General features: G+C 40.3%; 3 protein-coding genes and 3 long non-coding RNA genes across 9 annotated transcripts in view; 3 read left to right on the plus strand and 3 right to left on the minus strand.

Annotated features, from left to right (window-relative positions):
- Window positions 1–9,417: 9,417 nt before the first annotated feature.
- Window positions 9,418–11,605, minus strand: LOC109204167 (uncharacterized). The gene is made up of 3 exons (XR_002063722.2): window positions 11,570–11,605; window positions 9,605–9,721; window positions 9,418–9,526 (listed from the first exon to the last, which is right to left on the minus strand). It is a non-coding gene; the product is annotated as an uncharacterized LOC109204167 (long non-coding RNA).
- A 9,533-nt stretch (window positions 11,606–21,138) lies between these two features.
- Window positions 21,139–25,544, minus strand: LOC109194252 (uncharacterized). Of its 2 annotated transcripts, none has more exons than XR_003222097.1 (6): window positions 25,512–25,544; window positions 22,591–22,727; window positions 22,136–22,350; window positions 21,624–21,679; window positions 21,476–21,541; window positions 21,139–21,282 (listed from the first exon to the last, which is right to left on the minus strand). XR_003222097.1 is itself a non-coding variant. In XM_025911316.1 (6 exons), exons 1-6 carry the CDS (start codon window positions 23,992–23,994, stop codon window positions 21,195–21,197), a joined length of 609 nt encoding a protein of 202 aa, XP_025767101.1. In that variant the 5' UTR covers window positions 23,995–24,101; the 3' UTR covers window positions 21,139–21,194. The 2 variants fall into 2 exon arrangements, 1 of the variants encoding a protein (XP_025767101.1); XM_025911316.1 differs by lacking the exon at window positions 25,512–25,544 and adding an exon at window positions 23,948–24,101.
- Window positions 24,620–28,435, plus strand: LOC109204296 (uncharacterized). 3 transcript variants are annotated; one of them, XR_003222099.1, is made up of 5 exons: window positions 24,620–24,638; window positions 27,407–27,549; window positions 27,667–27,877; window positions 27,984–28,117; window positions 28,277–28,435. It is a non-coding gene; the product is annotated as an uncharacterized LOC109204296 (long non-coding RNA). The 3 variants fall into 3 exon arrangements; XR_003222098.1 differs by lacking the exon at window positions 24,620–24,638 and adding an exon at window positions 26,136–26,154; XR_002063877.2 differs by lacking the exon at window positions 24,620–24,638 and having other exon boundaries at window positions 27,165–27,549.
- Window positions 28,436–28,635: 200 nt separating this feature from the next.
- LOC109204059 (uncharacterized) lies at window positions 28,636–30,304 on the plus strand. The gene is made up of 2 exons (XM_019364244.2): window positions 28,636–28,920; window positions 29,228–30,304. Exons 1-2 carry the CDS (start codon window positions 28,652–28,654, stop codon window positions 30,075–30,077), a joined length of 1,119 nt encoding a protein of 372 aa, XP_019219789.1. The 5' UTR covers window positions 28,636–28,651; the 3' UTR covers window positions 30,078–30,304.
- A 3,093-nt stretch (window positions 30,305–33,397) lies between these two features.
- LOC112848158 (uncharacterized) lies at window positions 33,398–34,426 on the minus strand. Its single transcript, XR_003222112.1, has 2 exons — window positions 33,844–34,426; window positions 33,398–33,666 (listed from the first exon to the last, which is right to left on the minus strand). It is a non-coding gene; the product is annotated as an uncharacterized LOC112848158 (long non-coding RNA).
- A 35,886-nt stretch (window positions 34,427–70,312) lies between these two features.
- Window positions 70,313–72,089, plus strand: part of LOC100703400 (myelin-associated glycoprotein) — an 11,578-nt gene continuing 9,801 nt past the window's right edge. The window contains exons 1-2 of the mRNA XM_003459621.5: window positions 70,313–70,415; window positions 71,260–71,367. The gene's annotated coding sequence lies outside the window, so the exon portion shown is untranslated. The remainder of the gene's footprint in view (window positions 70,416–71,259; window positions 71,368–72,089) is intronic.

A 72,089-nucleotide genomic window follows, 5' to 3' on the forward strand; every position in this document is an offset into this window, starting at 1 on the left:
ATAGATAGATAGATAGATAGATGTGATGTGTTAGATAGTTGTGGTGATTAGAGGTGAGCTGCTTTTACATGATAGTCAGCTCTCAGCATGCTGTTTTAGACGGTGCCTTTTTACTATAATGTCCTTCATCTGTAGAGTCTACATTCAGATTCTTCTTTAATATGACAACAGTGACAAGAGAGTTAAGCCTTACTTAAGCCAATTTAAGTACGGTAGAACTGAGAGAATAATATAAAATGCTTTTGCGACCAATTAATGGCAAAAAAAAATAAACAATATCAGTGCGCACTAACATGGCTTGCCTAAATATTTCTTTTATAATTATAAATACTTATGCTAAATATATATTTTGTCCACATACTTTCAGTATTATTTGTTCAATAGCAGAAACAAACCCACCAAAGCCTGTTTTACTCTGTTGAAGCAGACCTGCATGAAACACTGTCCAGTGTGAAACTGGGGCATCTGGGCTTCAACTGTATACCTGCGTTTTGTTTTTTGTTTTTGTTTTTCATTTCTTTTCTAAACAAACAGAGCAGCTTGTAAGCCCTCTGCTTACAGACACCGCACAGTAGTCTGCTACATCCTGAAATATTCAAGGTTCTTCAGTTAAAGTGTGTTTCTCCCATAGTGCAAGGTAATATGTCTGTGTAGGTTCTCAGTCATGCAGGTCATAGTAGACTACTTAAAAATATCATGGGCCTTATAAACCATTATATACACACAATAATTTCTCATTAGTTTTTGTTTTTCTCTCTTTAAAAAAACCCACTATTAGAATATAAAATCCAGTTCGCCAGTTTTAGAGATTAAGCCTAACTGTCTTATGCTCTGACCTCCTCAGTACAAGTCCTGAAACAACTTCACTTTTCTCCACTTTCTCATGTCCATCTGGTAGTTTCAAGTCAGATACTGTCTCTGTATGTGACACATCAACATTTTCATCTTCCTTACCACATTGTTCCTCCTGAAATGTCTCTTTAGTTTTCAGGAAGTTTTCAGAAGGAACCGTCGCTCCTTCTGAGCACATGACCTTCTTCGGTTCTTACGTCATATGATCTTGATCCTGCTTCCTGAAGAGCAATGGTTTTTCTGTTCCATGTATTCTGATCTTGGATTTTCACTACATCATCCTTTGCAATCAATCCAAGTGCTCTAGTTCCCTTTTCGTATTGCTGTTTTGTCTCCATTTTAGACTCTCTTGTTTTTCAGAATTTCTTCACTCTGCTTGCTCTCTGTACAGCAGGGCAAAGTTGTGCGTAGCTTTTGACTCATCAGCAGTTCTGCAGGGGATAAACTACAGTCAAGAGTAGCAGTTCTGTAACTCAACAGAGCTAAATAAGCATCTGACTGACTGTCTGTAGTCTTCTTCAGAAGCTGCTTGATGATATGCACTCCTTTTTCACCCTTGCCATTTGCCTTTGGATGTTGAGGACTTAACCATATTCTCTTGCAAAGTGGAGCCATTCCTTGCAGTTATAGCAAGGACTGGCAGCAAGGACCGTTTCTGATATTCCATGCCTGGCAAAGGGACTTCACATGTGTGATTAGATTATTAGTAGTTGTACTTGTAAGCACAGCAATCTCAGGAAAGTTGGAATAATAATCTATTACCAAGAGATAGTCCTTCCAATTAGAATGAAACAAATCTGTCACTACTTTCCTCCATGGTTCTGTAGGAAGTTCAGGAATCGTCATGGGTTCCCTTGCGTGTCTGTGCTGAAACTTCTTACTTCACACTTTCCTATCTTGTTGTCCATATCCCTATTTATACCAGGGCAGCACACAGTGTCTCTAGCCCTTCTTTTACACTTTTCTATTCCCGGGTGCCCCTCATGTATCCTTTATAGTATCACCTGTCTCAGACTACGTGATATCACAAAGCCATTGGCTCTCAAACAGCAGTCCATTTGCCACACTAAGTTCTGATCTAACATGATAATACTTTGAACAGGACCCTTTGGGCCAGTCTCCTTGCATATGTTCCATCACTGTTTGTAGCTCCTTGTTTGCAGCTGCCTCCTCAGATACTTTAGATGCAGCATACTCTGTTTTATCTTTGCATCCGACACTGGTAGAGACTTCACTATAATATTAACATGATCATCTACTTCTAATTATATGCCAATCTCTAAAATTCCTTTCATATGAAAACGTCTTGAAAGAGTAGTTGTCAAACAGCTAACAGATCATCTGCAGAGGAATGACTTATTTGAAGATTTTCAGTCAGGTTTCAGAGCTCATCAAAGCACAGTTGAGTAAAGTTTGACTTATCTGACTGTTTGGTTTCGCTTAATCTGCCTTATGATCCGGTGCACGTTATGGTCTGAAAAATACGGTAGTTCATGCATTTATTACTTTTAGGCTGGACTACTGTAATTCATTATTATCGAGAAGTCCTAAAAACTCCCTGAAAAACCTTCAGTTAATCCAAAATGCTGCCGCAAGAGTACTGACAAGGTCTAGAGCGAGAGGGCATGTTTCTCCTATATATGCTTCCCTTCATTGGCTCCCTGTTAAATTCAGAATTGAATTCAAAATCCTGCTCTCTGTCTCTCTTCCACAGCATGTCTTTTTATCCTTCTCTCATGCCAACCAGTTGCAGCAGATGGCCGCCCCTCCCTGAGCCTGGTTCTGCCGGAGGTTTCTTCCTGCTAAAAGGGAGTTTTTCCTTCCCACTGTCACCAAAGTGCTTGCTCATAGGGTGTCATATGATTGTTGGGTTTTTCTCTGTATGTATTATTATAGGGTCTGCCTTACAATTCAAAGCACCTTGAGGTGACTGCTGTTGTGATTTGGCTCTGTATAAATGAATAAAACTGAAACTGAAATTGAAATCTTTCAGTGGAGCTAAATGCTTGCCTGGTGTGTATATCAAGTCAAAACTATACCTCTGCAGTTTCATGATGAGACGCTGAATCCTCTGGGACATCTCATTCAAATGTTTTTAATGATTGACACAAGAGGACGATGACCTGTGCCAACTGTAAAGGTAGGAAGACCATAAACACAGTGGTGAAAAATATCCAGTCTGTATGCCAGCTCAAGACATTCTTTCTCAATCTGAGCATATTTGGTTTGAGCCTTAGGCTACGTTCACACTGCAGGCGAAAGCGCATCAAATCCGACTTTTTTGACCCTATGCGACCCATATCCGATCATGCTATGACAGTGTGAACGGCACAAATCCGATATTTTCAAATCCGATCTGGGTCACTTTCGTATGTGGTACTGAATCCGATACATATCTGATGTTTTAGAAAGCGACTGCTGTTTGAATGGTCATGTCCCATTAAATCCGTCTTTTACGTCACTGACACAAGACAGACGCCAATTATCAGCGCCGGAGAAGCGCCCGATAAGACATCGCGAAAGCTTCCTGGCCATCCAGTGTAACTGTTTGGAAGACAACATTGGAGAAACGTGAACATTTTATTTGTACCTTATAATCTGACGGAAATCTGCAACTATCCTTTGAAGCACCGCTCCTCTCTAAAACAGCAATAAGTATAATTATTTGGCCATTTGTAAATAACAAAATATCTTTATAACTTAAAGCAAAATTGGGAAACAAAGTCCGAAACAAGTCTTTATATTAAGGCCATCAGTCAAACAATACTGTTTGGTCTGGGTCTAAACAGAGCGCGTTGTGTGTGACGTCTTCTTTTGCGCATGCGGGCCGCTTTGAGGGTTCACACTAGAGCACGTTTGCTGTCACATTTTATTTGTAGTGTGAACAAGCAGACAAAAAAATCGGATTTGATCAAAAAATCCGAACTGAGCATTAAGACCTGCAGTGTGAACGTAGCCTAAGTCATGGATCTAGAAGCATAAGCAACTGGTTTTCAGCTCCCCTCCTCAGCTTGAAGTAAGACAGCTCCAAGCCCATCCTTTGAGGCATCTGTTGAGATTTTCAAACTTTTGTTGGATCATAATATGCAAGCACTGGGCGAGTTGTCAGTGTGGTTTTTAAATCTTTCCATTTTTGTTCATGCCTTGCTGTCCGTATGAATTCCAAGGAATCACAAAGCTACTCTCTTAGTGCTGATCAGTGTTGGGCAAGTTACTTTGAAAAAGTAATTAATTATATTTACTAGTTACTTCTTCAAAAAAGTAACTGAGTTAGTAACTGAGTTACAATATTCTAAAAGTAATTAATTACTTGAAAAGTAACTATTGCGTTACTTTTAAAAAACGTTTAAACCTCTGGGGTCCAGGGTATAATTGGCCATTTTTAACTACTTTTGATTTTCCCTCTACATTTTACCTTTAAAAACTATTTACTTTGCCTTGTTTGGTATTGTGGTGGACCACTAGAGGGCTCCACTCACACCCAGTGTTGAGGAAGTGTGTTCTTCTGTTTTGTGGCGCGATATGTCCAGTTGATGTTGGAGACAAATAAAGAAGGAGTGTGAACTGAGAGCTCTGTGTCGTAATGCTTACCTCCACATTGGTGACCCCTGACTCGAGCATGCAACGGGCCGCAGATAACGCAGACTCCGCTTTGGAGGCATCGGCGGCCGCCGGACCTCCGCCTCCTGTTGCAGCTACGTTCGCTGTGGCGCTGAAACTGCCGGACTTTTGGCTCCATGACCCCCCGTCATGGTTCGTGCACGTGGAGGCTCAGTTCGCCCTTCGCGGCATCTCGGCTGACGACACGAAGTATCACCATGTGGTGGCCTCACTCGACCCGCTGGCCACCCGCCGCGCGATGCCGCTCCTCCGGGACCCACCCGCCCAAGGGAAATACGCCGCCCTTAAAGAGCTGCTTCTTCGGCGCTATGCCCTCTCCGACGCTGAACGAGCCGAAAAGCTCCTCAACCTGTCAGGCTTGGGTGGCGGTACCGCGCTCGAGCTCATGGAGAACATGCTGTCGTTGCTCGGGCCGGATGACGGGGGATTCCTCTTCGCCCACCTCTTCCTCCGCCAGCTACCGGCCGCCGTGAGAGCCGTCCTCGCAAACTCCCCGCTTCTGCCTGCGAAGGATTATCGCTCCCTGGCTGAAGAAGCGGATCGCATTCTCCTGACTAGCCGCACTTTCAACGTTCACGCCGTGGCTACGGACTCGCCGGCGACGCCTTCCACGCCACCACCTGCCTCCCCCAGAGCATCCGCCCCTTGCTGACGGCAGGGATTGCTACACGCCGGCACGGCGGCAAGAACATCTGTTTCTACCATCAGCGATTTGGCGACAGAGCGCGTCGCTGCCTGCCGCCTTGCGCTTTCTCGGCCCAGGGAAATGGACCCGCCAGCGCGCCGTAGCAGCCGCGACCGCTGGCAATACAGAGAGGCTGCTCTTCATAGAGGACTCGCGCTCCGGGAGACGTTTTCTCGTGGACTCCGGCTCCCAGAAGAGCCTCCTTCCCCCTACCGCTGCCGACGGACTAGCAGCGAACTGTGGGCCGCAGCTCATGGCAGCTAATGGCTCTCCCATCAAAACGTTTGGGGAAAGGTTGGTGACTGTTTGTTTTCATGGCCGGGATTTCCAGTGGAACTTTGTTGTTGCCGCTAGCTCTGTACCTATTTTAGGTGCTGATTTTCTGTGCGCTCACGGACTGCTTGTCGATGTTGCTAACAGATGTTTAATTGATGCTCTTTCGTTTTCTTCGCTGCCATGTTTTACACGGGCCGCCGAACCCCTAATTCGGGCTAATGTAGTGACCTCCGGGGATGCTTTTCAGCGTTTGCTTTCAGAGTTTCCATCGCTGTCTGTCCCTGATTTCTCTGGCGCGGTAACGAAGCATGGGGTTGAGCATTATATTCCCACGGTCGGGCCCCCGGTGTTCGCGCGCGCGCGCCGCCTCGACCCCGCGAAACTGTCCGTCGCTCGGGAAGAGTTTGCAGCCATGGAGCGCCTTGGCATTGTACAGCGTTCGAACAGTGCATGGGCCTCTCCGCTTCACATGGTGCCCAAATCAGACGGTCGGTGGCGGCCGTGCGGAGATTTCCGCCGTTTAAATAATGCCACGGAGAATGACCGTTACCCCATCCCCCACATTCAGGATTTTTCTGCCAACCTCGCCGGAATGTCGATTTTCTCTAAAATTGACTTGGTGCGGGGGTATCACCAGGTTCCCGTGCGCGCCGAAGACGTCCCTAAGACCGCTGTCATTACCCCCTTCGGCTTGTTCGAGTTTTTGCGCATGCCGTTTGGCCTGAAAGGTGCCGCCCAGACCTTTCAGCGGCTGATGGACTCAGTTTTGCGTGGGCTGCCGTTCGTTTTTGTTTATCTGGACGATATATTGGTGGCCAGCTGCTCAGCGAGCCAGCACGAGTCCCATCTGCGCCAGGTTTTCCAGCGTTTGGCAGCGCACGGCCTGATCATCAACCCTTCCAAGTGCCAGTTTGGGTTGCCTGTTCTGGATTTCCTCGGGCACCGCATTTCCGCTGAAGGTGTGGTTCCGTTGCCCGACAGAGTCCAGGCCGTTTCAGCTTTTCCACGCCCCACGTCGGTTAAAGCGTTGCAGGAGTTCTTGGGGATGATAAATTTTTACAACCGCTTTCTCCCCAGAGCTGCCCACCTGCTGCAGCCACTCTATGCTGCCTTAAAAGGTAAAACAGCCAAAGATCCGGTTGACTGGCTGCCGGAACGCATCCATGCGTTTTCCGCAGCCAAGTCTGCGCTGGCTGACGCCGCCCTGCTGGCACACCCGCTCCCGTCGGCGGAGATCGCGTTGACCACCGACGCGTCCGACGTGGCAGTGGGTGGGGTGTTGGAACAGCGGGTTTCAGGTCTCTGGCAACCGCTCGCCTTTTTCAGTCGTACGCTCCGGGATGCCGAACGCAAGTACAGTGTTTTTGACAGGGAGTTGCTAGCCCTGCACCTCGCGACACGGCATTTTCGTTTTTTCCTCGAGGGTCGCAACTTTACTGCGTACGTTGACCACAAACCTTTGACGTTTGCGATGTCCAAGGTCTCTGACCCATGGAGCGCACGCCAGCAGCGCCAGTTGGCGGCCATTTCGGAGTTTACCACAGACATTCAGCACGTGGCTGGTAAGTCCAATCACGTCGCTGACTGTCTGTCACGTGTGTTGGTTTCTCCAGTGTATGTCGGCGTCGACTACGCTGCCATGGCCGCCGAGCAGCATGCTGACCCGGACATCCTGGCGCTTCAGTCAATGAAAACGGGCCTCGTGCTGGAGGACACCCCGGTGTGGGACGGCGGTCCGCGCCTTCTTTGCGACGTTTCTACCGGCCGCCCCCGCCCGGTGGTTCCCCTTTCGTGGCGTCGTCGTGTTTTTGACTCGGTGCATGCCCTCTCTCATCCCGGCGTCCGGGCCTCGGTCAAGCTGGTCAGCGCCAGGTTCGTTTGGCCGGGCCTTCGCAAGACGGTGAAAGAATGGGCGGCGGTTTGTGTCCCATGCCAACGCTCAAAAATCCACCGGCACACGCAGGCACCCCTCGAACCTTTCCGTATCCCCGGTCGGCGTTTCGATCACGTTCATGTGGACCTGGTTGGTCCCTTGCCGCAGTCACAGGGTTTCACGCACCTTTTGACTGTGGTGGACCGCACAACCAGGTGGCCGGAGGTGGTGCCACTGGCGTCCACGACAGCGGCGACGGTGGCCAGAGCGTTTTTGTCGACGTGGGTTTCCCGTTTCGGTCCCCCTGCTGACATTACCTCGGACAGGGGCCCACAGTTTGTTTCTGAGCTTTGGTCTGCTATGGCTGACGGCTTGGGGGTCAAGGTCCACCGCACCACAGCATACCACCCGCAAGCTAACGGGATGTGCGAAAGGTTTCACCGGTCTCTTAAGGCCGCGCTCCGGGCTTCCTTAACAGGTGGCGACTGGGTCGACCGTCTTCCGTGGGTTTTGCTGGGATTGCGTAGCGCGGTTAAAGAAGACCTCGGGGTTTCCCCGGCTGAACTGGTCCTCGGCCAGCCCCTCCGGGTCCCCGGGGAATTCTTGCCTGAGAGCCCTCCCCCATGTTTTGATCCCTCTTTGTTGCCTTTTCGCCCCCCGAAAGGCTCGTTTCCTGTTCCTGGTCCCGTGCACCACTGCCTGCCTGACACTTTTGTTCCGAGTTCGTTGGACTCTGCTTGTTTCGTTTTCGTCAGGCACGATGCCCATAGGACTCCGCTGCGTCCCCATATGACGGGCCGTACAGGGTTCTTAAACCAGGCAACAAACATTTCATTTTGGACTTTGGCGGTCGGCAAGAGGTTGTCTCTGTTGACAGACTTAAGCCTGCACATGTTATGCAAGAGGATCAGGTGGTCCCGGCCCAGGCCCCTCGTCGCGGCCGCCCACCTGCCACCGGGCTGCTGGATTCTGTTTTTTCCCCCAGGAGTGATCCACAATCACCGGAGTCCAAGTCGTCTGCAGCTTTTTCTGACCGCCAGTGCCAGCCTCGCTTCCGGGCTGGGTTGCCCTCTGTCAGTTCCCCACCCCCCCGGTTCAGCCGTTCCGGCCGTTTGCTTAGGCCCCGGGTCCTGGACTAGTTCTGCTGGGTGTTCGGAGGGGGCATGTGTGGTGGACCACTAGAGGGCTCCACTCACACCCAGTGTTGAGGAAGTGTGTTCTTCTGTTTTGTGGCGCGATATGTCCAGTTGATGTTGGAGACAAATAAAGAAGGAGTGTGAACTGAGAGCTCTGTGTCGTAATGCTTACCTCCACAGTATCATCCTTTTCGGCACAACCTCACGTGTCTGAATTTACAGTTATGTTTTTATTTTGATATACTGTATTAACACAATTGATCTAAAATCAGACAAAAAACATAAAATCAGAGTAGAAAAAGTTATATTTTTACTGTAACAACCACAAACATGTTTAATGAATCATATTTCATAACTTTAAACGCAAATATAAATTGTCAATTTTAAAATCCTATGCACAAGTTTTGCAAACAACAAAGTTATTTGCATCCATTTACCTTTTGCCTTGATTTTTAAAAAATCAAGGCAAAAGTTCTTTAGAAAATCTTTGAGCTATCTCATAATGCTGGAAGGTGCTGGTTCTTCTTCTTTAAACGGTGCAAAGATGGGCGTTGCCATTTCTTACTTATGTTTCACTCTTGTAGTTCAAAATCTCTGCTTTTATTTTTTAAATGTGTCCTATCTAATTAAACCTTTTTATTGTATAGTTTATGGATTCATTTCCTGCTTTTAAGTTTTTGTTATTTATTTAAACTTCATCTTTAACTTGTTATTATTATCATGATCGATTTCTCTTATTACTCAACTTTTTTAAACATTTTTTAAATAGGCAGGTTCAAGTTTAAGGTTCAAGGTAAAAACTGCTGCCGTGTCTCTTTCTTCACTCACGAGACCCAAATGAACACGAGACACAAATGAATTGCTCATAAAACAAAATTTGAGTTTCAACAACATCAAGTACCATTTTAAAATACCAAGAATCATGGTGTAAATTACCAGGGGCATCTTGAGTGTTGCAAAGATCAGAGGTGCAGCACTTGCTAGTAATTACAGCTTGGGCAACTCCAAGGTTGACTGAGGCCTCACTGCACTCTTCAGCCAGAGCGCACATTTTCATTTTAACATCAGTGAGATCTGTACCACCTGCAACCATTGAAGAGGAACATTGAAAACTGAACAAGTTCAAAACAGAATAAAATAAGTAACTATAAAATATCATACCTGCATATGAAATTATTCTGAATGAACCACACTGAGTATTGGAAGGACATTCTTTTGTTGTCTCAGTGCAGTTTAGAGATAGTCCTGGTATGCATTCATAACACTGCAATGCACAGGCTGATTAAACAAGAAACATTCAAAGATAAAGAAAAGTTAAATCAACTTTTTTTGTCTACAAAGCATGGACAAATTCTAATACATTCACTGAAATGAATTTTAAAAGTTTTTTTTCTATGTCCACAAATAAATGTACTATAGGAAGTAGTACATTTATTTGTAAGATGTAGACTGGTGTTTACGAGAGTGTAACAACGCATTGTAAAAGCATTAAGAATAAAAATGGAACAGAAAATTAATATGTACTTTCTTGGAAACAAAAAAACTAAAGAACAAAAACCGGAACAAAAAACTCGCCTGCAGGAAGCAGCACAGTACCAAGGATCAACACAAGGATATGCATTGTGTGATGGTCAGAAACCAATGAGTTTTAGTTTGGTTTCTACTCAGGTTACAAGTAGTCCTGATAAGAAGGGGCGGGACTTGAGGGGTTGATCTTCTCCTTCAAACCACTCCTTCCTTCTGCTTTCAGAAGTGATAAAAGTTGACGAAATGTAAGTTTCTCTTTTTCCTTTCTTTGCTTTATGCATTATGTATCCATTTATTTATTAGCACATTTTTAGAGTTTCCAAATGGCTGAAGAAGAATAAAGTTAAAGTTTAAAAATGACTTAACACGGTTTTGGGGTGGTAACAGTGATCTTTTGCTCCATTTGTAAATAAATTGTCTCAGTGATGAACACGCAGGTCATTAGAAGTGCTGTTTTAAGCATTGTGCTTCTCTGTAATGCTTTTTCTGAGATCCTATGAAAGCAGGTAATCATAATTGCGGTCAGCCTTTCAGTCTCAATTTCAAATAGTTAAACTCTGCATACTTTCAATTTCATTTAGTTAACTTGAATGACTGACTAGTTTTTAGACAGGTGACCAGACTGACCAGATTTAACTAGTTAAAAAAGTACAGAATCTGTCTTGCAAATATACTGTACTAATATGGTAAAAGCCTTTTTTAAATAACATCTTCATGTGCACATTATAACATATCCATATCCATGTGTCTCTGTTTAACACAAAGTTTCTCATAATGTGACCTTTGTGCTTGATGTAGTTTTTTCTATTCAAAGTTAAAGCAACCAACAGGGAAAAGGCTTCATAGGACCTGTGACTCAGTGCTTTCTTGAGTCTAGATAATTAAGTCTTTGTCATTAAATTGTATTAACATCTATGCTGTGTTATTTTTTTAGTCCTGAATTTACTGAGGGACTTGTTTGGGAATTGTTTTAGTTTCAAGTGTGCTTATTTGCTCTAAATGTCAGTTTTATTAAAATGCTTTATTTCTTTTTATTTCGGATAGTAGATAGAAACTTCTGTAAGGTTGTTTTATTCCATTGCTGAAGTACTTTTAGATTGCAAATAATTGTTTCCAGGAGCAGACTTGTTTTTTTTTTCAATTTGTGTGCTTATTGCCCACACAGATTATACTCCTGTTTAACTGCTGCACACATGATATCATCACGCGTATGAATGAGGTACAGTACATCATTGAAAACCATAAACCGGTAAAAACAGCTGTTTAAACTGCTATACTGCTCACTTGCACTCTACTCTTTTTTTTCTTTTTCTTTTATACAGGGAAATAAAAAGACAGCAGTCTGTATTTTCATCTCTTAAAACAAGTTGAGAGATTCTCTGTCATGATCTGAGATGGCAGATCGTAACGTAACGTGAGAGGTGGACCCAAATCCAGACACGTAAAGGCGAGAGTAGTTTTAAACAAAAGGTAAGCCATTTATTAAAGGCTGGAAGAACTTAAAAATGAAAGGCAAAACAAGAACCAAGACTTGCAAACTAAGCCTGGCAAACTAAAACTAAAACTTAAACAAAGCGCAGAGAAGACAGAACATGGGACCTGGACGAGGAACTTGGACCATGGAGTGAGATGCACACAACCTGACAAGAGATACAGGGAACCAGACACAATATATGCACAAGATGATGATTGGGGAGAATGGAAACACATGGGCACACAGCTGGGATAAATAAACTAACACTGAACACAAGATGTGGAATTATCAATGTAAAACAGGAAACACTAAGATGCAGACTAATTCATGCAGCTTGACCTAGGAGGTGGGGGGAAGGAATCAAATATTTCATATTTGAGACAAAAACTTTATATTTCAGTTTGTGATGATTCTGTTCTCTTTGTGATTACAGGAGCTGCCCTAAGATTCGGACCTCAGCACCACCCAGTGACAACAGACAGATCATCCAACATGTTCACATGTTAAAGTACCACATGTGCTGTCAGTGAAAGCTGCAGCTGGTTTATTGATAAAGTTAAAGACAAAAGTCAAAGGAATTAACAGTAGTAACAGGGATTAACAGTAACAGCATTAGCAGTAGGGGAGACCGGGGATAGTTGTAACATTTTTGACATTTCTGTCTGTAGCTTGGAGCTCTTTTAAGGTAGTGGATTCAAAATTTAATGCAAAATATTTACATGTCTCTGCTATTAAATAGTGCAGCTATTTTCTCTGCAGCACAATTACCCATTGCATGGTATGGTCTCAAACACAAAGAGTGAAATGTTACAATTAACCCCATAGTCTGGGTTAGTTGTAACATATCCTGGGGTGAAATGTAACACAATGAAATAAGGGTACTGACAAAACATTAACATGTAATCTTTGTTTATTCAACACATGAATGCACTTAGAGCCATTTATATAGCTGTGTGTGTGTGACAGAATGCAGAAATCTAGCTATTGAACATATTCCAACCCCCCCAAAAAGACAAATTATGGAATTTTCTGGAACTAAATATTTGATTAATTTTGGTTGGTCTCATGAGTTTGGCCTCATTGGCTCAGTGGGCATTATAACCTACAACTCTTGCACCAACTTTTGAACATAACAATGAAGCTAAAAAAAATTTTTTGTGCACCAGCATCGCAATTCCATTACTTTTTATCATGGTTTACCTTGGTGTGGTTTGCAAAGTGCTTCAGAAAGATAAGGAAATCTGTTTCTTGCACCCATCCTGATTTATTTCCACTACCAATACTTCCTACTGGTCCATCTCTGACACAGTGGTCTGCATAATGTATGTGTGGGAACACAAAGAGTGGTTGTGTTGCCAATGGCATTAACCACATATACAAAGGCAACCAGTGAACCTCTCTCTGCTGATGTCGTTGTCCCAAATTGTTTAATATAAGTTAAAGTAATAGTGTGGTAAGTTGTAACATCTGCATTATTGTTACAACTAACCCAGACTGTTGCTGTTACAACTGACCCAGACTCCTATAGCCATGAACTAGCTAAGATTACAGCCAATGGCTAAAACATTAGCACTAAAGACCTACACAGAATATATCCCCATAGACATACAAATAACATAATTTAAGTTTGATGAGTTTAACTGCAAAGCAGATAATGCTAGAAATTGAAATAAAGTAGAAAAACTTACTTTTTGGCATACAAATTACTTTTTTTCGTGTTAAATTGTCTGTGTGTGACAAAATGTGCTGATTTTTCACATGTGATAGCAGAACTGAATTGGGCATGTGTGGCACTATGTTTCAGCGGTGTAACACATGCACAGGATGAATCACATCATTTGAAACTTAGCCCTGATTGGAGAAATTGGAAGTGTTACAACTGACCCACGTTACAACTATCCCCGGTCTCCCCTACCTCAGTTTGGTGTTTCAGAAAGCTGCTGATCTCAGACCTGTACAGCTTCTGTTTTAAACACTTGATGTACTCAGCTGCATGAAGAGCACATGAGATTCTCTCTGACACAAAGTAAGTAAGAGCATAGTGTTGCTAATCATCAGTACTTGTGCTGTGCAACTGTGTTGTTTGTCTGGGCCAGGGGTCGGCAACCCGCGGCTCCGGAGCCGCATGCGGCTCTTTAGTATGGCAAGCCATCAGTGCCATAAATCGCCACTTTTCTAACCCGTTTGATTAAGAAACGGCGTAAAAAACGCCGTTTTATTTTTCAAAACGCCGAGAAAAAAACGGCGTTCTGTTTCGACAAACGCCGTTTTTTCCGACTCTCACATGGCGCCCTGAACGCACCGAGTGACGTAAAAAGCGGCGTTCAAAGACACACGGAAACGCCGTTTTTTACGCCACTTGGCAGAAAACGCCGTTCAAAGAGGCATAAAAACAGCGTTTTTTACGGCGTTCTGTGCCAGCTGTAACGGCGTTTAAAACGGCGTTTTATTGAAATTATGCAGGGCACTCCCCATGGTTCCCTCTTCCAATTACTTTCAACTCATTTCACCCAATCAAAGAAGAGGAAGTGCAGACCACACTAATGCATCACCGATTCACCTTGCTGCTAAGTGATTGCCTATTCAGTACCAGTGCTTGTCACAGTATTGACTTGTATTATAATCCCACTATGCATTTTGATGTGTTTAAAGCATGATCAAGCAAACAAACGACAGAATACTTTTTAATGAAACCTTAACTGTGTTACCTGTTATGGCAGCTAACAGGTAATGAGCAGAGCTAGCTCTCGTATTTGGACACTCGGCGCATGGCTCCTTTGTTTACATTAGGGATCACCTGTTAGCGCTGCGCCCTGCAGCGGCGCTACCGGCAGACAGACCCTACGTCCCCAGTGAGGGAAGAGACGGGGGTGATGTCTCCCGAGAAGGACACCTTACACACCATCTCTCCTTCCTGTAATCACTGTAAATGTGAGATCGCTCCCTGATATGATCGAGGAGCTAATGACGCTAACCCGGTCACAGTGGCAGTACCCCGACACTGCCCGGTACTCCCTCTGTGAGTAGGCTGCCCAGCTTCCAGCTGCTGCGGGCGGACAAGACGAGAGACAGCGGTGAGAGGAAAGGAGGGGGGCTGGCAGTGTTTGTTAAAGACGGTTGTGGTATCCCTGGGCACATCGCTGTGAAAGAACAACTCTGCAACAGAGACATTGAGCTATTAGCCGTTAGCATCCGTGGAGGCAGCCTGTGACTCTCTGTGGTCCGCAGACTGCAGACGCAATCTCCGAGAGCTCTTCTTCTAATATCAGGGGACTTTAATCATGTCTCGCTGGACTCCACACTGCCCACCTTCACCCAGTATGTGACCTGCCCCACCGTAGGCAATAAAACATTGTACTTAATGTATGCCAATGAAAAAGTGGCATACAGTTCATCACCTCTCCCTGCCCAGGGAAGATCTGATCGTAACCTAGTGCGCCTTGTCCCTGTGTGCAGCACTTAGTGTGCACGGAGCCATAATCACCCACGCAGTGCCGAGATGGTCCGCGGAGGGCATATGAATAAATAATAAAAGCAAATAAATGACAGAATGCTTTTTCTGAAACAAACGGAGACCTTAACTTTTATCAAAATACCGTTTTACTCAGTTTAAAGTAATACCACTGTATAATAGCCTTAAATTGTAATGGCACCCCCTGCCCTCCATCCAGGAAACAGGCATGGAAAATCATCAGACCCCTCACATCCTGGACATAGACTTATTGACCCACTGCCCTCTGGTAGACAGTATAGAAGCCTGCAAACCAGGACTACCTGACACAGGAACATTTTCTTTCCCCTCGCCATCTCCCTCCTAAGTGGTTGAACTGTCACACTGCTAGACTGCAACTGCACTCTTTGGTATTAACTTCTGTAAACCTGTAATTTCTGTATAAAAGAATTAGATTGTGTATTATATTGTTAGTTTATACACCTGTGTGCATGTGTATTTATGTATGTCCATACACATAGATGGATTGTGTTTTACATTTTTGTACTTGAGAGACGCCCTCAATTGGAACCTAATTCCTTGTATGTGTTTGCGCATATACTTTGCCAATTAATGCGATTCTGATTATGAGGTATTTCCCTCTGGATGGCACACACGAGTAAATTAAGTAGAAAAAATGTCATGTGTATAGCCTCTTTTAAAATTGTTTTTGGAAACCACAAGAAGAGAAATATGTGGCATTCCCTTATGTCATTTTACATCTTCACTGTCAGTAGACAGTTGTGAACATATTTTGATCTGGCTTTTTTCCCTTAACTCAATAGACCTGGCAGACATTCTACAAAGACAACTCTCTTCCTCTGCTTCAAGCTCTTTGGTTTAAGCAGCTAAAGGGGAGTTAATTTTCTTCTTCCGACTTAGTGCATTGAAGGTATCTTGAAGTTAGTCACTTCAAATCTCACCTTTTCCCCTTATTTTTCAGAGATTACAAGTTCATGTGTGACATTTATTAAAACCACCCTGTAGCTAAAATTAAAAACAAACACTGTAGAAGCACTGGTGGCTGTGTCCTTTGTGCACACACATTAGGGAAAATGAAAAACATTCATTTTTAGAGTGTTTGATCTATAAATATGTACCACTGTGTAATCCCGTTTTTGGATGAACTGAGGTTTAAAAATATAGGCTATAAAGCGACTGTTCATTTCAGCGATATTGGTTCCTTATCAGCAGAGTCAGACAGCATGAATATGAGGCTTGTAGAGATGACAGTAGGCAAGCAGACAAGTTTCTTGAGGTTGGGCTGAATGAACCTAGAACACAGGGAGAAACCTAAACAAGCAGAAGGAACTGTAGCTAAATATATTGTCATGTACAGCCAAATGACTGTAATAAAGTAGGTAAGCCGTGACCATAGAAAAAGCAAAGCAATCACTGGATTGACTGTCCGAATTGCTACACACTTTTTAAGCATCGTTCACCAACAAACTGAGTCTAACAAATCATTTTCTTTACTTTGATAATTACAGTTAGTGCCTTATGTATAAAATATGATTTTAATACCAGTGTTCATTATCTTGATGTTATTTTTTGCAAAAAACACTAGCTTTACAGCCATCATCTTACATAATTCTACCACATTTACATAATTCACTACAAAGTTTATGTCAAACTATATAAATGTAAAATTAGGCAGAAGTCTTAAATGTTTCCATAGAACGCCCCCTCGAACAATTTAACAAAAATAATATCACGGTCAGCACTGACACATGTTCAGAGTCCTCAAATTGATTTTAAACCAGGTTATAGTCAAAGGCCAGGTGCCAATCTCAGAGTTAACACCAAAGTTTAAAGTCAGTTTGTTAAAACTGCTTTGTTCTCGAAAGCAGTAACATTAATTCATAACTTTTAAGTGTGAGTTGAGATGGATTCTTGAGTTCTTGGTTTGCGAACAGATGAGGGTAAATTCATTGAACCATTTACCTGGACTTAAGCACATAATTGTACTACATAGCCCTCGTCAATGGAACCTAATGCCAGTATTTGACAGTAACAGGTAAGCCTCAACTTTAATTTGTAAACAGACAAGACACCATGAGAACTGACATTACAATCTTTTATTTTACAAAAGTCAGTGTCTTTTAGTTCAAAGTTTGTTTGGCATCTATTGTACATCTTGAAAAACAATAAAGAAATTTTAAAAAAAAAAACAAAAAACAAAACAACCCCCCCCCCACACACACACTCTATGCAGTGTACTATAATTGAACATAAACAACAATCTTTCTAGATGAATTGTCATTTGAACTATTTCCTGGAAACTTTCTGAACACCACTTATTTTGCATGGCTTGATGCAGGCATACCCCAGTTGTCTTAACTGGACTATAAATATAACTATATACACAATGAACAGTCATTTGTAAAAACAATTTTAAAATGTTTAATCTTTAAGAAGCCTGAGTGCCAGGAGCAATCCCCTTTAAGATCCCACTTAAGAACACAATAACTTCATCCCAAAAGCCCACAGGTTTTAACCCCAGCTTCCCAGCATCAGTTCATGTATGCAGCTACACCTTTCCAAATCCCAGGGATCCTTTTAATGCATCGTTCATAAGATCTTTAAATTGATCTTCATCTGCAACACCTCTTGGGAGATACAGGGATAAGCTGCACGTTGATGCGTATGGGATGCGCCGCATCCCTGACTCCTGATCGTAAAAGTCTATGTTGCAGGACTGTGGGAACCCCAGTGGTGGAAGCAAGTCAGCCCCAGTTATAAAGACCAGCAGCTCCTCAAACGTGTGGTCCACCTCTTGCTCTGTTAAAATACATACAACTGTTAAATAAGGTGCAATGTGTAGATTTATAATCAGTTACACCCCGACTGCATAGTAGAGCAGTTAAGTTAATGACTATTTTGGAGTCAAAAACAGGTTGTTAGGCAACCCAATATTGCAAAGCATTGTATTAAAAATAAATAAATACTCAAAGCAATCCTGCCCTCCTAAGACTGGAAATTAATTTTGGTCCTCCGAGTCAGACCTATATGTCAAGGACTGTTTTTGCAATGTGTATGGGTTTTTTTTTTTGGTTTTTTTTTTTTAAGTTATTCATTCTGTCCTTGCAAGAGTACATTGGCTTTCTAGTGATGTCACATTTGCGTGGGTGTTGTCATTGCACCACTCGATTACCCTAGGACACTAATATACAGGAGGTTTCGTTATAGTCAATGGAATACCTGAAGCTTCAATTTAGGCAGTGCATCTAATTAACAAATGACCGTTGTCTCAAAGAGACAGAATAACACAATTTGAAAGGTGAGACCTGTCTTAAACACTGCAAACACACTTCCTTAATCTCAGATGTGCTAATACAGTGGAATCATAAATTTTACTAATTTAAATACAAATATTTTAGTGTTAAGAGAAGTTTGTGGTCATGTAATAAAATTAGTGTTAACAGAAATCACAATGAAAATCAAATTACATCCTATCAGTCTCAACAACCAAGATCTGGTAGAAATGACAGAAGAAATAATCTTCCAAAAATATTTGTAGGTCGTTTCCTTTAAAATAACTTACCTAAAAGGTAAAATAATCAAAAACTTCCCCATATGCTGTAAGAATGTGTGGATTTTGCAAAGTTCAAAGGTTTCATTGCACCCAAGTGTTGTTTAGATTTAGTTGTCTGTATTTTGTATTGTGGACACTGTATTTAACATGAGATGCCTGAAGCAATTCAAACAGAACCAAGACATGTGTTGTATTCTATGTACTCACCCTGAATGGCCATAAGCCACCATTCCCACTGAAAGATGGTGGCTTCCTCTTCTTCACGTCTGTTACTTCCAGCTGGACTCCATCCAATGGTGAAGAGATCCTGGAAGCTGTTCCTTGTAAGTTTATTTCCTGCATTTGTAAATACAGGAAGGAACTGCTTCCAGCATCTCTTCACCATTTGCCAGAACTGACCACACGAGTCCATACCGGCAACAAACTGTTGAATCATGCTGGCAACCCTGTTGACCACAGATTGTACTCTCAATTCATACCACATAGCAAAACAGTCAAACAAAACAGAAAAAGGCTTGTTTTGTCAATTTCAACACTACCTTAACTGCAATATCAATTCAGCAGATTGATTTGTTTAAGTGTTAACTATTAGGGGGGAACACAATGGGAAGACGAGCACTGACCAGCAAACTACTTTGTAATTTTCTAACAAATTCTCACCTGTGAAACGCAAAATGAGATACAATCTCGCCCCTTATCCTCTTAACATCAAGTAGTGTGGCAGTGTAGATGTCAGGGATACCACAGCCTGCAATCCAGTCCCCAAGGTGACTTTTCAAGTCTGCCAGGTCTTCTGGGGTGCTGCAGTTGGAAACCTTGAAAATCAGGCAGCTCCATAAATACATACGTTTGAAGCATTCACTAGTTGACTTACATTTTGAGACATTCAACTGATGAGTCAAGCTATGCATTGTGTTTCACTGAATTTAATTACACCTCAGCATGTACACAGCTTTACCTTTTCTATGTTCTGTTTAATGTCTTAGTCCATGAAGACCTCGACATCAAAGTCATCAAGAGATGTCTTCTGGCCACACATCAAACAGAACAGGTGTCTATTGATACACCGTGGCCCTGGCCCATTGTGTGCTATCGACCAAGCAATCAGTTTACCAGCCGTATAAAACTTGTTGCTCGACAGCAACTGCTGGCTATAACTGAACAGCAGACTGCCAGGCTTCCCCTCAAAAATCCCTAGGGAATTCTGAGTTTCGACCATAAGTAAGCTGCAGGAAAAGGTAGAAAAAAAAAAATTGAGTCAAATTGTGATTTCATCTTTGCAACAACAACAAAAAACACATTCACACATTCTATTATTGTGTGGGAGAGATGGGACTTTTGCTTACCGAAAAAATTCCCGCCTTGGGCCTCCATAATCATCGGCCATTTCACCAACGAATTCAATGTTTGGCAATTTATGCCAGGCAAAATATGACTTCGAAAGTGCCATGCAGGCACTATGTAGGATTTTCCTTCGTCGGGCTATTACTGTACAATAATTGCTGGTGTCAAGATGCGTTTCCTGGAAATCTTTCAGGACAGTAGCAAGGTCCATCTCATCCTGAAGGAGGGGGGTGAGAGCGAGAGAGAGAGAGAGAGAGAGAGAGAGGGAGAGAGAGATCACGACTACATAAAAACATCCACAGCAGTTCTGGCGGTGTTGTTCATGACACATACATGTGAATCATTTTGTTCAGGGGAAGCCAGGACAGCCTCATCCAGGTCTGATACTTCTGACTCTGCAGAGTCAATGTAAAACTCTTCCCTAAACAGAACACAAATGCATTTGATTTTTTAATATCATGTATACATATTGAAATGTATTGACTCATCTGATAATGTGAAATCAGATTCTTTTACTGTACAGATACAGCCACTTAAAATGGCCACGTGGTCCTTGATTACATGTGTTGGAGCATTTGTATTTTAACAAATTTCAAAATATTAAAATGTAAAGTTTTGTTAGTTTACTTCTATTTTGGGGTTAATTAATTTTTTATTTGTAGGTTAATACTCACTTCATCGTTTTGTTGTTTATCTTGTCAAGTCAGCCAGGAAGAACTTCAGGGCCATTTTTGATAAATTAAGAGACTGGTATAGGACCAGCATGCACTGGGATAGGCCAATGGTTTTGTGTGTTTTTTGTTTTGTTTTTAAATTTGAGACAAGCAGCATGAAGCAACAAAAATAGATCTTGTTATTGGTTTACAAACTGGATCAATAAACTATACAATGCAACTTTCAAGTTTGCACAGTGCAGTTTTGCCTGCGTACAAAAGATTATCACAGGGCAGCAGTATCTTCTGTATATTTTTTGTTAGATGTTTTGGGAAACATAAGGAACTGCCACTACAGTGTCCATTTATGGAATTACACTGAAATTTGTAAATACAGAACTGTTTACTGGGAATACTTTGGGTGATCTGTAGTTCCAAGTGTCTGAATGGTCAGGCTGACTAAAGTGTTATCGATGCATTGTCAGCAATTAAAAATGCCAATATCACGACATCAACAAATCTCAAAAATGTGAAAAAGCAAAACAGAAACAAAATGAGGCAATTAAACCATTGGTCTATAGTCAGAGTACATAAATGTACTCTGTTCAATACATGCAACCTTTAAATTTTTAATTTTTGCTGGTCTCACCCTGTTATATTGTACTTATAAAACACACACCATAGGTAAATAGACAATAAGTTACAGTTTACACTTCAGTTTTGGCATGTTATTCATCAACTACCACTTGCCTGTTAACCTCTGGTTCCTGGAGACCAGGCCTACTAGAATTAGCTGTATGGTTTTCATGCAGACCACTGCAAAGGAATAGCAGTAATATTTAATAACAGGAACAGGACCCCAACGCAGATATTTCTTGATCTAGACTACACAAAATGATCCAAGTTATAATAATGAGAATTAGTTTGTACAACAGTTTTACCAAAAAATAAAATTTGTGCAATATTTTAAGATTAAAATTCCAACTCATAAACAAACCGTGCCATTTACCTGATAACCTCTGGCTCCTGTACATTGTGCCTGCCATGGTCAGGTGTCTCTGTGTCATGCAGCACACTGCAATATGATAAATATTGATGAGGAGAGGGTGTAATGCATTTATAGTGCTACAGTCCAAAGGCAGTGGTCAAACACTTACATTGCCATTTCAGACTGCACCACTTCACCAGTTGAGTCGTCATTGGCTTCTGTAATCTAAAAGAGAGTATTAAAATATAAATGAAACTGAACAACAAATGAAAAAAGGAAAGGTTAAGGACATTACAAAAGAATGAAAAACCCAGAACACCAAAACCCAGGAAACTGGGATTACAATAACAAAATGAAAAAATATAAATCTTTACACACACAACTGTTTTATGAAAGATGCACATCAGCCCATAAACAACAAAAAACCGTTAGACCACAGTTCAAGCTTGCTCTACTGCATTTCTGTTATTAACAGTGACTCAACTGACGGGGCACTATGCCATCTGGCATAGTGATCAGATGAATGTCTTAAATCCTTTGGGGAAATCACAGCATTTACTATTCTGAGCAGTGACATGTTAAAGGTGGCTTATACAATATTAGGGTGACTGGAGAGCCACTGAGTTACAGTAATAGTGACAATTATGCCATATCAGCCACCCCAGTGGAACATTTGAATACCTTTGGACGGATATAAAGATTGGAGCGACCCAGTAGGTTTCTTGCTCTAATTTCTTGGGGCGTCTCCTCTTCAAGAGGAAGAATGAGCCGCTGTCCATTCACTTTGCATAGATCGAACTGCAAAGGTATGTCTGCAATATTGTCCCGTAGTGCCTGCCTGAATTCAGCGGCATTTAGGTTTACAGGAACGACCACCCGAGTAGCAGGAGTGGCATCTGTAAACAAATTTAAACCAAGTTAGCTGGCAATGTTATTTAGAACTTTCCCTAAAAACGGAAAAGGGTAAATTGTCACATTGTAGTGTCTCCACATCAATTTATTGGTGCAAGGAAATAAAGATTACAAAGGTGCTAAATCTCTAATGCCAAATTCTACAATTTGTAAACAAATGACACCATGATGCAAATTTTTTGAAAACCATCACTCCAAATAATTGATCTTAAAATAGAGATTACCCCTATGAGATCGGTAGTGGGTCAGTGTCGGATTCCTTAGTACTGACCCGTTAAACGTTAACTGGCGATGTCTGGTTCTCCCGCCTCTTGGCCTGCGCACTGGTCCACCCCCGTGCTGTTGGCGGAAAACTCCAAAGCTATCATTAGACCATGAGATAAGTTAAGTCACAAAGTAATATGACACAGAGACCCCCCCCCAACAAAACAAAACACCACACACTCCGAGTAAGGCATGAATGTTCAACATATCGGTGTTTATTGCATGCATTTTCCGATTGTCTGGCAAATTAAATGCTCCCAGAAAACGTGGGATATGCTACATTTATAAACTAAAATCCTTATGCATAAATGCATATAAGAGGGATTAAAATGACTGTCATTTGAAATCGTCAACCTAGGAGAGACTTTTATGATTACAGAATTTGTTAAATGCTGTGGATTGAATTGTAACAGATAATTAGTAAACGAGCCATTTATTATTTAAAAACGTAAGGGTTTTTTTTTGGCAAGAACGAAAAAGGCGCAAAGCTAGAAGCTTGCCAATATAGTAACCACCACCAAAGCGTTTCACCTTTGTAGAAGAGAAGTCCCCTCTTCACCGTCATCTTGATTCAGTAGCCGATTAACCGGTCGCAGCAGATGGCCGCCCCTCCCTGAGCCTGGTTCTGCCGGAGGTTTCTTCCTGTTAAAAGGGAGTTTTTCCTTCCCACTGTCGCCAAAGTGCTTGCTCATAGGGGGTCATATGATTGTTGGGTTTTTCTCTGTATTTATTATTGTGCTATCTACTGTACAATATAAAGCGCCTTGAGGCGACTTTTGTTGTGATTTGGCGCTATATAAATAAAATTGAATTGAATTTAATTAAATTGGGCATTCATTCTGTCTCTGATATCATTGACTCTCCGTCGAAACGCAGCGGTACGTTCAGACATGATTGTCCATAAAAAGTCCGCCAAAAGGCTGGGCAGATATATATAGCATCCCGAAAATTCAAAGTACGGCGGGAGAAGGTACATTGTTCGTGATTGGATCGGCAAGACTGAACTTTTTTTTTTTAATCCACCCCTTAACACAACCTGTGATCCGAATTTGTGGTAACCAATCACAGTCAACCTCATATTTGTGTTGTCTCAATCAAGCTATGTGCGACAAACTACATTCAAGTGAATGGATGCGAAATCTCTGCACCAACAAAAAAACACCACATTTGACTGCAAGTACCCTAGTTAATCTCAATTACTGTTTGACTTTGCTACCTAAAAGCTAAGCCATGATTCTGAAACATTACTTTGTCCTTTTAAGCGCATGTTACATGTTAGCTTTGTAGTAAGTGAAAAAAAAAAAAAGTCATGCTAACCTTGGTCCGTTAGGAATGTTGCCAACATGCCATTTTAGGTGAGGCATGTTAATAAAGTCTTTAATATGTTACTTCATTTGGCCACTTTATATTATTGAAAATACGGTTTTATCACACTTGTTACATTAGCCGGATTAGGCTACATTGTACTGCACTGTAGGGACTTTTTAATAATGTTGATTTAATGTTGTTTTTGTCATTGATATTTGATCTATTTGTAGTTGACCAGGTGACAACAACTACGTTGAAACACAACAAACAACGTCGATTTATAGATGACCAGAGATCAAAGCTGCGATCATCCAAAGACCCTCTTTCAGTGGTAAATCCCTACAGGTCACCATAAAAAAAAAGCCATTGATTTGTAGTTGAGCGTTAAATTACTGAGCGGGTATAAAGTACCGGAGAAAATAGATTGGGTGTTCTTTTGTTATCACTGATTTATGGTCTAGTTACAGTTCAACAGCTTTAATAAAATCATGTCTACTTGCAATGTATGTATAGTTGACCGGGAAATTAAAGCAGCGATCACTTGGACTATTCCTAGCACCCCCCTCACAGTGGTACATCCCTTCAGGTAACCATTCACAAGTCTTGTACAGTAGAGCGGGACATTACAATTACTCTCAGCGGAATTCACTGGAGAAGGCATAAGTTCATGCACTGCACTGGCCTGCACCACGATTATAAGGTAAGAATGAATTTAATTCTATTCGTTATTTCCAGTACAGTAATAGATTCGTTAATATAAAATTTCGGACAAAATGTAGGAGCCCGAAATTGTATCTACTTTCATCTTACAGTCCGGCAACAAAGAACACATTTTCGTTTTATACTTTTGTTATATTCAGTTACAGAGCTAGCCTAACGCTTCGAGGGTTTCTTTAGCCTTGCCGTCGCCTCGGCCACCATTGACCCAGACTGTCGCTCTGTGGTTGCTTTTTTGCATAGTACTAAAAAAAAGCAAATCTGTGATATATGGTAGGTAAACGTAAAGGTAACTGTATAAATGTGTTCAATGACTTTGTTACTTTTGATGATTGGAGAGCACCCGCTTCAATTTGCACATGAAAACTTTAGACTCAGTTCGATTGCTCACGCGGCATGCCCACGTGACTTTACGTCGCATGCTCACCGGAAAAATCAATGCGCAATTACGTGGCTCTAATGATGGTGAGGTTGTGCGTAGGTGCTGCATATAATACAGTATGTTCAGTGGGAGAAACTTAGTCATTTAACTCTACAGCCGAGTAATTATCCCAAGAGCCTGTTTCTAGTAAGCGGGATTAACAGACTGTCAAACCATGAAGTCATAGTGCAACACCAAGTTGCAATTTCAGTAAACTCATCTGAATTAGATCGTGACAGATGTTCCGAATTTTCAGCTTTTGATGTCCACCCTGATAAGCACGCATGTGCCTTTTTAAACGCATGTATAGTTGTATCTACAATACCAGGATTTAGTAATACAGTGGTGTATACAAAGAGCCACATGAGACTGTTAAGCTATCATTAAACCCGACACTGCAGACTGAAAGACAAACTCCATGAACTGAAAACAGACCTTAAATATGAGTGCAGCAAATCCGCAGTGAAGCAAGTTCCAAGAATCCAAAACTAATGTACAGGAAGCCACAAGGTAGACAAACAAAGTGTACAACTTGAAACAGAACAACAGAGTGAAAAGCTGGGGGCTTAAATACTTGCGCAGTTGATTAGGGAGAGAGGACGCAGCTGGGAGAAACAAGACACAGGTGAATTGAATCAAACAAGTATGACCAGTGGAAGCAAAAGCAAGTGCACAAAAGACTAGACGTCAACAATATAAAGTACTAGTAACCAACTAAAGATAGGACACAGAAATGCAGACTTTGCACTAGGAACACAGAATGGCAGCCTCAAAGAGTAAAGAAATGAATAAACAACAGTATATGCAGAAAATAAAAAATAAAGTTAAAAGACAGCGTGGTTTTCAAGAACCCAGAGTATGATACAAAAATGTCATTTTATTCAAGTGAACAAAACAATGTAGACCATGTTCATTTTTTTAATAAGTTGGAAAAAAATTAAAACTAATGACAGCATTTAAAATAAACAAAGATGAATAACATAGATGGGAACATTTGAAAATGGAATTGTAACATTATCAAAACTGATTTTTCAGATATGCAGAGTAGACGATGTGGAGATTCAAATTTTTAACTTGGGTGTGTATTTGAAATATGAAAATATTGGTTGACATCGTTGACATACTGTTATTAAAGATAGGAATATGTATGAAGAGTAGATTCAAAAGCTCTATTAACAGAACTATAACCTGTTAGAATCTGACATTTATTTCAGATGTATTCTGTAACTGTTCACAGTCTCAATACTGTGACAGAGTGTTTCCAAAAGTGCTCAGTCACAATTTTCAGAAGACTAACATGGAATTTTTGATTTATTTAAATATATAAACCTGTTGAAAGTAATAATTTAAATTTTTGTCTTTGTAGGATCACAGTAATGTATAGATTTCTAATACAGTCCAAGTTTGTCCACGAAAAAACACCAGCAAGCAGGTTATGTCCTACAACTATCGTATCACTGTAAATGACTAAGACTATAATCGAACTCTCTTCCTTAAACAACAAGAAACATGAAGTGTACTCAGGAGCAGATTCGAGCGCAGGCTCAGAGTGAAGTTAACAGAAAACGTTCTTTACATCATAACCATCATCATCATCATCATTTATATAGCACTTTAAAAATACACCTGGTAGACCAAAGTGCTGTACAATAGAAATAGAAATATAGTAATAAAATAGAAAAAACAGACAAGTATGTGTATGTGATGCAAAAGGTAAAATTAAAAACAAGGCTAGAATGCATGAATGTTAACTTTGAGTTCTACAACTAGGAGCAAAATGCTATGAACATGGACTACGGTAGTTCATACTAGAGGGAACAGTAACATGATCTGTGGCTGCCGGAGCTTGGCAAGTGAAACAGTGGTGTGAGAGTTAATGGTGGAGCGGCACTGTGCGACCCATTTTTGTGTTGTTACCTTATGTGTGCTGCTACGGGTCACCTTTTGTGTTTTTACGTATGGTGTGTTTATGGAAATGTATTGAAGATAAACGTAACTCAAGCCAGGTGTTTTTGGTTAGAACAAGCAAACAGTTTGTAAAATCTTCGCTGTTATGATAAATGACATTGAATAAAGAGAAGCAAATAAAACTGATGAATACAAAAACAATCTTAACCCTACAAGACAAGTATAGATTGAGTTGGGCTGTTACAAGTTTAATTCATAACAGTTACATTGCCTCACCCCTGCCATCAAACACTTCAGTGGCTTCAAGTGTAGGCGTAGCCTCTACAGGTACTGCAGCAGAGGGAAAGCAGAGTCAGGAGGGTCTTGGAAGAAGTTCAGAAAAGATCCAAATAGGCAGTCTGAACAGTCTTACTTGTTTGCAGGTGGAGTAATGCACGAATGGATAAAAAAGAGTGAGAGGTTATCAGCTGTTGAGGAGCAAATGGAGATCCGTGTCCAGGGGAGTGAGGCTATTGCGAGTGTGAAAGGTTGTCCAGGAAGTAACTAAGAAGACATGAACAGAGAGGTAAGTACTAGAGCTATGAGCAACGTGAGGCCAATAACTGACATTGGTTAACAGATAATATGGCAAAGACTGGTTGTGAACGGTGGTCTTAAATACAGCTGGCTTGATTTGTCTCAGGTGGTGATCCTCAGAGGACCGATGAAGTAGAGCAGCCAGCACCCCAAGTAGAGCAGGCACTGTGGAAAAATAGTTGTGACTCAACTAGACCATTACAAAGTATGGCCTGGAGGATTTTCATCTCAAGGTGCAAGAACATTCTTAATGACTGTACACGGCGGCTGCTGATGGACGATGTTGGGCCAGATGTGCTACAGTTAGCGTTAAGGAGGTATGATCAAAGCAAGATCGAAAACATTTAACATTTAAAATGTTTAAGGGGAATATGGCCTGAAAATATAACATGAATTAAGAAGTAATTTTTTGATATCTTTGAGGTTGGAGACTATGCAGAGAAGCCTTCAGTGGGCAAGAGGAAGACTGATCAATGTAACTGCAGCAGATCAACTTCTGCGTGACTTGGCTGAATTGATTCAGGAGGTCGAACTGTCTACTCAGCATGGCCAACAAGGTAAGCACATATTATGTCGATTCCTTGACTCACCAACAGTGTGAAATAAATTATGACTCTGTCTTAACCTATTTTCCAAATATTTACCTATTTACCTGATATATTTACCTGATATATGGGGTGCCTTTACCTATTTACCAAACGCTTATATATTTTCAGGCTGTTTTGGATACCAGGCACCAGTGGTTTTCAACAGAGGTAGAGGTAGATCCCTTTACCTTATCACTCGGGAACAGCTTTCATTCCTGAAGTCATGTGGATTCACTGCACCTCAGATGGCTGATATTTTGAATGTTTCACTTCCTACAATTCGAAGACGTCTGCGGTCAGTGACTTTTGAAACCAGTGTGACTTTCATTTCTTTGTGACACACACTCACTGTTTATTCAAATTAAATGGTATTGTGAAATTGTAAACATTAGTATATTTGAATGTGCACCACTAGTCAAGTAATGAAGTGTGCTGTTATGGTAGTGATAAACTACTCATGTTTTTTTGTCTGATTTCAGACAGTATCATTTCAGCCGTGCATCAATGTATGCGGAACTGACTGACAGTGCCTTGGATGAACATGTGCAGGACATTGTTGCTGGCAATGAACAAATTGGTCCTGAGGCTGTCAGAGCCTCCCTGCGAGTACGTGGACTACGTGTACAGCGAAGGAGGGTTCGAGCAAGCATGTTACGGATAAATCCTGGAGCAGCTGCCCTTAGAGCAGTTTTGCGGAGACCAGAACGAAGAACATATCAGGTTGCAGGTCCAAACTCATTGTGGCACATTGATGGAAATCACAAGCTGATAAGGTAACCAACCACACTGATTTGTTGAACACCTATTTTGACCAAAGTGAAATTCAGCATTACATCAAAGATAATTGTTGAACAATAAGACACCTCCAATAGAGCCAGGCCCTGGGATGGGCAGTCCTCTAACACAACTGGTTATGTTTAAAGGGGAAGATAAGAGAACACAGACAGCGCAAGCAACATACAGAGAAAAATTCAAACTTGACATGCAATAGTGCCATGTAAATCAAATAAGAGTGTGTTTTCCATTGTTTCAATAACAAAGCAGAAATAATATTTTTCTTCTTATGGACCACGGTTTTAGGTGGAGGATAGTCATTCATGGGGCTATTGATGGATACATTCGTCTTGTGGTCTTCCTTCATGCCTCAAACAACAACCGTAGCAGTACCGTTTTATCAAGTTTCATCAGAGCCTGGGTATCCTATGGTGTACCCTCGAGGGTCCGGACAGACAGAGGAGGGGAAAACAATGCTGTCTGCCTGATGATGAACATTTTCAGAGGCTTTGATCGTGGAAGTGCCCTAAGAGGAAGGAGTACCCACAATCAGAGAATTGAGAGGCTCTGGGGTGATCTGTGGCGAGGAATGACCAATGTCTACTGTGATTTATTTCACCACCTGGAGGAGGAAGGCATCATAGACATTGACAATGAAATGCACCTTTGGGCTCTCCATTACATTTATCTCCCAAGGATCAACAGAGATTTGAAAGACTTCACTCAACAGTGGAACAATCATGGCTTGCGGACAGAGAGACACTTGAGCCCATTACAGATTTTTGTCCGAGGCAGCCTCCAGCAACAGGGCCGAGCCTCAACTGCCATGCAGGACATCTTTCAGACTAGAGCAGCTGCTGCTGCTGGGACTATTGGTGGGACAGCTGATGGTAGTGTGACAGCCACTGAGAGTGAGACGACTGCTGCTCAGGGCTTAGGTACTGATTCTGGTGGTGGTGCTCATGGTACAGATGAGCTGGGATTGCTGGTCAACTGGCCTGAGAGGATTACTGTGCCAGACATTGAATTTACTCTGGACGGACCGATGATGGAGCAAGTGGTAGAACTATTTAATCCACCGAGTGGCACCAGAGGGAGTCATGGTATTGAACTCATCACTGGCTTAATATACTTTCTGGACTCCACATATCACTGAGACAGTTCAATTAATGACTGAAACATAATAGCAGCAAGTGGAAAGACTTCAAAATATCTAGGTGACTGGATACATATAATGTGAAAAGTTATAATACGTGTTTACTATGTACCAACTGAGTAGTGGAGATGCAAGAACGAGCTGTGTGACACTGACAATAAAAAATGTTGAGTGATTTTTAAAGTGTATAAGATGGAAATTGTGAAGTGGAAGGTTTACAATTGAAACTGAATCTCGATAAAGTCAACTTGATTAATCTAAGTTACAGCTGTTGATATTGATAAATACAACTATAAAGCAGTGACAGTAAATAATTAAATGAAGAAAAAACTGTATAGTAGGTATTGAAGTGGCTCAGTATAGTGTAGTAGATATAAAGTGGTTTAGCGTGTGTTTGATGTTGTGACAGTTCACAGCGAGCAGATTATGTTTTGCTTTGTACAGATTATGCTTTGTACAAACATAGTTCTGAAAATACTGGACTCCAGTGTAAAATGTGAATAAAAAAAAGAGCATTCAGTGATTTGCAAATGTCAAAGGCAAAGTTTATTCACAGTAGAACATAGAAAACATGTCAATGAATATGGCTGGAAAAATGTGATTAGGTTCTTTATTACTCCCCATATTAAAAGTAAGCAGCTGAAAATACCCCAGCGTTGCTGGAGATTATGTGGAGACGGGGACGCCAATCATTCCCATGTGTTTTGGAAGTGCAAACATATCAAACCATATTGGGAAAGTATTGCAGTAACAATGAAGAGAGTGCTGGGGTACGAAGTGCCGTGTGAGGCACGAGTAATGTATTTTGGATTATGGGAATATGTAAGAAAGGAGGACCAATACTTGTTCAAAATTATGTTGTTGTCAAGCAAAAAGGTAATAACAAAAAACTGGTTGAAAAGTGACCCTTTAAAATTGGAAGAATGGACAGATGTAATCGAGGAAATATATGTAATGGAGAAAATGACCTATACTTTGAGACTAAAATCTGACAAACACCGAAAACAGTGGACAAAATGGATAGCCTACAAGACTTATTCAGCCCCATAAGGCGGACGGCTGAGCCCTGAGAGAATGGGGCCCCTTTATTCCCTGCTTTGTACTCAAATAGGTTATGATTGTGGATGGAACCGGACCTGCCGGTGAGAGGACCGGAACTCGGGCTTTCCTGGCCCCATCTTTATATATATGTGTATATTTACTCTTTATTCTCTTTCCCCCACAAATTAGGTGTATGTTATAACTTTTAGTGGGTTTTCCTTTTTTTTTTTGTTGTTGTTGTTGTTGTTGTTGTTGTTGTTGCTGTTGTTGTTGTTGTTTTGTTTTGTTTTGTTTTTTTGTTTTTTTGTTCCTTTTCAGACTTTTGTCTGTGTGTACTGTTAATTTGGAAAAGCACAAAATAAAAAGTAAAAAAAAAAAAAAGAAAACATGTCAAATGTTTACACCAAGACTATGTCGTTAAAAATGAGTCCATTTTAATTTGATGGCAGCAATATGTTTCAAAACAGTTGGGATGGGGCAAGAGAAGGCTGGAAAAAGTGGTACTAAAAAGAAGCAGCTGCAGGGATATTTTTTAAAAGTAACAGGTCAGTTACATGATTAGATATTAAAAGAGCATCTTAGAGAAGCAGAGTTGCTCGGGAGGAAAAATGGGCAGAGGGTTGATCAATCTGCAAAAAAACTTCATTAACAAATTGTGCAACAATTTCAGAATAATGTTCCCAAGTGTAAAGTTGCAAAGACTTAAAATATTCCATCCTCTAGAGGCCTAAAAATATATTTTATCAAAAGATTCAGTGACTGGAGAAATCTCTTTGCAGAAACAATGAGGCTAAAAGCCATGATGCCAGTGATCTTCAAACGCTCATAGGAAAGTTATCATCATGGAGCATTAAACAGACACGATTCTGACATGGAAATCAGTGCATTTCCTGTATCCTTTGGGGCAACAGACCTGAGTCACATTTTTAGAGAGGTGCCTGCATGGTGAGGTGGATTGACAGGAATATCCATGATGCATGGCAGTTTGTTCACTAACTTCCTCTCCACCACAGCTTCCGGAGCACAGAACGTGCTCTCCTGATCCAAGAAGAACACATCAAAGTGCACTGCACTCACCTGAACTGACAGAACACCTGTCATTAACATTTTGGTGCACACACAAGCTTGCTCACAAAAAACAGCCTGCCCATCCACTGCTTGTGTACAGCCTGTGTTTTGATCTTCCAGTTCAGCAAATGTATAAATGTGGGTGTCCAGGTATTTGTACTCCTCCACCACATCATATCAGCGGGTTCAGTATCTTATACTTTTGTCAAGATAATCCACACTGCAGCCGATTTGTATCTACAGTTACCAGAAAGAAGCCATAACCAAGTTACATGGATTCTTTTTCCTTTTTTTTTAATTACTTCATGTCATACAGGTAAACTAGTTATGTTATGTGCAACGCTGTCATGTGCCACTCTCTGATTTTATGTTTCAAATTCATGTAAGACATCCAGAGTACTCTGATGACATTGACAAGGACAACTCCAGTTTACATGGGAAACAATTATTTCATGTTTTTGAGATTATTTATTTACATCACTTTTCAGAAAACGTACATACAGGTCTGATTCAAAACTGCATATCTAATTTTAATGCATGTTGATGGGGCAAAAATATTCCTGAGATACTGTTAACATTATTAAATTTGAAGGCTATTGTACAGTGGTATTACTTTAAACTGAGTAAAACGGTATTTTGATAAAAGTTAAGGTCTCCGTTTTTTTCAGAAAAAGCATTCTGTCATTTATTTGCTTTTATTATTTATTCATATGCCTTCCGCGGACCATCTCGGCACTGCGTGGGTGATTGGTGGCTCCGTGCACACTAAGGGCTGCACACAGGGACAAGGCGCACTAATTACGATCAGATCTTCCCTGGGCAGGGAGAGGTGATGAACTGTATGCCACTTTTTCATTGGCATACATTAAGCACAATGTTTTATTGCCTACGGTGGGGCAGGTCACATACTGGGTGAAGGTGGGCAGTGTGGAGTCCATCGAGACATAAAGTCCCATGATATCAGAAGAAGAGATCTCGGAGATTGCGTTTGGAGGCAGCCTGTGACTCTCTGCTGACCACAGAGAGTCACAGGCTGCCTCCACGGATGCTAACGGCTAATAGCTCAATGTCTGTGTTGCAGAGTTGTTCTTTCACAGCGATGTGCCCAGGGATACCACAACAGTCTTTAGCAAACACTGCCAGCCCCCCTCCTTTCCTCTCACCGCTGTCTCTCGTCTTGTCCGCCCGCAGCAGCTGGCAGCCGGGCAGCCTACTCACAGAGGGAGTACCGGGCAGTGTCGGGGTACTGCCACTGTGACCGGGTTAGCGTCATTAGCTCCTCAATCATATCAGGGAGCGATCTCACGTTTACAGTGATTACAGGAAGGAGAGATGGTGTGTAAGGTGTCCTTCTCGGGAGACATCACCCCCGTCTCTTCCCTCACTGGGGATGTAGGGTCTGTCTGCCGGTAGCGCAGCTGCAGGGCGCAGCGCTAACAGCTGATCCCTAATGTAAACAAAGGAGCCATGCGCCGAGTGTCTAAATACGGGTGAAAAAAGAGAAGACAAAAGAAGAGAAAAGTCAACATAACTAGCACGAAGTGGTAACGCATGATGGCAGAATCTGATTGCTAAGACATAAGTTAAAGGTTAAGAGAAGTAAAGAGGAAAATAAGAAAGAAGCTCAGAAATTAGCAGAGCTAGCTCTGCTCATTACCTGTTAGCTGCCATAACAGGTACCACAGTTAAGGTTTCAGAAAAAGTATTCTGTCGTTTATTTGCTTGATCATGCTTAAAACACATCAAAATGCATAGCGGGATTATAATACAAGTTAATACTGTGGCAAGCACTGGTACCGAATAGGCAATCACTCAGCAGCAAGGTGAATCGGTGATGCATTAGTGTGGTCTGCACTTCGTCTTCTTTGATTGGGTGAAATGAGTTGAAAGTAATTGGATGAGGGAACCATGGGGAGTGCCCTGCATAATTTCAATAAAACGCCGTTTTAAACGCCGTTACAGCTGGCACAGAACGCCGTAAAAAACGCCGTTTTTATGCATCTTTGAACGGCGTTTTCTGCCGAGTGGCGGAAAAAACGGCGTTTCCGTGTGTCTTTGAACGCCGCTTTTTACGTCACTCGGATGGTGCGTTCAGGGCGCCATGTGAGAGTCGGAAAAAACGGCGTTTGTCGAAACAGAACGCCGTTTTTTTCGGCGTTTTGAAAAATTAAACGGCGTTTTTTACGCCGTTTCTTAATCAAACGCGTTAGAAAAGTGGCGAATTTTGGCACTAATGGCTTGCCATACTTTAGTCCTTATACTGCGGCTCCGCGTGGTTTGGGAAAATAAATTAGAAGTATTTAGCTGAAGTGCATTTTATTTGTGTTTAGTTCCTTTTTAAAAAAACAACAACTTGTAGTTCTATATTGGAAGATTGTTGTGATTTTGAAATATAAAAATAAAATTATATTTTATTATTTTTTTCATCGCTCAAAATAAGCGTCACACTCGGGGAAGCCGGTGTACCCGCCGAAACGCCATGCATTTATCGAGACTTTCAACCCCAGGTAGGCCAATTATGGATCTTCGGATCCACATTATGTCGGCAGCTGTTCTCCACCGTGAACTATGTTAAAAACAAACACCGCTCACGCCTCACAGATGACAGCTTACAGTCCTGCGTAAAGATGAAAGCCCCGATTTGCAGACGCTGTGAGCAGAGGTTCGGGACCAGAAGTCTCATATCACGGCAGACCCGACGATGTTTGCATGAACATGCTTTTCAGCATCTCTTTATTGACCACTTTTCACACACGGTTGCTGTACGCATACAGCCGGCTGTAGCTTTTCAGCTCACAGCCCGACAACACAACAGCAGAGAGAACACAGACTTTAAGGCGGAAAGGCGTGATTGCGGGTGCTGCTCAGGTGCGTCCGACGCCCATTCAGCGGCACTGCAGACCACGCCCCGCCACACACATTAACAAGGTAAAATAGATATTTAGGCAGAATTTTGCAAATATCTATTTTTTTTTAGCGGCATAGTGCTTTTTTTCAATTACTTTTTAAAAGGGTGGCGGCTGACAACAGTTTTTCTTTGCTACATGGATCATTTTAGTTCAGCTAGGTGTCTTTCCTTTTGTTATATTTCTTTAAGAGTTCAAAATGTGTTAATTACATAAATAAAATGTAATTTTCTCTGTAGCACTTCATGGATTTTATAAGCAACACACCTTAGTTGCTCTGTGGATTCTTTTAAAAAGCAGTGAAAAACTTTTCTGTTCAAACAAGCCTGTTGTTGATCTACGTATTTTATTCTTTACATTCTTTACATTTGATCTTTAACATTGTGTATAATGTCTATTGATTGTATTGTTTATTTTAATATTTGCGTACAGCGCTTTGTGACTGCCTGTCTGTGAAAAGCGCTTAATAAATAAACTTTACTTACTTACTTTAGTTGTTCACACAAAGCACAAAGGTAAAAAAAACAATATATACAGCGTTATCTTCATTTTAGATTTCAAAAAGTATTTGTGGCTCCCAGTGTTTTCTTTTGCGTGGAAACCGGGTCCAAGTGGCTCTTTGGGTGTTAAAGGTTGCAGACCCCTGGTCTGGGCTGTTCAAGTAATTGCTAAGACAATGCAAGGAGAGAACATCCTAGCAAATACATCCTGAGGTCAGACCATGAAATGCTCAGAGCAATCGCAAAACTCAAAATTTATGCTTCATTTCACACTCTACAGGCCTCGGGATATTAAATATAATGTCTTGTTTAGAAAAATTAACAGGAAACAAAAAAGAACAACAGAGCACGGTTTAGATTTGCTAAGTTGCTGAATAAACCACAAGACTTCTGGGATTTTTTGACAGATGAGGCCAGGGTGGAGATGTTTGGCCATAATGCACAGCACCATGTTTGACAAAATACAGCACACAACATACCAGCACAAACACGTCATGCCAACTGTCAAGCACGGTGGTGAACAGGTGATGATTTAGGTTAGTTTTGCTGCCACAGGACATGGGCACCTTGCAGTCTTTGAGTACACTATGAACTTCTCTGTATTCTAGAATCAAGCATGATTTCATCTGTTTGCCAGCTAAAGTTTGGCACACAGATGGTCATGCAACAGGACAATGATCCTACTCAGGGAAGCAAATCTACAACAGAACAGATAAAAAAGGAAACTCCTGTGAAAACATTTTCAGAAGACTTTTCTGCAAATATTAATACATATAAATTGCTTTGTACTGTAAATACTCCATGTGCACAAAGTGAAAAAAGATATTTAATGTTTTGCTCATGAAGCATCCTATTTTCTCTGGGCTCTGGGGAAATGGGAGGAAACCCTGTGAAGATGAGGAAAAACTGGGTAGTGGTGTCCAACTAAGGGGAAAAGACCCAAAAAACCAAGAGCAGACATGTGGACTGCTGGTACTGTTGCAGACATCACCCAGGCAGCAGCTCATGTAATCTCCAAAGAAATTTGGGATCTGTATCGTTTGCCTGTTCGAACACTGATCCTTGGTGGCGCAGCCTTTTCGAAATGCCATTGCCCCAAGTGCATTCACTGAGGAAATGAAAACATTTATAACAGATGAATCAGAGAGCACCTCAGAACTCAGGAAGATCAAACATGTACATACTTAGTGCCGAAGGTCTGTTACCTTTTCCATAGAAGCAGTAGTTCTCATTTTCATTGCACTGATGCAATGCATCCATTGAGGGTATTTTGTTACAGATGTAGCAGTTGGAGACCCAGCATCTCTGTTGGCTTCATCCTCTCTTTTTATGCTTTCCTTTTGTCTCACTTCTTTTTAAAATTTTTCACCTGTTTTTTGCAAGCCTGGCTTTCATTCACATAGATAATAATATGATGAGTAATAAAATAAAATAAATAAAACAAAAAGAGACTGCTCTTTTTGGGAAAACAAATGTGTCAGCAGAATTCACACCATGATTTTCCTTTCAGCCAGTCCTTTTACTTCCTCTAAAACAGGGGTCAGCAACCTTTTACACCCAAAGAGCCATTTGGACCCGGTTTCCATGCAAAAGAAAACACTGGGAGCCGCAAATACTTTTTGACATCTAAAATGAAGATAACACTGTATATATTGTTTTTTACATGCAGCTCTTTAGTCCTTATACTGCGGCTCCGCGTGGTTTGGGCAAATAAATTAGAAGTATTTAGCTGAAGTGTATTTTATTTATGTTAGTTCTTTTTAACTGGTAGTTCTAAATCGGAAGATTATTGTGATATTGAAATCACGTACGAACGTGATAATCATGTATATTGTAATAACGTGATATTATGTTGTTCAAACGTCAAAAGCATATTGTACAAATATGATAGTATATTGTACAAACATGAAAAGTATCTTGTTAGAACAATAAACTTTTCACGTTATAACGTGATATACTTATATTTTTCTTTTGCCTGGGTGGCAGCTCTACGCTTCCGTAGTTCGTGTCCCTGAGTTAGTGTTGTAAAACAGTTTGTGAATTTCCTGTTTTACTTTGAAGGTCTCGTTGTGTCTAATTAGACCTCATGTTCCCCTCTGGTGTGTCATTCCCTCATTACCTTGTGTGTGTTAGATTTGTATTGTGATTGTCATTTATGCTTAGAAATATTTACTCATATAGAAGTATATAATCATTTGTAGATTGAAAGAATGTCTCATCCTAGGAGGTCTGTAACAACTCTGTGTAGCATGAAGAGGGGAGTGCGTTCACTCCTTCAGAGTGTTCTGGCATAGATCACACACCTCCTAGGAGAGGTCGTATCTTCTCCTGCTGATATATGGTATAGCAAACACACGTATATCTGTTTGAGTCTAAGAGCCTTTTGTTCAGATGTACCGCTAGACTCCTGGCACCAGCTTTGGGGAGTCTTCCTGGGGTTACATCTTGACCCCATACACACACAGATACACACACACACACACACACACACACAGGGTATTCTTTGTTCACATGCATACCTATATAAGATGTCATATGTTAATGAACCTATGCATATTCATGTAACCACAATAAAAGGAGTGCTATGGGGAACCTGGCTGAGAGTCTGACGGAGGTCAAGTGGGTGGAACGACACTTGGCTCCAGGCAGGCCTCCCTCATGCATGAGTACTACAAAGAACTTTGCCTACTTGTGTCTTGTTTTTGCTGTGTAGCAAATTGTCCTGAACGTTCCAGCGAATAGGTTTATGCTACAAACCTATCAGTGTGTACTTATAGTGTGTACCTGCCTGTGTTCCTTGATGATTCGTCTGTGTAATTTGGTATCCTCTCCATCTCTCTGCTCTCCTTTCTCCATGTCTTCCTTGCGTGTCTATTAGGTTTGTCAGGTTTGTCTATTAGTTTTCCCAGTCTAGGTTTTAGTTGCTCCCTGTTCCTCATTTCCTGTTTTTGTACTTTGCCATCATTTTATGAAACGCTCACTTGCACCCCAGCCAGTACCTGTATTTTGGGTCCTTTTCTCACGACATAACCCGACTGCTGCCCCAGCCTTGATATTAATAGTAGTAATAGTAGCATTTTTTATTTTTTAACTTATTTTCTGAAATTATAAGTCAAATGTTGTTGATGTCATGATGTTGCAGTGTACTAATAGTGGCATTGTTGCAACAGTGCCGTGGTTTGTCATTAATAGCCTCAATTAAACCTCCGTTGCTGCGAATTAAAGTTGTTGTAATTTGGTGATGTATAGATTAAACTTAATTTAAACTTCTGCTGTGCCTCTTACTAAGGGGTCTTCTCATAGGCACTGTCCAATCACACAAAAGAACATCTTAAATTTTCACCATAACCAGAATCTAAGATAAGCATTTTTGCCTTTGAATAGAATAGAATAGAATAGAATAGCCTTTATTGTCATTGTACAGGGTACAACGAAATTGGAGTGCCACTCCCTTGGTGCAAAAATACAATAATAAATATAAATGTAGAATATGAAAGGTACATTTAAACAAACAATAGTAAGTACAATATATACAGGATAGCACAATATATACAGGATAGCAGCATTAATATAATGACAGTAAGAATAGCAGCATAATAATTGACGGTGACAGTATGGTGTAGCTAAGCAGTTTCAATTGTTTTTGAGCTTATTTACTATGGTGATAGCTCTGGGAAAGAAGCTATCCCTGAATCTGTTTGTCCTGGTTTTATGTGACCTGTACCGTCGGCCAGATGGTAATAGTTCAAACACTTGATTGCTGGGGTGAGAATGGTCCTTGATGATATTGCCAGCTCTGCTGAGGTACCGAGAGTTTGCAATGACCTCCAGGCTGGGCAGAGAGCAGCCAGTGATCTTCTGGGCTGTGTTGATGACCCTCTGCAGTGCTTTCCTGTCTGCAACTGAGCACCCTGCATACCATGTTGTTATGCTGTACGTTAGGATGCTCTCTATGGTGGCTCTGTAGAATGTCACCAGCAGCCTCTCATCCAGGTTGTTCCTCCTGAGCACTCTCAGAAAGTGGAGACGCTGCTGGGCCTTTTTTACCACCGCCGTGGTATTTGCAGTCCAGGAGAGATCATCAGAGATCTGCACGCCCAGAAACCTCATGGAGTGCACCCTCTCCACACAGCTCCCGTGAATGTACAGTGGGGCCGGGTCTGCTCTGCCCTTCCTGAAGTCGAAGATAAGTTCTTTAGTTTTCGTGGTGTTCAGTTGGAGGTTGTTAACTGAACACCACTCAGTCAGTCTGTTGACCTCATCTCTGTAGTCCGACTCATCCCCCCTTGAGATGAGTCCAACCACAGTGGTGTCGTCCGCAAACTTTATGATGGTGTTTGAGAGATGGGTAGGGGAGCAGTCGGATGTGTAGAGTGTAAACAGGAGGGGACTCAGAACACATCCTTGTGGAGACCCGGTGCTGAGTGTGATGGTGCTGGACAGGTGGGGGCCGAGTCTGACAGACTGAGGTCTATTTGTCAGGAAGTCCTTAATCCAGAGGCAGATGGGGGTGGAGAGTCCCAGGTGAGACAGTTTCTGGACCAGGATCTCTGGGATGATTTGAAAATAGCTCTAAGAAATTAAGAGAATATGGGAAATTAGATCACAGGATAGCAAACAATGTACTTTAAAATGAGATCTTCTTGTTTCATTGGAACAGTAAAGTACCATAACATAGAATAAATGAAAAAGCAAGTATCACTGCTATGGAGTTTTCATGTTTTGCATGCAGACTTATGCTGCAATTGTCATTTTGGCTTTTTCTTAATTAAACATTTGTGACTTAGAACCTTAAAGTTTAGAAGCACAACACTTTGTTTCCTTTTTCCATCAAGCATTTCTTTCAGCCACCTGCTATATGTGACCATTTTTTTTATTTTTATAACCACAAAGTACAAGATTAAATATTTTATTTATCAAAGATATATGATTACACATTCATGCAACGAAAGATTTTATATAAAAATTAGACACAGTGTAAGAAAAACACAACACACTAAAAAATGTTTTATGAAAATGATGTTCTTTGATGATCATATTACATGTCTCACATTGAAAAAGCAATATACTTAGAAAAAACAGTTTTAGAGAACTTACCCACCTTTACTTTTTCCACAGTGCCTGTATACCTTTTCCAAACTTGCTTTTCACCATCAGACACAATAACTCATGATTATCTAAGAACTCCCATCAAATGTCCATCACGCCTTCACAGTCATTTGTGTCCAATGCTCTCTTCAGGTGTGCTGGATCAGATGCAGAGTCTTCTGTACTTAGGGGGTAAAAATTGCTCTCTGCCAGTTCATTTAAAAATATCTCAAAGAGCGATGTTTTAAGTTGAAAAATGCTACCCGCGCTAATGGGGGTAGCTCGATTAACACGTTAGTGCCGTCCAACCACACACTGTCATGGTCCTGGGCCACGTTGGCCCAGTATTCTTAGTTTTCATGTATTTTGTTCCTTATTTAGGCCATGCTTCCTGGGTTGCTCTGTTACGTTGTTTCCTTATGTGTTTTCCCCTTGTGACTCTTACCCCCTGTGTGTCCCTCTGTGTCCCTCTGTGTATCTGTGAGCCCTCGTCTCTCCTTGTGTTTTATTCCATTTTTTCCCCTGCCCGTTATGTCTGTGCTCTCCCCGTGCTCTCTCTCCTCCTGTCTGAACCTCTGTACTTCCTGTTTTACTTTGACAGTCTCCCGTCAGTGTTGTGTTTACTCCTGCCATGTCTTGTTATGATTATCAGTGTCACCTGTGTTCCCCGTGTGCTCCCACTTCCCTCGTTACCCCTCTGTGTATTTATGTCTGCGTCTCCCTCAGTTCTGTGTCGCGTTCTCCCTCATGACTGTGTGCCCCTCCGTGTGTTTCCTCATGAGTCAGTTCCTTTGTACTTCCCAGTTTAGTCTCATATTATTTTGTATCGCCTTTATCTTTTGTCAGCAATAAAGCTGTATTTTGAGTTCAGTCCTGTTTTCCCGTGAGCTTGCGTTTGGGTCCTCATCCTGCCTGCACACAGCCGAATCATGACACACACAAAGACTGATCTGCGTTAACTTGTTAACGGAGATATGCCGTGTTAACACGGTTTTTGCATTAATGTCATTTTAACACAATTAACGCTGATTGCGGCTGGGGGTTACAGTAATGGGGGCTATTTCCAGTAATAGCAATAAACATAATACTGCTTTCACAGTATTTTGATGTAAAGTTGGTACAAACTTTGCATCAAAATGGAATAACTGTTAGAAAATGTACCAAAACTTAACACAAAATTCTATCAACAGGCCACCGTTTTCACATTTACATTGTCGATCCTTCCAAAATTCAACTTTATAAATTGTAAATATTTGCAGATTAATAAAGATGTTTAGTCACCTGGTGCACTTAAGTCCAAGTAACTTTAGACTTTACTCTCCAGCACCCTTTAAGCCTGAGCACAGGTGCAGCCATCAAGGCAAATTCATAGAATCCTAAAGACAGGGCTATCATCTTTCCATCACTTGCTGAGAGCGCTCCATGCCATTATTATTTACAATGGTTTTCTTAGAAATTCAGTTTTGAATATTCAGATACCTCCATGCTTCAGTGACTGAAAAAAACATTGTATTTCCCATCAAGGTGTGTCTTTCCTATTTTCTTCTGCCAGGTCTTGTTCTTGTAAATAATTTCTGTATTTCTCTTTTTATATGTGTACAAAATAAAAACATGCCTCAGCTCTTAAATGGAAATAAAGGTAAGGATTTATGCACTTGTAAGACAACGTGGAGACTTTCTTGACATAATTTTCAGCCGTAGTCAACTGAATACTGAACCCTATTACTAGTATTACTTTGGATGTTACATGCATTTTCCATAGACCTGTCTTTGTAATGAGTACCAGGTTGGGGCGCCATGACCAGTTGTAGAAAATATACCACGTGCCTGAAAAAACACAAAGATGACACATGTGGCTTGATGTCGCTGAATCCTCCTCAGCTATATTGTATTAACCAATTCACTGTACTGTCAATATTGTCCTTTTGACGTTTGTCAAGCATCAACTTGCTGTCTGTGCATTGTCTCTCTAATCCTTTAACACATCGTAGCCACTACTGTGGATTGCTATTCAAAAGCTGGTCTCTTGTGTATGCATGTGTTTTGTTGTTATAGTTTCTCATACATTATCTCATACACGTCTTCCTAATGGCCAGCCAGTGCAGTTTATTTTACTCAAAACCAAGATGTCTAACAGGAAGTCAGAAATACTGAAAATCTGTGTAATAACTTGTAAATTGTTTCATAGCTAGCAGGTAGAAAAAGTATGCTACCATTAAGTAACAGCTATATCATTTTCAAAAAGTCCAAATATTTATTTTATGGTTTGGGAAATTTGCAATTAACACACATTATCACATTTACAGGGAGTGCAGAATTATTAGGCAAATGAGTATTTTGTCCACATCATCTTCTTCATGCATGTTGTCTTACTCCAAGCTGTATAGGCTCGAAAGCCTACTACCAATTAAGCATATTAGGTGATGTGCATCTCTGTAATGAGAAGGGGTGTGGTCTAATGACATCAACACCCTATATCAGGTGTGCATAATTATTAGGCAACTTCCTTTCCTTTGGCAAAATGGGTCAAAAGAAGGACTTGACAGGCTCAGAAAAGTCAAAAATAGTGAGATATCTTGCAAAGGGATGCAGCAGTCTTAAAATTGCAAAGCTTCTGAAGCGTGATCATCGAACAATCAAGCGTTTCATTCAAAATAGTCAACAGGGTCGCAAGAAGCGTGTGGAAAAACCAAGGCGCAAAATAACTGCCCATGAACTGAGAAAAGTCAAGCGTGCAGCTGCCAAGATGCCACTTGCCACCAGTTTGGCCATATTTCAGAGCTGCAACATCACTGGAGTGCCCAAAAGCACAAGGTGTGCAATACTCAGAGACATGGCCAAGGTAAGAAAGGCTGAAAGACGACCACCACTGAACAAGACACACAAGCTGAAACGTCAAGACTGGGCCAAGAAATATCTCAAGACTGATTTTTCTAAGGTTTTATGGACTGATGAAATGAGAGTGAGTCTTGATGGGCCAGATGGATGGGCACATGGCTGGATTGGTAAAGGGCAGAGAGCTCCAGTCCGACTCAGACGCCAGCAAGGTGGAGGTGGAGTACTGGTTTGGGCTGGTATCATCAAAGATGAGCTTGTGGGGCCTTTTCGGGTTGAGGATGGAGTCAAGCTCAACTCCCAGTCCTACTGCCAGTTTCTGGAAGACACCTTCTTCAAGCAGTGGTACAGGAAGAAGTCTGCATCCTTCAAGAAAAACATGATTTTCATGCAGGACAATGCTCCATCACACGCGTCCAAGTACTCCACAGCGTGGCTGGCGAGAAAGGGTATAAAAGAAGAAAAACTAATGACATGGCCTCCTTGTTCACCTGATCTGAACCCCATTGAGAACCTGTGGTCCATCATCAAATGTGAGATTTACAAGGAGGGAAAACAGTACACCTCTCTGAACAGTGTCTGGGAGGCTGTGGTTGCTGCTGCACGCAATGTTGATGGTGAACAGATCAAAACACTGACAGAATCCATGGATGGCAGGCTTTTGAGTGTCCTTGCAAAGAAAGGTGGCTATATTGGTCGCTGATTTGTTTTTGTTTTGTTTTTGAATGTCAGAAATGTATATTTGTGAATGTGGAGATGTTATATTGGTTTCACTGGTGAAAATAAATAATTGAAATGGGTATATATTTGTTTTTTGTTAAGTTGCCTAATAATTATGCACAGTAATAGTCACCTGCACACACAGATATCCCCCTAAAATAGCTAAAACTAAAAACAAACTAAAAACTACTTCCAAAAACATTCAGCTTTGATATTGATGAGTTTTTTGGGTTCATTGAGAACATGGTTGTTGTTCAATAATAAAATTATTCCTCAAAAATACAACTTGCCTAATAATTCTGCACTCCCTGTACACCCAAAATACATCACTGACTATAGTTTTGCTGCAATTCATACTATTACTGTAACATTGCTAAGAACATTGATGCTCTTGTATCCTCTCAGGCAGTGAATTTGTCACAGCCTTCTCTTTCTTTTTCCATTGTCAAGGAAATGGAATTAAAAAAAAAAAAAGGTCTAGCCTTCAGATTTGCGTCACCGCTGTCTCGGTGGAGTTTAATAAACTCAGCTGTCTGCTCCTTGCTATCTAAAATATAACAGGACACTGGTGTAAATTCTTAATCATCTCACACTTCTGTTTAATCAGTTTTCTGTTTGACATTTATTCAGCTGTGTGAAAACCAAGGAGGAACCCACCCGGGGGATTAATAAAGTTTTATTTTATCTAATCTAATCTAATAACTTTAATCTCAGCCAAACTGATTTACTCACAAACAAAACACTTAAAAAAACATTTTTAAGTTATTTAAGTGACTTATATATCATGTTTAACCCGAGTAGCGAAAGACCGCGGTGATCAGAAAATAATGTGCTGGGAGTTTGCCGTTCTTGCCGGCTCTAGTGACCCTCGACCCCCCGGCTAGCTATCGAGCACAGACGTCGTAACAGACGTCTCTGAAAACATCAGAGCACTTTTGCAAATATGTGATGTCTTGATAAACCGAGCAGGTATTTAAAGTTTACACAGCTATATTCTCGTCTGAAATTATCTGAAAACGTTATTTTGTGACCCAGAAAGAGTAATAAGAGTAATATTAAAACTTAGTAGCAGCCACCATTGTTGGAAACTGGAATTGGCCGAGCGAATTCTCGGATTTGGTGGGCCAAGAAGGATACACCCAACCCATCCTTCAAATTCGGGGAAAAGGAGGACGCATTTTTCGGCTGCATTCGGAGGAGTCTACGAATTTGGACAGCCTTCGTCGCGTTGCTGTGACGTAATCGGCCTACAAATGCAGCCCATGAATTTGGACACCCCCTAGTTTTGCTTCCCTTGTCTGGCCTAATTACTCCCAGTGACTCATTTTCCTTAAATGGTAAATGGCCTGTATTTGTATAGCGCTTTTACTTAGTCCCTAAGGGCCCCAAAGCACTTTACACTACATTTAGTCTTTCCCCCATTCACACACAGGTGATGGCAAGCGACATTGTAGCCACAGGTGCCCTGGGGTACACTGACAGAGGCGAGGCTGCCGGACATTGGCCCCACCGGGCCTTCTGACCACCACCAGTAGGCAACGGGTGAAGTGTCTTGCCCAAGGACACAATGACCGAGACTGTCCGAGCCGGGGCTCGAACCGGCAACCTTCCGATTACAAGACAAACTGCCAACTCTTGAGCCACGATCGCTCCGTGTTATCCCTCAGTGTATTTAAACCGTGTGTTTCTCTTTGTCAATGTCGTGATCTCCCTCATACATATCTGTGTGTCCTGCCTGTCATGTTTACTTTGTATATTCAAGTTTAGGCTGTATCCCAATTCAGGGTCTGCAGCCTTAAAGTACGCAGCCTTAACGGTCCACAAGGGCCACATACTCAAAGACCGCTAAGGCCGGAAGTGCGAGGCTTGTGAAATGGGACAGTCTAGCCTCCGTCATGCTGCCCAGGTTGCCTAGCAACCATGATACTAACCGCTGGAAACATTTCATACAGCTTACAGAAATGAAGGAGAAAATCTTTTGTTCATTTGTTTGTTTGTTTTTATATGAGCTTTGTATGATTTGATAAGAATCTGAGGCATCTTACTTTGGTAATGTAAATATAATATGGCCAATATTACAGTTATTATATTAATCATTATTAGTTATTACAGCAGTGAACTTGAACTCTGTGTCAAATACTGAGCTTCAGAAAAGATTCAAGTTCCAGTTATTTGTATTTCCTATCACCTTAAATCTTCACTCAAAGACAAGTATCTTTGACAGTGCATATATAGATGTATTATATATAAGAGACAAATATTAGTCTTTTATAGTCATTTATAATAAATGCTTAACATCCTTATAGAATATGATGTAACACTATAGATCAACTTACCTCAGAATATATAAAGCATATAAACAATTACAGCAATATGATGCAACAAACACAGCAGTACTACTAATGCAAAATACTCAAAGCTTCATAGAACTGAAACAAACATTTATTTTTAGCTCCATTCTGCTGCTGATACATACTTTAGGTTTCTGAACATTAAACTTGTTGCTGCCTTTCATAGTGTGTAACTTGAAGGCCCTGAGTACTTTCTCCCACACTGAAAACACTGGAATGATAAAATTATTTGAACATTACCTAATAAGACTGATTCAGGACAGACAGTTATTTTAAACTTTCCTAGCAGTCCTTCACAAACAGGGAACAGTCTGTCTATTCTCTCCATCTGTCAGCTGCTGCTGGCTCTTCCTCACACACTGTTGAGTTTGTCCTGGTGGATCATCAGGGGTGCAAAGCCTCACAGATGATGTGCAGCAGTGGGTCCCTCAGTCTGTCCTCACTCTGGACACTTGCAGTCGTCACACATGGAAATCAAATGTGTGATAAGCTGCAGGATTCAAACACAAGTGTAACTTATAAATACATGTTCATACTTTTATTACCCAATCAGAGAGAAAGAAAAAGAGAGAGAGTGCAGGACAGACAGACAGGTGACAGTCTCAGGTGTACACACTGCTACAAAACAGCACAAGAGAAGGAGGATTTAGTGTTTGTGTTATTACCAGTGCTAAACAAGAAGAGTTCCCAGATGGTACAGTGGACACATGTGTGACTCCTGTGATTAAAGCATCTTTCTTTCAGCTTAACGAGTGAACCGTCAGCTCGTTCAAACACACGTTAAAGTCCGTTTGACTCGACACCACCGAACAGAGGCAGCAATATAACATAGCTAACATTAACAGTGCAGTGAATCCTGCTTGTGCCGTTGTTCTGACAAAACGTCCTACCTTGTCGGATATATGACTGACTTTAATTATCCATAAAATCATCACATTCTCTGTAAGATTAAGGTCAACTATTGAACGGCGTATATTTTAAAGTAAAGGCTTTAAAACCAAGTTAGTACTAACATCGCTAATGACACAGAACTTTGCCGACGTGGCCAACAGTAATGTTTTAATGTTCTTCTTTATTAAACATTTGCACATAAATTAGTGACATAATATTTAGTACTTACTTCTGAAAGTTTACTCTTCGGCCGACCCGCTTCCGCCGTTTTTTTCGGCAAAATTATCCACATCCACCGCCGCGCTATGAAGTCTGGGATATGTTGGGCCATGAAGGATACACCGACCCATCCTTAAAATTCAGGGAAATGAAGGACGCATTTGAGGCTGCATTTCAAGGAGCCTTTGAATTGGGACAGCTTTTGTTGCGTCGCTGTGACGTAATCGGCCTTAAAATGCAGCCTTTAAGGCTGCAGACCCTGAATTGGGATACAGCCTTAGTTTCTTCTAGTGTCCAGCAATAAAGCTGCCTTTTTGAGTTTAAGTTTACCCCTGCATTTGGGTCCTTTCCTGCCTGCCTCCACACAGACCATGGCACATGAGTATTTAGAAATGGCCTAACAGTCAGCAGTCTATGAACTAACCTCAGCTAATGCCAGCTAACAATGTTAGCTCGGTGGCAAGTAGTCTTCATTAATAGTAATAAAAATCACACAGCAATAGTACATCAAAGATACTTAAGTTTCGTCCATCCCATTCTTCTTATGAAGTGGTGTCGGAATTTTCCTCCTGCACTGCTGGCTCTGCTATGCTGGCTTTGGGTCCATTGTGTAACTGACGCCACCAACATTAACAGGACACTTACATTAGAGTCTCTTATTACATGTTTTGTTTGGGTTTCCAGCTATCTGAATCAGACAAACTGTATTAATCCCAGATGGAAATTGAGTTAAAAAATAAATAAATAAAGAAGGGCTGGCCGCTCTCAGCTATGTGACATATGACTACATGCTCATGCAACTGAGCGAAACCTGTGCCCGACTGCGTTTAATCACCAAAACTGAACAAAGAATAGAGAGGAATAGCCTAACATATAAAACAGGAATTGACCGCCGTGATTTCTATTTATTTCAACAAAGTAACTGTATTCTGATTACCACCTATTTAAACGGTAACTGTAACGGAATACATCTACTCATATTTTGTATTTTAAATACGTAACACCGGTACATGTATTCCGTTACTCCCCAACACTGTGTACAGGAAATATAAATAGTAGGACAACAGGAATAAATAACAAACAAGACAAAGCCACGCATGAAAAGGACAGGTTGCAAAGTGTTTGGATGTAGTGCAAAGGACTTGGTCCATATACAGAGTCCATGTGTGAGCAGCCTGAGGGATGAGGGTTACTCCGTCTGTTATAACATAGTAAACAAATAAAACTGATTTTCCATCAGGTTTTATTTAGGTGCTTCATCTTGGAAAATGTACAAAAGGCATAAAATGATACTCCTTATCTTTTTTTTTATCTCTTTATCTTTAAATGACTCACCCTTAGAGCTGGGCGATATATCGATTTTTAAAAAAATATCGATATATTTTTATACGAGATATAAGATGTGACAATATCCTTTATATCGATATAGTCTATGTTACGTTATAATTATAGTTGCGGAGCCGCAAGTTTGCCTCTCTTTCGTCCACTTTTGTCTTTACGCAACGTTACTCGACCTCGCCTCTTCTTCACTGAACACAACTCCCCCTCCTCCCCCATCGCTTCACCTGCAGACAGCGACAAGATGGACACGGCAAATCTCCGTTAATGAGTTACTGCGCATCGCCCCGTGCGTGGGGCTGGACGGCGTCAACGTGTTAACGAGCTAGCCACGCTAACGAGCTAGCCACGCTAACGCCATGCACGGCCTGAAATCCTTTCATTTTCTCAAAAGTTGACTGCGCGCCTTTTGTATGAATTCTGGTTGTGCTTGATGACCGCGAACCGATTTTATGTGATACACAGCGCTCAGCAGTCTGTCAAAAAATGTTTTAGTACGACTTTGGTAAGCTACGGAGCTGCACCGCTTGATGGATTGTCGGAGCATTACGGCTACCGAGGAGCCTTGCGGAGTGATACGTACTGTGCTTCAACGTAATATTACCGTATTGTGTGTGTATAAGGACCATAAATGGCTCCTGTTCAGAGACATGGTTACGAAGCGGATTTCAAACTCCAGGCTGTCAGTCACGCAGTAGAAGTTGGGAACAGAGGAGCTGTGAAATCTGTCTATGTTATTATGCTCAGCGTCTTTTAGTTTACATTTTGACTGCACAATTGTGAGCTCTTTGTTATGCACAAAACTACATAGTTTTCTTTTATTTATAGAGCATCATTATTTAATAAATGCTCATAATTTATTTTTGAGTAGTTTTTTTCATGTACATCTATGTTGTATGTTAATAAAAGTGCCTGTGTGACATCCGGGACACAGCTTTGACTAAGAACTCTCCTTTTGTTCTTACTTTATGGCTTTAAAAAAATATCGAGATATATATCTTATATCGCCATCCAGCTAAAAAAATATCGAGATATGAATTTTGGGTCATATCGCCCAGCTCTACTCACCCTCCTCAAATACCAGCATTCCCTTTGTATTTCTGGTTTAGGATTGGTAATGTGATGCTCTCACAGAAGGGCATGTGCATGATTGAGCTTTGTTCTTCAACCTCTGCCTGTGATTTAACTTCATTGTTTTCTTTAACTTATTCTCCTTTATCGCTTCTAAGCAGTAATGATGACACACTCACATATTTGGATTTAGGAAAGCACAGCAAAGGTGGAACACCAATTTGAAGGAACTTGTATATCATTCTTTTGTCATGTCATTTTAGGCTAAATTTGATAACATATATACTGTATTAAATACTGAAAATTAAGTTAGTAAAGAATGATACCCTAACATGCTGAGTGACACTAACGTAACCATATGGAAAAGATATATATAAATCTTATAAAGTTTGTATGTGTCTTGTGTGAAACTTGTATGAAAAGCATACAAGAGTGAAAACAGAAAATAGATCCCTTGAAAAATTATATAAATTAAACTTGTATGTTTTGGATACTTACTAAAACAATATATGAAAGTAATGAGAAAGTGGCCACTTTCATGAGTAAATCATATAAGCCTTATATGATTCACTATATGAAGTAGGCCACATCTTATGCATGTCTTTTATAAGTTTTTTCTATTTCTATGGGTAGCCAGACAACCAACTATATTCACAGGCCGGTGAACGATCATGGTTAATGTGGGGGAAAGGTTTGCATTCCATCGTGCACAAACACACAAATGAAACTAAACTCACTATGTTGAATAACAAAGCAAGGTTGATGGGAAAGAATATATCTGTTTACCAAATGCAGTGACAATGAGGCATGGAAGGATTTGAATCACTGGAGTTAACATTCAATCTGGCTTACAGGCATCATGATGTTTGAAAATACACTGCTAAAAAACAAAAACAAAAAAACAACCCCACTTTAAAAATTAATATTAAAACAATGTTCTTACACTAAAGTAAAAAAAAAAAGTTGTTTCAAGGCACAGCTGTAGTCTATCAAACCAAAAACTCAGACATTTGATGATTTTCTGTCAGTAGGGAGTGGCCGTCTAGGAAAGAACTATGTAAATAACCAGAGCTAGTTGAGTGAATTACCATTACAAATGATCCCGTCCCTCAAAATAACACTGCATTTGAATGGTGCTACTTTGTATCCTGATGGAATTCAAGAAAACGTTAAATGACTTATGGAGTAGCACACCAGAGCTATCAAGCAATTTTGTAAAGGGCATCCATGGCAGGTTTTGCATGAACTTCTGAATCACCACTGTGTCTTTTCAGGCTTGATATAGAGGGGTCATAAACAGGCTGAATTTCAAAGCTTCCCTGCTGATGCTGATCAAGGTAAGTTCTGCTGTACAAACAGGTCTGATTATCATTTATATGATACCTGCCAGTACTATATGCTTAAAAAGCAGCACTGTGATGTTCTCACCTCTAAGCTTTGCTGTTGGTATGGTGTTTTGAGGTGATATGCAGTGCCGTTTGACATGCATATCATCAAATCCAAAGATTTCAGTTTTGGTCTCATTTTGTCTTTCTGATTACTGACAGATTTCAGCTTGTGTCTTGAGTTTCCATGACACTTTTCTACTCTCCTGAAACGATGAAAGTACTATGACTCACTCACCCGTTCACCCTAGAACTTTTTTCTATCTAACACTGACACACATTTATGCATTTTTATTCGAGATTTTTGCTGTACTGTACATGTTGTATATGTTTATTTTGACAGCATTTATTTTTACCACCATATGAAGTATAAAAGATGGCTGCAGCTTCTGGGTCTGTAAAATGAAGTCTATTATATGTGGTTGCAAAAATCCTTCTGGTCCTATGCAAATCTATTGGAACTATGAAAAATACATTGCTATTGAGATTATGGTCTTAGTCACTCATTTCATTTGCTATAAAAATTCCAAGTTAAAAAGTCCATTTTGCAAATCTTGGTCATATTATGTTTCAGAAAGGAGGATAACCTCCTATATCATTGGCTAAAGACTGCTGATTAAAACATTGTTAGCAACTGAGCATGCAGTTTCACAGGCAGACACAAAACACTAAAATTGCAATGCCACAAGTGCTAATCCCAAAGTTTCCAAATAGACTTTGGTAACTCAATTTTGCCTTTTACTTTTGAATTTATGTTAAATATGTATAAAAATATCAGGTATTTAAAAATGATGTGTTATTATAATATCAAGATTGTTTCAGTAGTAATCAAAGGTTGTTTGTAACTGGTTGTTTCAACAGCGCTTCCCAAATGAAGTGAGTGAAGTTTTAGATTCACCCCGTCTGAAAACAGAAAATAGACACGTCTTTGGATGTGTTAATATTGTAATTTATCTGTGGTAACAAATTGATGTTTGAAATATTTTGTATTAGTTTAATTGACAAGACTGACACTTGTTAGACAAAGTGCATGACAGTTTATATAACAAGAAAAAAAATGTTTTTCTGAAGTATTTGATTGATGCTGAGTATATTAACACAAATCTTGTTGGATTTAGTAAAGCAAAATATTTGGACTAAATAAAAGGTTAATATATTAAAGCTATGTAATTGAATAAAATTTAACTGGTGAATGAATGTCATGTTTAAATAACTTAATTAAGATAGATTGTGCATGCTTTGTTTTTTAAATGGATATATGAAGGCATGAAAAAATAATGCATTTTTTCATTGAAAGATTATTTTTTTGAGTATGGTTTCATGCCTCGCCAGTTGAGCTCCTTGCTGGGTGAGGGAATATCAAATTAATTTGATATCTACAGACCATTTTCTGTCCTGAATTTTCTATTTGGTCAGACATAAAATCAGGACTCAGATCAAATTCTGTGATTTTATTTAGAGCGAAATGGGAAATTATACAAAATCTTGAGATCTGAGCTCAAATCGATCGCAAATCTAAAAGTGAGTGTATTCCACAGACTCTCATAGAATCTCACTCACAGGGAAAATTCAGTGCTCCAGGCAAAGAATAGTGAAACAAACTTACACAGTGGAGCTGGTTTCGCTAATGCAGTTAGCTCAGCTGAAGACAATAGGAAATCTCTCAACATAAGTATTATAGTTAATCAGCAAATGACAAACAGAAAAAAGAGAATCAGTCCAATGTTCAGCTCTCAGTTGTTAACTTTGATTAAAAGAATGTATGTGATCTTCCTTGTTAATAAACTAAACATCCTAACAATGTTTTTTCTTTATCCAGTGTAGATACTGTGTGCAGTGGTGTGCTTCTGTTTCCAGGTAAGCAAATGCTTATTTGCAAGGGAAAGCGTAAGTCATAACTATATTATTTCTGATGATGATGCATGCAAACATAGAGACTTTGATATCTGAATATTGAATATTGAATATTCTGGTCCTACAGGTTATCTGTAAAGATTTAAATTAGCTGTGGGAAAGGAGCAGAACTATCCAGATATTTAGTAAACAATACAGATTGAGTAGTTTTACATGGTTACTTTACAGATTTAACAGAGAAGCATCATCACCAGTCCTGAGTTTCAAAGGTTCCCTGTTCCTGTGCAGCAAAACTAAGACTTGTGGTACAAAATGAATCTAGAGTTAATTTACTTTTACTAATACTTTACTAATACAATGTTTTTAAATCAATATTATGTTGCTTAACAAAAAAGGCCTTTGTGCAAGCACACATGCTTCTTAGCAGGCTATGAGCACAAACATCAGCATAGAAAAATCCAGGCAGGCAGCCTGTGTTTGTCCAACCAATCAGAGAGCTCCTTACATTTCACAGTGTGGCTAATTTGCATTTTAGCAGGATTTTTAAAATGAAGTTGCTAATCCAAATGTTAATCTCTGAGCTAATCTGTGAGCGAACAGAAAAGGGAAATGGATTTTGAAATGAGGAGTGGAATCGCCATGTTAAAAAGCATTTTGAAAATCACTTTATTAAATTGGAATTCAAAAATGGTTTTACAAATGCAGAATTTATTCTACAATTCATTATTTAAGCACAGAATTCTTTATTTTGATATGTGTTGCTCCTCCATAGGTTTTAGTGTGAGGGTTACAATTAGGTTAGGATTAGGTTTAAGTTGGTGTACAATAGGGATGGGTATTGATAAGATTTTCACGATTCCGATTCCATTTTCGATTCTGTTTAACAATTCGATTCTTTATCGATTCTCTTATCAATTCTTTTTAAAAAAGGAGAACAGGTCGATTAGCTTAGAACTTTGTTTTATATCTTCTCTTTGAACAAGAGAGTAACATGGCCTTACAAACCCAACAGTGAGATCTTAAGAGATCCACGACGGCTCTTCAATGGGGTGTCACAGGGTCCCCAGGAAAAAAAATTGTAAATGTAAAATAATAAAATAAATATTCTTCTGTAGCAATAACAAAGTATAACATAAATTATTCTGTAGCAATTACACAAGAATATCCAGTAATGTCCCTGCCTACAATTAAACACATTCACTTACCGAAAATCGGGGGCATCTGCTGTGGCAAATGGGTGCAAGCCTTTGACCACAAACTTAGTCACTGCTCGGTGACATTCGTCTATCCTGGCCTGAAAGGAGACGCTACCGGTAGACTGCAGCGAGAACTGCCAGCCAGACTCTGTCTCTCTCATCATGGTCACCTAAATGCACAGTAATGGCAGGTTTTGTAATAAGGCAGATCGCGCTAACATAATATGCACTGTTAGTTGATTATTTACCTGCCGTATTAACGGGAGAGGACGTGCAAACGTTACCGCTGCTGCTGGGTTGAGATTCACGAGTCCGGAGTGGAATTAAAAACACAACATTCATTTAAGGTCATCGCGTGTTTTGTGAGCAAATGCTTTTGCATATTCGTAGTGTTTCCTCCCTTAAATGAAATATCTACTTTGCAAGTATTGCAAGTTGCCCCGTTGTCATCCGTTCTCGTAAAGTATAACCAAACTTTTGAGCGTTTCCTGCCAGGTAAATGACGCTCCGCAACGTGGTGACGTCATTCGGGGCGACTGGAATCGATAAGGGAATCGTTTGCAAAAATGGCAAACAATTCCAAGGAATTGAAACAGTGGGAACCGGTTCTCAACAAGAACCGGGTTTCGATACCCATCCCTAGTGTACAATCATAAGCAGTGATGGAAATAACGGCATCATAAATAACAGCGTTACTAACTGCCTTACTTTTTTCAGTAACGAGTAATCTAACTAATTACTATTTCTATTGTTACAATGGCGTTACCGTTACTAACAAGAAAATGCGGTGTGGTCGCCTTACTATTTTTCAACAAACAGGCAGTTGAAGCTGTCTTCAGCTTACTGCACGTTATATCAGTTGCATGGAAATAGCTGTCTGGGCGCTACAGCTTTCAGCAGCTGCACGCGCTCCCGCGGACGGCAATCACTTTAGCAGACAGTCACTTTTTGGCACAACACCCATAGCTAGGGGGCAAAACAATCGCATGAGTGCTGCTGTTTGGCTGAGGAAGAATAAAGTAGTCATGGTAAGCCAATCACATGAGCACTTCAAGATGACAAACCAACAAGGTGATATATACCAGTTTTTAAATTGTGTTGATAGGCCGTAAAACCAGAGTCATGATAAACAACATATACCCGGAGTTTTTTTTCCTGAATACTTTCGTGGACAGCGCTAGCAAGCACTCTCTGCTTATGAACAAAAAATTCAAACATAAAACAAAACAAAACACAGCCCTTTCATGTTGGTGGAAAAATGTACCATGTGGACCAATCAAAAAATGATATGGCAACATTTGGTTGTTTAGGAAGACGGGGACGCTTTAGGAGTGACGGCGAGAGAGAGAGTGGAAGAGAGAGAGTTTTGAGATGTGAGAAATTTGTGCCGTTAGCGTGTTTGTAGTGTGTAGTTAGTGTGTAGTGCAGTGGATAGTTTTGTGTTGTGTGTCAGAACAATGAGGTGACGGCTGAATGTTACAGGTGCTGCCAAAAAAACAACAAAGGCAGATTACAATGTAAACGGTGTCTCCAGTAGAAAATAAGAAGAGTGATACATCTCCTGTTGTCAGGCCAGCAGGTATCAGGGTTGTGATGTTCTCCTTTATAGTGGACAGAAATTATTTTTTGCAGACTAATTTGTGCGGCATCTTATTTAATGCAGAACACCTGATTGTTATGTAAATAGTTTGACATGGTTATATTAAAAAAAGGTAAAAGGTAAATGGCTGCAAATAACTTTGCAAAACTTGTGCATAGAATTTTAAAATTTACAATTTATATTTGCATTTAAAGTTATGAAATATGATTAATTAAACATGTTTGTGGTTGTTACAGTAAGAAATATTACTTTTTCTACTCAGAGCTTATGTTTTTTGTCAGATTTTAGATCAGTTGTGTTAATACAGTATGTCAAAATTAAAACATAACGGTAAATTCAGACACGTGAGGTTGTGCTGAAACAAATGATACTAAACAAGGCAAATAAACAGTTTTTAAAGGTGAAATGTAGAGGGAAAATCAAAAGTAGTCAAATTATACCCTGGACCCCAGAGGGTTAAAAGTTTTTTTTTTTTAAGTAATGAAATAGTTACTTTTCTGAGTAATTAATTACTTTTAGAAACTTGTAACTCAGTTACTAACTCAGTTACTTTTTTGAAGTAGTAACTAGTAACTATAATTAATTACCTTTTCAAAGTAACTTGCCCAACACTGGTCATGTGTAAAGAGAGTACAGTTTTGGGCTGAGAAAACAGCTGCGTGGCTGTGGTGAACAAAGTCATGGTGAACAAGCTTGGCAATACATAGATGGGATTTTAAAAAATTCTACAGCCTAGATGTTCTTTCTTAAGAACTCCTTGAATGATGACAATGTATTCTGAACTATAGTCAATGAAGAGCAACTGTACAAAGTTGCCTCTGTATTCTATATATCTTTGTGTACATGTTTTGCAAAGCATTGTGTTTTGCTTCAGGTTGTTGAAATAGTTTCTTTTTTATTAAATTGTCATCTTGCTGTCATATATCTCTGGACCCTCATATATATTGCTATATAGCATTTGTATCATGTAGAAATGTATATTACATGTATTACCAAGGATGGCCCTAACAACCACTTGTCTAAATTTAGAATTGTCTAAATGTGATAAAATCTTTCTATCGGGTGACAGGTGGTCCTTCACTGTAGCTACAGTGATAGAACGCCCTCCTCCTCTGTTCTTACTGAAGTATTTGTTTGTGTCATATTTGTGTGCCCCGCTAATTGTACTCTGATATAGGGATTGTGCTACTTAATTATTAACACACAACAATCTCAGACTCACTCATCAGCAGCTTTCAGCAGCTCCATGTTGTCCATTATATGAGCAATGGACCTGCCTTAGAGAAGGAACAAAAACTTTGGGGAGGTGACTGAAAGTCTACTTTCTAGTCTGAGAAAGCAGTACAGCCAAAGCAAGGATTGTCAGTGAAATATTATGCAATTACAGCAGTTATTGCTCTTTTACTAAGAAGATTTCTCACTATCTCGATTCTGTCTCTCCAAGCTGTTTTGTTGGATGTCCACCTGTGAAGAATATAATAAGGAATATGCGCATTCTCATCCCCATGCTGCTTTTCCTTTCTCCTGTGTATGGGTATCCGCTGAGGTTTACTTTTTACAATGAGATGAAAACCTGGATAGATGCACAGGCATTCTGCAGGGAGCACCACACTGACCTGGTCACAATTAGAAATGAGAAAGAGAATAGTATTTTTAGTGGCGAAGGCTGGATTGGATTATACCGCATCTCAAAGTCAATGACATGGCAATGGTCCAGAGGAGATGAGATAGCTAACTACAGTAACTGGGACACTGGTGGTAAGTTGCATGTAAATAAGTTAGTTTAATTTCAATTCAATTTTATTCATATGGCACCAAATCACAGCAGTCACTTCAAGGTTTAAGTACAAATGATTGAATCAGATGTTGCAATTAAAATTGTCTATACTTACATACACTTATAATGATTTAGTACATAGTCAGTTTTATTTTTATTGTGTTTATTGTTACCTGCACTTACAGTCATGTGAGAAAATTAGGACACCCTATGAAAGCCTGTATATTTTAAAATATATTTGGACATATGGGTATTTAATATCAATTGTAATGATACTGAGGGATCCAAATAATATAACTAAACAATTAAAAAATAAGAAAACCCTTTTTAAAACTTTATTTGAAATGTAATTTTAAAAGAATTCAATTTCTGGTGAGGAATGAATTAAGACACCCCCACATAGTATCCGACTTAAAATGGTTAAAAGCACACACACATGTATCACGTGAGGTGCACATGATCAGTACATCTTTAACCAGCATTTTAAAGGAGCCTTGCCCTAATTAAACCTCAGATTTAGTTTGGTGTGCTCCTGACTGTTGAAGTGTTGACGTGAGCGCCATGGTGAGATCTAAAGAGTTGTGTGATACCCTCACACAACTCTTTAGATCAGAAAGAAAGAAAGAAGATCGTGGCCACTTATGAGTCTAGTAAGGGATTTAAAAAGATCTCAAAAGAATTTGACATCAGCCATTTCACCATCTGGAAAATTGCTTGCAAGTGGAGGACATTCAAAACAACTGCCACCATGCCCAGGTCTGGCCGTCCAAGCAAATTCACCTCCAGAGCAGACCGCAAGATGCTCAAAGAAGTCATCAAAAATCCTAAAATGTAATCACGAGAACTACAGCAGGCTCTGGCTACTGTCGAAGTGAAAGTGCATGACTCTACTATCAGAAAGAGCCTACAAAAGTTTTACTTTCATGGGAGGTGTCATGGCTGCTGAGGCGAGCCGTGTGGTGTTGGAGGAAGGAGGACCCAAGATGCAAGCAGGGGATGAAAATGCTAGTGAAGTTTATTTACAAGGTGGTGTAGTGGCAAACAAGCAGTGGGGCATGACAAATAACTGATGACACCTAAACTGGGAGAACTAAAATAACAGACCTGGGATCATACGAAAAAGGGATGAGAGGCAGAGAGACGCAGACGCAGAACAGGAACCGTGGAACACAGAGTAACGCAGACTGACACGGAGTAACACAGACGAACAAGCAACAGGCAGGAGAACACACAGGGCTTAAATACACACACCAGTAATCAGGGGATGAGAGACAGGAGGGCAACACAGCTGGGAGAAATCAGAGCTCACGGGACAGGGGAAATGTAAACTGAACACACTCACATCAGACAGAGACCTTCACAATAGAACAGGAAACTCAGACACGGGGAACCAAACAAGACGCAGAACTAAACAAACAGATTCATAAACAGACGGGGTGACACCATAGACAGACAGAGACACAGACGCAGACTCAGAGGCAGACCGAATATAACACATAGAACTCAAACAATAATAATCATCATCATAATAAACTAGAAAATGATAATAAACTAAAGTGCTGGGTCACCGACCCAGGACCATGACAGGAGGTGTGCAAGGAGGAAACCTTTGCTCTCTAAGAAAAACATTAAGGCCAGACTGAAGTTTGCCAGAGTGAACGTAGACAAAGACCATGACTTTTGGAATAAGGTTCTTTGGACAGATGAGTCTAAAATTGAATTATTTGGATGCCAGAACAGTAGACATGTTTGGCGTAAACCAAATACAACCTTACAAGAAAAGAAGCTCATACCAGCTGTGAAGCATGGAGGTGGGGATGCTTTGGTGCAGCAGGATCTGGCCAGCTCACCATCATAGAATCCATCATGAATTCTGCTGTGTATCAGAGGGTGCTTGAAGAACATGTGAAAACATCTGTTAAAAAATTAAAGCTGAAGCAGAACTGGACACTGCAACATGACAATGACCCAAAGCATACCAGCAACCCCACCAAGGACCAGAGATGGGCAGTAATGCGTTACTGTAATCCGATTACTTTTTTCAAGTATCGAGTAATGTAAGGGATTACCATTGCAAAAACGGTAATTAGATTACCGTTACTTTCCCATCAGAACGCTGCGTTACTGCGTTACTAAAACCGTGAGTTTTTTGCGAGAATGTCTCATGACAGTGACGTAAGCGAGTGCGACGTTCGTGACAACAGCTGTCTGCAGATCAACAGTGGATAATATATCGAGTGCGGGAGAGAGTATGAGCATGCAGCGTTTAAAGCGTGGAAGTACTGACCTTATTTTGAGTTTGATTCCATAAAAAGTGACAAAAACATTAGTGTCCGTTGTGTGTGGGAAGAAAACTTCTTTTTACAGCGAAAAACACCCCCTTAACTTCCAAGCAAGCACCGAGTGCGCTACGACTGTAATGGGAAATTCACAGAGAAACTCGCGGATTCTTCCACTGACCGCTGCGGCACACCTGCACCAGGGCAAACCTCCGCCTACCCCAGTTCTGCTTTACAGGTGAAAATAGAGCAACTAGTCTTTGACTTTATTTATTTTCTGCTGTGTTTTACTTGCATCTATTTGAAAGAGTGAGTGTAAACACAAAAAAAATATTTTATTTTATGTGCTGGAATGTGCAGAAAATAGGTTTAAATGTTAAACAAATTTCTTCCAGTCAGAGAATGTTGCATATAATTAAGTTTTTGCTTGATGCATAAAGTTAAAAGATTAAAACTAATAAAACAAGTTTTAAGAAGAGACTTTTCCATTTGATTACATTTTGTATGATGGATTATACAGAAAAAGTAGAATTGGGCTGAAAGATCTATCGCTTTATCACCCTATTCAGGTTGTAAATTGTGTTTTCAATAAGTAACTAAGTAATTTATTTCTTTTGAAAATAAGTAATCAGTAAAGTAACAGGATTACTTTTTGGGGAATAATCAGTAATTAGTAACTGATTACTTTTTTCAAGTAACTTGACCAACACTGCCAAGGACTGGCTAAAAACTAAGAAGTGGAGAGTCCTGGAATGGCCAAGTCAAAGCCTTGATCTTAATCCCATTGGGTGATTTGAAATGGGCTGTACATGCAAGAAAACCCTCAAACATCTCACAGCTGAAAGAATTCTGCATTGAGGAGTGGGGCAAACCTTCTTTTGATCGATGTCAGAGACCTGTAAAAGGCTACAAAAGGCGTCTCCCTGCAGTTATATCAGCCAAAAGTGGCAACACTAGTTATTAGGGGGTAGGGTGTCCTAACTTTTTCCTCCATTAAAATACACATTTTTGTTCATATCTTTTTTTAATGTGTCACAAAATGTTAAATATAATTAAACAAGAAAAATTAAGTCACTTTCTTTTCTAGTAATACATAAAAACATGATTGGAAATTGATATGTGATCAGTTCATAATAAAGAGATGATTATTTAATGGGGTGTCCTAATTTTCTCACATGACTGTAAGTGTTTTTTTGTTGATCACATTAGCATAATGGTGGTCAAGACTGACCATATGAGCACAGCTTTAGCAGGAAAACTTTGTTAGATATGTGATGGTTCACATTATCAGACATTGTCAGACGTAGGTTACATTTAAACCATATCAGTGCAGCTACTAAAAATGCAACAACATGATAAATGCCTTCAGTTGCAGGACAGTAGATAATAATTGCAGGTCTTATCTAAAATCCATCCAAGTTTCATCTGTGCTCTTTTTCTCTTGTTTCTTGCAGAACCACAGCAACATAAACACCTTGCATACAAGGATAATGAAAAATGGAAGGCACATGATTATCAGAATCAGAATCAGAATCAGAATCGTGTTTATTGGCCAAGTATATGTGCAGACAAATACAAGGAATTTGGTTCCGGTAGATGGTGGCTATCAAGCACAGCAATGTAAAACACACACACACACACGTCTATATATACATTACACATGCATACACATACATACACAAAGCTGTGTAAACCAACTATAAATAACTAAACTTATGTACATAAAATACAGAAATGAAATGAGGTGGAATGAATACTACAAAATGTACATAAGGTGCAGTTGCAGTCTGGCAGTGGGAGCAGTGTGACAGGTCAACTGTTTAGAAGGGAGATGGCGAGGGGAAAGAAACTGTTCCTGTGTCGGGTGGTCCTGGTCTGCAGGCTTCTGTACCGTCTGCCAGAGGGCAGCAGGTCAAAAAGTCTGTGTCCAGGGTGTGAGGGGTCTGTGATGATTTTCCCTGCCCGTTTCCTGGTTCTTGAGAGGTACAGATCCTGGATGGAGGGCAGGGGGCGCCGATGATCCTTTCTGCTGCCCGTACAGTCCGCTGCAGTCTGCTCCTGTCCTGTTTAGTGGCTGCACCATACCAGACTGTGATGGAGGAGCACAGGACAGACTCAATGACTGCAGTGTAGAACTGGGTCAGCAGCTCCTGTGGAAGACTGTACTTCCCCAGTTGTCTCAGGAAGTACATCCTCTGCTGGGTCTTTTGAGGATGGAGTTGATGTTGGTCTCCCACTTCAGGTCCTGGGAGATGGTGGTACCCAGGAACTTGAAGATCTTCACAGTCGACACAGGGCTGTCTGACATGATGAGGGGGGGCAGAGTTGGGGGATGTCTCCTGAAGTCCACTGTCATCTCTACAGTTTTAAGAGTGTTCAGCTCCAGATTGTGCTGACTGCACCAGAGTACCAGCCGCTCAACTTCCTGCCGGTATGCAGACTCATCACCATCCTGAATGAGGCCAATGACGGTGGTGTCATCTGCAAACTTTAGGAGTTTAACAGCCGAGTTCTTGGAGGTGCAGTCATTAGTGTAGAGGGAGAACAGTAGTGGTGAGAGGACACATCCTTGAGGGGCACCAATACTGAGGGTCCGAGTTTCAGAGGTGATCTCCCCCAGCCTCACTTGTTGCTTTCTGTCTGTCAGGAAGCTGGTGATCCACTGACAGGTAGCTGACACACATCCTTTCATGTGTTATGATGATGATGATGATGATGACCTGATTTTGGTGAAGGATAATAAGACATGGGAGGAGGCACTAGAACACTGTAGGTCTCTGGATGGAGTGAACACAGAAGATCCACTCTCTTCATACTGGAACTACCGCTATGACTTGGCCACCCTGATCTCTCCATATGACCACACGTATGCACGAGAGAGGGCGCAAGAGGCTACCACTGATGAGGTTGTGTAGTTTTCTACACTGTATTTGTGTTTGTGAGAGACTCATAATTGTGCTTATATGCATCTATCTGCTCAATGTTGGCAGGTGTGGACAGGCTTGTGTAACCTAGCTGGTCAGTGGCTGTGGGTGAGTGGAGAACAGATGGAATATGAGAATATTCCAAGCTGCCCGACTAATGGCTTCTGTGGTGTCCTTCAGAAGAATGGTACTGCATCCTTCAGCATAAGAGACTGCCAGCTAAGAAGGAACTTCTTCTGTAAAAAAAGGCTTTAAACTCATTAAATTCCCTCAAGTACTGTACTTTAATATAAATTTGATGAAATTGTACTTGCAACCTAATTTAACAGGAGGTAGGGTGATAATGGATGGGCCTTTCTGATCAGTTTAATGTTAATAAATAAAAAGCACAAATAAATGTGCTATTCTTCCAAAAAACAAAGAACTATCTAAGTGACCATATAAATTGGATATCTTATCTACCACTGAACATGAAAATACTCTTTACTATAATACATTTCTCTAGTGGATGCTAGTTCTTGCATGAATAACCATAATAGCAATGAATGAATGAATTAATTATCTCAGTTTCCAGTTACCAAAAATAATTAATAAAAATACATTTTAAACATATTATGTTCTATGCAGTCATTGTTGTCTTAATTTGCATAAATGGTAAATGGTTGTTATATAGCACTTTTCACACTTTTTGTGTGACTGTTTGATGCGATGTAATGCACAAAAATGCTAGACTATACATCATTTAAAATCAATAAAAGTAAAAAATGAACATGATGACCTCTTTTCCTTATCCGTGTGTTTGAATAAGAGGTCTTGATGCATGCTCAGTCATCCATGAAAGGAAATTCTGGAAAGCTGAGCCTGTTCATCTGGACATTTCATCACTCATCCAAATGACTTCTTCACTCAGCTAACTGCAGGTTTCCCCAACCTTGTAAATATTATATTTGCATAATGACTGAAACTATCACTGTGGCAGGGTGTGGTTTGTGGCACTATAGGGAAGGGGTGGAGCAATGGCTTCAGGGTGGGGTTTCAGGGGAGGCTGATGCACAGCTGTTCTAAATTATCTGGTCATGTCTTCCCTAATTTGTTGGTTGCCTGGACATGCCAATAATGTTTGGTGTGGGGCAACGATGGTACCCGGAAAGCTGCCCTCACAAAAGCAAAGGAAAACACTGTAAATAAATACAGAAGCCCGGTACTTTTATTGTTGACCTTATTGCAGAAGTCACCCTAGCAGGAGGTAATGACGTCTTTAGTCAGTTCTGCCGTTTGTGGCCTTGAACATATCAGTTTGGATGTGCAGCCCTTCAAAAGAAACGTTCCCTTGCATATTCTCTGTGGAAATATAAATAATATTACTTACTGCCATTTTCATCAGAGGAGTCACTGTTAAAGAAGGAAGATCCATCCCTTTATTTCTTTCACTTCACAGGTGTGCCTTGTTAGGGTTCATTTGTGGAATTTCTTGCCTTCTTAATGGGATTGGGACCATTAGTTGTGTTGTGCAGAAGTCAGGTTGGTACACAGCTGAGACCCTATTTGACAACTGTTAGAATTCATGTTATGGCAAGAACCAATCAACTAAGTAAATACAAACAGTAGTCCATCTTTACTTTAAGAACTGAAGGTCAGTAAGTCCAGAAAATTGCTAAAACTTTGAATGTGTCCCCAAGTGCTGTCACGGTTTTGCAAAGTGAATGGTGTGGAGATGAGAGTGTGGACCCAAGCACAGGCAAACAGATGAATAAACGGAGTATGAAACTGAAAGTGAGCCTTTATTTGAGCAGCACAAAAACACAAAAAAGCATAAGGCAAACAGGGACCTATATACACACGAGAAATGAGGAAATGGCAGACAGGCAGGGAACATAGCTGACACTAATCAGACAAGACCGGGAGGAATCATAACAAAATACACTGACGCACAAGATACGAGACTCTCCAAAGTAAAACAGGAAACATGACCAATAACACTAAACACAACACAGCTAATACAAGGGAGGCACAGAGAACACCTAAACACCGGAAATAATAACAAATTACCAGAAAACTAACTAAATCACTGAAAATTATTAAACACAAAATATAAACACGGAGTCACCAGACTCCGGACCATGACAAGTGTGGTTGCAAAAACCATCAAGTGCTACAATGAAACTGGCTCACATGAGGACCGCCCCAGAAAAGGAAGACCAAGAGTCACCTCTGCTGCTGAGGATAAATTCATCTGAGGTTTAGAAGGCCCCTGCTGGCACATATCTTTGAGACTGAATACTGTAATAACACCCACTGAATGAACTGATAACATCCAAAGTGGGTGTTAGTATTGGTTAGCAAGTGCTTAATTCATCATTTATACAACATTACTTCTCTTTATATATTTTATATTATGACTATGATTATTTCAATTCAATTCAATTCAATTCCTTTATTGTCCCACAAGAGGAAATTAGTTTAGCAGCAGGATAAAAATAAACAGAACAATACTATAAAAATAATAATAACAATAATAATGATAGAAAGTTCAAGGACAATTATTTGCCATTAAGGAGACAAGACGCAGTAGGGATAAAAGAAACCTGGAGTCTTTTAGTCCTCCTCGGAGGTACTCTAAAACGGCGGCCGGAAGGCAACAACTCAAACTCACTGTGAAGTGGATGGTTCACACAATTAATAATAGAATGAGCCTTTCTAAGCACATTTCTATTGTAAATGGCCAAAAGTCCATCTTGCCAGCGCCCTGAAATTTTGCTAGCAGTTTTTACCAGAAGTCCCAGCCGATACTTATTCTTCCCCAGTGATGTAGTAGCAGTGGAAGCTGCTACTAAAAACCCCCAAAATCTTTTTAAAAACTTTTTGAAAACTCAATTTCTGCATTTAGGTGTGGACGAGGAAAACGTAGATTTACTCACGCAACCTCAAAGGTGTGCGCCGTTTTTGACGTCACGCTGTGCGCTATGTTATTTTTTACATGAGATGAATTTCTACAATGGCGGATAGAGACAAAATACTGTTGCTGTTAATGTTACCATCTGCAGTTTTTACACGCTTACATTTACACACGTAGTTACTGTCCCTCCATTTAGAAAGACAGAGGCATCAGAGTGAACTTCGGACGTGGCTTCTACATTCAACACAGACACTCTCACAACCCAAATCCTGACGTCAGTTTTGAATAAATGTACTTTTAAAAAAAAATAAAATTTGTGTATGCTGTATGCATTTTGTTCATTCCCAAGTTGTGAGTCTACACCAACCAAAATACTGTCTTTAGTTATTAACATTTGAAATGATGAAGGCACTTGAAAATGGCACTTGAAAAGAAACACAAAATTAGCTGCCTTTCCAGAAAAACAAAAACTTTTGAGTACTTAAGGTTTTGTGAGGGTACAAAACCCTGTTTAGTCTTTCCCTCACAGGCTTCTAGACTTCTGATTGGCCAAAATTTTGTTTTTAGCATTTACATGTGGACGGAGATATTTTTTTAAAAGTGAACGTGTGGACGGGAAAATCTCAGTTTTCAGAAATACCCGCGTATGTGTGGACGTAGCCTCAGTATTATTAGATGTGAGATAATTATGTAATATTTTGAAACTGGCACAATGAATGTGACCACATTAATGGATAGACATAAGATAAGGACGTATAAGGATTCTTCTGCTGCATCTCAAACTGTGCAGCTCTCTAATAATGAACATTTATGACTGGTTTGGTGAATGCTCTAAATATTACAGTTTTTCTCGATTGCTAAAACACATTTCTTGAAACTACGCCTCATATCCGCACAACAGTAAACACAAATCCATAACATCTCACTCAATTCCCCAAACATCCTATTTCCAGGTCAAAATGAAGCTCTACACCCAAAACTATTCACTCCTGCTGAAAAACCGAACTTTGCCCTCAGACATCAAACACAAGCCCTCAAAAACACACACACTACAACAGAGTTTTGCACACTGGTACAATTAATTCAAAACAATAGTTCCAAAACAATTAGGTTGCTTATGGTTCTCCCCTTCCAAACCCTTGTCACATGATAAACACAAAAGACGCAACCAATGTATGTACAGTGGCACATTGTCATTCATGTACTATACAGTACAACACACACCAGAAACATTATCCCACCACAGCATCTTGTCTTTGGTCTGGGTCAGGCCAGAGAATCTCATCCACATCACAGGCTATATTGGCCCCAGCCAGGCACCGGGGGTAAAATCCTCTTGCATGCCTGATCCACCCCTGGCATGCATCTACTGATATGTCACCACGTCCTCTTCCTTTGCATCTCTTTGGATCCATTGTTTCAAACCTGAATGAGCTGACTTTGGCCCTTTTATCTATCCATCGCAGGTTCTGATTGGTGTGTGCTAAATTTTGACTCCTAGTGTTTCCACCTGGTTAATTGTGTGCTAATTGGGCTCAAGCTATGCTGACTTAAGTTAACATCATTGCATGCTAGTGCTTTCTACATGACTACATGGTGTAAGCACTGTAAAATGTAGGGATTTGTGTGTAGAGTTTTGCAATACCAGTTCACCAAATTTGAGTCATGTGTCAAAGCAGGGAATAGTGTTTATAGTTCAGGGAAATGGGTGAGCTTTTTGACCAATAGCGTTTATGGTTTTGAAATTTTAGTTTAGAGGCCTGGTTATAGTGTTTAAGCAATCGAGAAAAACTGTAAAAACAATATTTCCCAAAGTGGCAAGTTATGTTGCTTATGGTTCTTCCTCTCAAAAACCTTTCCACATGATGAACACAAAAGACGCAACCAATGTACATACAGTGGCGCATTTTTATTGATGTACCATACAGTTCAACACACACACCAAAAACATTAGTCCACCTCAGCATCCTGTTTGTGTTCTGGGTCAGGCCAGAGAATCTCATCCACATTACAGGCTATATTGGCCCCATGCCTGATCCACCCCTGGCATGCATCTCTGTCGTACACTTTCCACCACCATGCGGAAAATAACTCCTCTATCAAGTTTTGAAAGGGAGAGTATGCAGGCAGAAAGATGCTAGAAAACCTTGGGTTATTGGTAAACCAGTCATGTACCAGAGCAGCGCGATGGAAGCTGAGGTTATCCCAAACAACAACATAGTGAGGCTGCTCTGGCTGTGCTGGTTCCCTGTAGTAGCTGGAACATATGTTGTTTTAGACCATCAAGAAAAGCAAGGAGAAGCGTTTCATTGTTTCAAACCTGAAAGAGCTGACTTTGGCTGTTTTGTCTATCCATCAAAGTTTCTGATTGGTGTGTGATAAACTTTGACTCCTAGTGTTTCCACTTGGTTAATTGTGTGCTAACTGAGCTCAAGCTGTGCTGACTTAAGTTAATCTCATTGAATGCTAGTGCTTTCTAAATGGCCACATGGTGTAAGCACTGAAAAATGTAGGGATTTGTGTGTAGAGTTTTGCAGTAACTGTTCACCAAATCTGACTCATGTGTTAAAGCAGGAGAATAGTGTTTATAGTTCAGAGAAATGGGTGTGCTTTTTGAAAAATAGCATTATGGTTTTGAAATTTGAGTTCAAAAGATTGGTTATAGTGTTTAAGCAATCGAGAAAAACTGTAAGCACATCAGTGTTCAACTGTTTCTTATAAATGTCTATTCATGTGATGGTTCGTGTGTCTTATTTGAAAACAAAATGCCATTTTGACAAGAAATCCAGAGTTTCATCTTGCAGAAGAGTTGAAGGGTTTTATCCATTGTGTGTGTGTGTGTTTTTTTTATTTGTGTGTAGAGTTCTGACAATATGAGGCATGCTTTCAGAAAATGTGTGTAAACAATTGGGAAAAACTGCAAAATGAAATACCAACAAGATGCTATGTCAACCCAAGACAACCATGATTCTCCATTTTCGTGTTAAAAGTGTGGCCTTCAAATATATATATACCAGTTTTAAATTGTGGTGATAGGCCACATAAAACCAGAGTCATGATTAAAAAAAATATACTCAATGCTTTTTCCTGAATACTATCGTTCACTGTCTAATGACAGTGCTTGCAAACACTCTGCTTGTGAACAAAAGGAAAAGAGAAGAAAAGAAAAAAAGACCCCTTTCCTATTGGTGGAAAAATGTACCATATCGACCAATCAAGAAATTATGTGGCAACATGGCATTTGGTTGTTTAGGAAGAGGGGGAGGTTTTAGGAGTGACGGCGGCGAGAGAATGAAAGACAGACCTTTGAGATGTGAGAGATTTGTGATGTTTAGCGTGTTTGCAGTGTGTATCTAGTGTGTAGTGTAGTCAATAGTTTTGTTTTGTGTGTCAGAACAATGAGGTGACTGTTCAGTGTCACAGTTGCTGCCAAAAAGGTACTAAAGGTAGAATGCAGTGTAAACGCTGTCTCCCGGTGAAAAAAACAGGAGGAGCGATACACCTCCTGCTGTCAGGCGTGCAGGTATCAGGCTTGTGATGTTCTCCTCTGTCTTATAGAGGACAGAAATTATTTTTCGGAGTTGCACACATAATTTGTGTGGCTAATTACTTCAAAGTAACTTGCCCAACACTGATGGTAACAGGAAGTGTGCTTAAATAGTGGAATTTATGACCCGGTAAGGAGCAGGTAAGTTAACCAGCTGATCACTGACATGTGAACATCAGGCAAACATATGGAAACGCTGGGGAGGAGCACCTGTATTGACAAACGTTTACCACTGACAGGGAAGAGGGCTAAAGAGTTATTGATGATCACAATCTGTTTTTTTTTCTCCGTTTATTTCATTCATTCATTCATTCATTCATTCATTCATTCATTCATTCATCATGTAGTGTGCATTTCATGCATCTTTTGGAAAATTCGTTTGCACAATGGCTTTTTCTTTTCACATGGATATTAACAGAAGTAGATAGCCAACCGCATCAGTGTTTTGGTTCTTTACAACAAGAGTCAGTGTTGCTGATGTTTGACAATCAGTTGCCAAAAACCCTGGGGATTTGTGATCATCACCTTCTAAACAACATAATGCACAAATGCAGAAAAAACTGTGAGAAATTCTAAGCCATAAGTCACCAACAGGCAGATCCATAAACTGACTTATTATGAGATTTTGATCCAGTTTTACTCTGCACATCTGTTTTTATTATTACGGTAAGTTTATTTCATTCTGCACAGCTTTGCTGTCTTTACGGTAGTCAATGTGCGCACACATTCACATTAAAGCCACAGAACAGTCACGTGTTTTGTACTTATCACACATGACGCTACCCAGCAAGTCAAGTCATTCCTTCAGAGTCGAAGTACCATCGAGGAGACGAGACAAGGAATTCTGCAGTAGTAAGTGATGTTAAATGTTTTGTGAGATTGTTACATTTGAAGATAAGTTGAGGAAAAAGAGGGGAAACTGAAACTACAACTTTTCCTTGTGTTTTGTTTATTAAGTGATTTATTTGAAGACAATTTTCTCAAAAGTTCTATATTTTACTTTTGAATGCAAAAGGTACATTATTATTATTATTATTATTATTATCATTATTATTATTATTATTATTATTATTATTTTATTAAAGAACCCTCCAGTTCATAATAAATAAATGATAAATATTATTTAAATTGTTATTGAATTGTGGTTTCTTTCTTTGACTTGGCAGCCAGATGTTGAATAAATAAAGACATGGATTCAGCAATTACTACTATTACTAACACCATTAATACCTCAGAATATACTGCATTGAATCATAATGCACGTGAAACAGTAGAATATTCTGGACCTTTGTTTGGGCACATTTTCTCTAACTGGACAACTTTAAATCTTTATTGAATACACCTGTTAGGCACCCTTTCTGAACTCTGTCTGAATTGATTTATTTCTATAGCGACTGTATGAGTGCATTTTGACAGCTACCTTATCTCAATTAGCCTGCAGTTCTTTGTGTTGCCCCCAGAGGTCAGAGTGGGGATCTGGGTCAGAGTATCTAATAGTAAAACAAAATGCACCCAAATATGGAAGACACAGATCAACAGAGACCCCTCCCAGCTATCTGCACAGACAAATCTGTTGCTACCACCTCGATATCTGCTTTCAGGTTTTTTTTCTACATAGAGAAATAAACTAACTTTGTTTTCTATTCTGGTCATTTGGTTTCTTTTTCTTTTCTTTTTCATTTTTTCCATTTGACAGGGGATCCAGTGCTAATCATCACCAGACCAGATTAGCACATAGTTATTCTCAAGAAAGAGTACTGAGTGAATGTTGCGTCTCAGATCAGCCAGGCAGCAGCTTTATCAGGTAAGTGAAAAAAAAGTAATTCTTTACAATATTATACACCTGTATGTGGTGACACTAGTATATGGATTTGATAAACGTTCAGTAGATTTTTGTGTTCATTTTAAAGGTTTAATCATACCTTTGAAATTGAAATAATGCACCTTAGCTGTTTTGGGGTTTTGGGGGGTTTTCTTAAAGATTTGGGGTAATTGTAGTGATAACATGTACAGTACAACAGAGTGTATAAACAGTATACAATACATATGACTACACTACTGTGTCACAAAAATATTAAAAATTATTAAAAAGGTTAAATATTAGTGTATATTGTGTGTAATCAAAATTGATTAACCTTAACACTATTAAGACCAAAAACAAAAAAACTTTGCTAATAGAAAATGAACATAAAAAAAAGCCTAATGATCAGCAGAAAACTACTTGGCTAGAAAGTGAAATATCCACTATGTTTGCTTATACGTTTGTCAGTCACTGCTTGGGGTTTTCAACCTCAGGTGAAAACTCAATAGGAGAGGCATTATGCGAAGAGATGGCATTCATAGTTGTCAGTACTATTGAAATGTTGTATTCCCAAATGCTGAATGGAACATTAATGTCAGTCTCACGACGCTTTGGAAAAAAATTTCTAACATGATAGTGATCCAAAAGGAACCGCAGCCATCCTGCAAAAGTTTTTAAAATAAAATTAAAGAGAAAACGACTTCCGGGTATGGCGGCGGAACGAG

This window comes from Oreochromis niloticus, linkage group LG11 (assembly GCF_001858045.2).
Source record: "Oreochromis niloticus isolate F11D_XX linkage group LG11, O_niloticus_UMD_NMBU, whole genome shotgun sequence".
NCBI lineage: Eukaryota > Metazoa > Chordata > Actinopteri > Cichliformes > Cichlidae > Oreochromis > Oreochromis niloticus.

Coding starts and splice junctions, on each gene's coding strand:
- LOC109194252 (XM_025911316.1), bottom strand. CDS start 23,994: ATGCCTCACCTAAAATGGCATGTTGGCAACATTCCTAACGGACCAAG. Junction 22,351..22,590: donor CCACTACCGATCTCATAGGG/GTAATCTCTATT, acceptor ATTTGTTTACAG/ATGCCACTCCTGCTACTCGG. Junction 21,283..21,475: donor CAGGAGCCAGAGGTTATCAG/GTAAATGGCACG, acceptor ATTCCTTTGCAG/TGGTCTGCATGAAAACCATA.
- LOC109204059 (XM_019364244.2), top strand. CDS start 28,652: ATGTATGCGGAACTGACTGACAGTGCCTTGGATGAACATGTGCAGGAC. Junction 28,921..29,227: donor GGAAATCACAAGCTGATAAG/GTAACCAACCAC, acceptor CCACGGTTTTAG/GTGGAGGATAGTCATTCATG.